We start from the raw sequence: 72,089 nt of genomic DNA, 5'->3' as shown, positions 1-72,089 counted from the left end.
TTGAAATAGGCAGGTGTCGGGACAAAGAAAAGCAAAACTCATAATGGAAATAACATTAGCGTATCCTCAACTAACCTATGGATCAGAGTATTAATAAAGAAGTAATTAGGTATTTTTAGGGTTCCGTATCCAAAGGGTAAAAACGGAACCCTATTAAGCCTCCGATGTGTGTCTAACTGTCTATCCATTTTTCACTGGGCTCTATTGTGAACGGTAATAAATAGACACTTGAACTTTAACAGGATATGTAATACTGTGGCCACTACAACAAAAAATACTTAAAAATAAAAAAAACGTAAATTAAATGGGGTCCTCATACAAAACCCGCTATTGTTCGACGTTTTTCGCTTTATCGATTGAACCGTAATTGGCAAATAGTTCAATTTTTCACTATGTATTTACATCTATGGCTGCTTTGAGCAGCTTTGATAATGAATACAAAAAAATAAAACAATGGAGCTACGGAATTCTTTATATGCGAGCTCAACTCGCTCTTGGCTGATTTCTAATACACAGGCGCATCTTCAAAAACGAAAGAGACCACTGATTGATGGCTGTAATTCCCGGAAAAACTGACCATAGCCGGAATGTCTGTCATAATTACGAGATATGATTAACTATATAGTACTTATGAGTACATGATATCTGTATATCAGTATAAGTCTCGTAGAGGCGGCTCGGTGCGAACACGTGCACGCGTTCCAGTAAACAATTTGTTTAGGCCAGTGATTCTAAAACTTTCATAGAGATTAAATAAGATACGAAAAGATATTGATGAAAGTTACAAGTCTGATTAAATGGTTTCGTATGTCAGATAATTTGATCATATTAAAGTAAAAAGTCAATACTTAGTACATTCGATATTACATTAATTATTATATAATTATCGTAAGATGTTTTGTCCGCTTCCCTCCCCTTTTATTATCTGTGTGTTAATTAATCGTTAACGAGTTAAGAAAGAAGGTAATTGCAGTGCAAAAATCAAGATTGATTATACATTCTACAGTTTTACAATTAAACACTTGTTACCATTTTAAGATTAGTATGTATTACGCAACAATAAGATATACTCACGTACATTAAATTTGGTAAATGTTGAGGTATTTTATCTTTCGTCGTCTTTGTTCATGAAAAATGTAACTTTTAGCCAGAATATAGCCAGTTGTTACCCATAAGATTATCCATTAAGTTGTTTAGTTCTAAAGCGAGCGATAGTGACAAGGTGAGTAATATTTCATATTTAGCCAGGTAAAGTTTGAGAAGCTCGGCCTAACCGGAGCCGCCGCGCCGCTGTGCGGTTATGGCGGTTTGATGATCCACTTGGCTGGCGACATTCATTGTCCCTTTCACAATTAATCGGGGCTCGTTCAGTTAACACTGTTTGAAAAAGTGGCACACAATCATATTGTTTATGGGATTTAGAAATTAATCATCATGACGCTTAATGGTGGAGCAGAATGAGATTTCTCCATACATTTATTTAAGGTGTTAGGACGGAACATGCAACGCAAAAAACTAGTAAAACACAAGACAAAAAGAAAAAGTCTATAAATAAATTGCTTTTAAATTGTGTCTGTTTATTAAACACTAGCTTTTACTCGCGGCTTCGCTCATGGTCAGAGATCGCCTATCCCTCGGGAAGGGTACAGTTTCGGGATAAAAGTTATATATTTGTTATGTAGTTACGTCGTGGATAATAGCAAACAAATAAACTCTAATGCACATTTTTAATATTAGTAAAATATAAGATAAAATACACTTAACAAATGTTTTAAAAATAAGAAACAACATTACAGAAATAAGGCATAGTATGCCTCACAAAATAATGGAATTGTCATCGTTTTATCTAACGACACCTCATAATATGTCAGCACAACCCGTTATGCCCCTTGATAACAGAAAATGCCTCATTTCCAATCACCGATATTTCTTTCATACATTTAAAATCAATTCTACGAATACAATCTAGTTCATGTTTGTGTTCAGCCATTAGCAATCAGTGATATACCTACTAATCAACTGTCTCTACTCTGAAGGAGGTCAAGTTCCGCGAGTGGCGCCAAAACAAATACAGTTAACGTCTCGCGCAGTTGTTCAATTGGGTATTATAGTTGCTAGTTTATTGAGAATCCACAAAATAATAATACTATTTTGTACGGCAGTACAAAGCTGACCAATCTTCTGTATTTCTGTGGAATTTATCAACCTTACGTTCATATAATGTGAGTATTTATGTTATTAAATATGTTGTAAGTTTACATCGCATAATTATATATTTTAGAAAGTATTTTTTACATTGACTTTAACGAAATTATATGAAAATCTACATTATGTCTAATTTGTATTACTTCTGTTATTTTGTTTCATTAGTATTACGGGACCTAACACTAACTTGGAGAATCTGGAGGTACTTCGCGTATCTGTTAACGAAGATTTGGATTTTTTGGCAGTTGATTTAACTTTCCGGTGACAAAACGATTAATGTAAAATTTTCTGACGGGTTGTGCCATGAAAAGAAGGATTTAGTTGTCAGATTACTATTCTTGTTCATTCTCTGTGAAGGACATTTAAAATAGACATGCATAAATGCGGAGTAGCAAACGCCCGAAGCTTTGCATTCAACCACGGATATCAAGCTTACATTAGCGTTAGCACATAATTTATGATATGTTACGTACGCAAGGCCCAATCAGGTGACACACAATCTCAAGTCACCATTAATCTTACTATGAACTACTGTAGCTAATCTATTCAATGCCGCAGCTGCACCTATTTGCGGAAACGCATATCGTGTTAACACGTCTGCATTACTCGTTGCAACGCGACCGCTACTTGCCCTGATTACCGCATTTTTACTACTACTTTTTTGCATTTAGTGCAACAGTAATCAACCCCAGATAAAATTAGATCCCTATCTGAGGTCGGCCACTGATGCGCCGCTACCCCGACTAAGCTGGAATACCCTTCAAACCAGAGCGCAGCAGCGCTTAACACTGCTGTTTTTAGATGGAAATGGGTGTAACGGTGGTGCAGACGGAATCGAACCCAAAATAATCTACCATCTTCGAGATGACACATAATCTTAAGTGACTATTTGTCTTAAGATGAACTACTGTAGCTAATCTATTCAATGCCGCAGCTGCACCTATTTGCGGAAACGCATATCGATTCGTGTTAACACGTCTGCATTACTCGTTGCAACGCAACCGCTACTTGCCCTGATTACCGTATTTTTTGCTATCGTTGATATTCGACTCTACTGATTGAGAAATGTATAAATGCTTTGTACAAGTAATTACAACATAACGTGTTTTATACATAGATAGGTAAATGCGGTAACGCTATTTCCTATATTGTAAGCGACGTTTGTAAATTGCGCAATTGTATTGTAGTGAAATATACAGTGCAATACTTATAAAATTAGCGACCTGCGTGGCAAAGTGGTAAACGTATTAAGCTGGAAAACAATAGGTTCTGAGTTGGAGTCTTTGGATTTGTCAAACTACTCATAACACTTTAGATAAGGTACTGCTACTCAATGATAACAACTCTCCGAAGGAAACACATGAAAAACCACTAGCGGTGACCCATCCCACTCCCAATCGCGACCAAATTGGCTTAACTTTTTTGATTGGTTACACAGAACTCGGAACTATACAGAAGCGGGAATATGTACGTATCAAAACAGTTTCATCGCTAACCAACTACTGTGCCACTGCTGGGAACGGGTCTCGTCTCAGAATGAGAATGGTGCAGACTGGTAGACTTCGCACACTCTTGAGAACTTTAAAACGAAAGTCTCATTCAAGTAAGTTTCCTCAAGGTATTTGCCATTACCGATTAAGTTACTCGCATAATTCAGAAAATCAGAGGTGACTGGGATTCGAATCTTGAACCTCCTGATTGAGAGCACGAGTTTCAAATCTATAACTCCTTCAAAACAGCCCAAACCGACTACATCTGAACTAAGACGTTCAAACAAAGCTACCTGCCTATTTCAATTTCAAACAAACTTACTATGTATTTCCCATCCGGTGCTATTAAAATGCAATAGACACCGCTTCTAGAACAGGTTCCTGAACTAAAATGAGGTTCTGAGAAATTCAGAATCCTAAGCGAGTAGGAGCACTAACGACACGTATCGTTTTACATTTGATGTAAATTTTATTTGTACGTATATGCGCGTGCGTCAGATGTGTAGGGTTGCTACGTGTCCTCCTTTCTAATTTTTTATGTTTTAGTTTTTATGTGGTTGGGATTTTTAACTTAATCCTTAAATAGAAACGCATCTGTGGCCGATCTTGGATAGAAGTGTAATCTTACATGGGTTTGATTGTGGTATCCATGGGTAGCAGTATCCACCTAACATCCTGTGTACCTACCTACTGCATGTTTGTTTGTTACTTTTAAATTATAGACTTTTGAAATGTGGGAGAATCCTTTGTGGTGGACGCACTACCGCCACAACATTTTTTGCCATAATAGTATTAAGGTTAGAAGATTGTGGTAAGGGTGATATACGAGTACTTATCCGATGCGTTCCAACTTAGTCCTCAAAGGTTATTACTACTGAAGACTAAGTTGCCGGGTTACTATGCATCTATAGCCAAACTTCGGTAAAAAATTAATTACTTGCGGCTGATTACAGATGTCCGTTGCCGATAGTAATAATTTACTTTTAGATGGACTGCATCCTCGTTTGCGACGACCCGCGTGGCGGAGCGGTCACCATACCGGTCTGACGTGCAAAGGGTTCCGGGTTCGATCCCTGGCCAGACAGACTTCTGAATAATGAATTTAGATATCAGTTCTGGGTCTGGGCGTTTGTGTATTCGTCGTTTGTGTGTGTCCATGGCACCCACGAAACAGGGAATCCTAGTGTGGGGCTATGAGTGTAGAAAAGCATCAAAGCGTCATAGCGTCAACATCAGTATTATAAAAATAATAGAGTTTTTGTGAACTAGATCAATGTGGCAGCCCTACATCGTGTCTGCGCCGGCGCCGGCAACTCGACCCGCGGGACCGGCGCGATGTGATACGTAACGCGACACTTGTTGCACCTACTGCTCATGTACATACTTACAGATGTCCCTTGCCGACAGTAATCATTTACTATCAGATGGACTGCATCCTTGTTTGCAACATTAGTATTATAAAAATAATAGAGTGTATGTGTACTAGAACTAACGTGGCAGCCCTACATCGTGTCTGCGCCGGCGCCGGCAACTCGACCCGCGGGACCGGCGCGATGTGATACGTAACGCGACACTTGTTACACCTACTGCTCGCGTGCACACTTACTCCACATACTAGTGAGATCATAGGAAACTGACACTGATAGAGAGAAGTGCCACCGAACAGTGGACTTGTTTTTATTATTGAAGTAATACTTAGTTACGGACGCTTTACTTGGGAAGTGCAGAAGTACTGATAGTCTAATGGTTAAGAAATTCGTCCTTTTGATCGAGGGGTCCGAGCTTCAAATCCCAGGCACGAACCTCTGATTTTTCAAATATGCGTATTAGAAATTAATTATCACTTATTTAAAACGGTAAAGGAAAACATCATAAGGAAACCTGCATACCTAAGAAATTTGAAAAAAAAAAAAAATCAAAGGTGAAGTCCACCAATACGCACTTGGCCAGCGCGGTGGACTATGGCCTAATCTATCTCATTCTGAGGGGAGACACATGCTGCTGCTGGGACATGATAATGATGATGATGACATGGGGAGTAAGCTAGTGAACCCGCGACGAGGGCGTTACGAAAAGTGTGATCGGGTGAGGCGAACGGAAGTTGAGAGGGAGATATAAGTTATTGAAGATAGATAGTTTTACTTCAATCATGCGGTCTTAAGCACACTCGTTTTTTAATCGCTAGTACCAGTACTAGCTTTGTTGTTCTGTTTTGTGGTTACCGTGTGTCGCCACATGTAAAGAGAAATTGTAAACCAATTGCATCACTACTAACATTAACCACAATTATTTATTACTTACTTCGCTTAGCCGTGTTTAATGATAAAAGAATCCGCTTTCTGTACATGATGTATTATGAATGACGAGGATAGAGTTACGGTGTCATCTATATGTTAAAAAGCAACTAATGCGTCGGCAAGAATGGAAGCTCAAACTATCCTACTAGCGACCTCGAGTGGTAGCTTACCATCGTAATCACCTGTAAGAAGTTGTGGGATGAGCGTAAAGTTTTCCTGGGCAGCGTTCCGATGGACATCCCGGACTTCTCCACGTAGCGCTGAGGACGTCCACATAATAATATAAGTATAAACATAGTAAATTACTATATAATCGTAACCATTAAAGTTGTGTCAGACCAACAGAGAATAATTTAATATTATACCTTAGAACTACTTCAAGTAATATTCCATATAATTACCATGAATAATTGACTTAATAATGTTAAGATCAAAAACATTTAAAATTTAACATATATTCGAATTTCGACCACCGGTCGGACTACTCCTTATCATAAATCAATGTTTTCTTATCAGAGTGCAGTGGGCGTTACGTAGGGTCTTTAAAAACAAGAAAATGTACTACCAAAGGAATTTGTGACCATTACCCAAACCGGCTTAAACCGAAGGTTACGTGTTTCCGATGAGATAACATAACTCTTGTCTAAATCAATCATTTTTAGGGTTCCGTACCTAAATGGTAAAAATGAAACACTATTAAAGTCCGCGCCAAACTGTTAGTTCGCTCTGAAATTGTTGCGAGCAGGTGTTGTCATACAATTTGCTATGGCGACGCGATTCAATTCTATATTCAGAGCGGATTAGCAGTTTTACGCGAACTATGCTAAGCTTCCGCTGTCTGTTAGTCTATCTATCTCCTGAACCATAATAGATGGACACTTGATTTTGTTTACAAAGTGTGTAGGTATAACGGTAAACGCTAGAACACTACTAAAAAAAAAACTGGAAAATAAAGGGGAATCGCCTGACACGAAATTTTTCACGTTTTTTACTTTATCTATTGAACCATATTAAGTAGACAGTTCAATTTTCATAATGCATATACTTCTATGGCTATAACAACAACTAATACTAAAAAAAAAAATTTTTGGTGATACGGAACCATCCATGTGCGACTTCGACGTACTTAGTCAATCATTTTGATCATTACGTATGCATTCATTACTATTTCTTAATGAATGTTGGGTTTCATTAATAAACTAGTCGTTCCCGTTACGTTATCAATGGGCACGGTTGGCCAACGGGCGCCATTGCCCATTCAGATTTACATGCAACGTGACACCAGGCCGTGGGTTTTGCAGCTGCCTCTCAAATAGCTGAAATTATTAAGCGTAATAAATTTGTGTGCATTGGAATCTCACAGCAATTTAGTGAGATGACTCATGGGGAGCCACGGTTGTATCTCATACGAGTGTGGCACAGCGGTAGGTAGTGACGCTTTCTACACTCATAGCTACACGCTAAGCTTCTATGTGTCACAGATGATATTATTTTCGAAGAATAATATTAATAACTGTAAATATGACCATTACTATGAATACCATTTGTGGTGGAATATGAAGATTTATACTTGAAAAATGTTACTATTATAATAATATGCATTTTATATTCGCAGCCCCACACTCGGATTTTTTCTGTATCTTGGAAGCCATAAACACACGGAGAAGAATACACACACCCATACCTAGAACGGATATCAAACATTTAGATACCTATCTGGCTGGGAATCAAACCCAGAACCCACTGCGTGTCAGACGGGTATTGTGAACAAACCGAAATAAATGATATCTTGCATATACGGAGAATGAAAATATCGTAAAGAAACATAAGGAGTATGAGTTTTGAAGGTGATATAACCCTGTGGTTCGACTCCGGCGGCGGCACCGCCACACTTATTTCTGCTTCATAACACCAGTGTTATGCGCTGCTGTGTTCTGGTTTGAAGGGTGTGATAAGGGAGACATACTTTTCCGAGGCGTTCCAGCTTAGTTCTCAGGGCTTCTGTGGTTGACCTCGGGTAGGACTCTAATCGTATCTGGGGTTGATTACAGATGTCCATGGACGGCAGTAGCCACTTACCATCAGGATGACTGCATGCTCGTCTACTACTCCTATACTTTAAAAAACAGTTCTTTAAAAAAGTTGTTTAGGGTCAAGTCAACCAATCCGCACTTGGACAGCGCGTTTGATTTGAGCCTGACTCCTCTCACTCTTAAAGGAGAGATCAGCACAGAAACAGTAATGGTTTGACGTGTCTCATTGACTATATCCTCGATGCTTATATAAGCGTTGCACGTACACAAAACAGACAATTATGGTTAGGAGCGATAAAGTGGCCAATTAAAAGTAATCGGTCCGCAACATAAACAGCTGTTGTGTCGCAATACTAGATGAATGGAGTTAGTGGCGCCGCGCGGGTTATCGCGGGTCACTCGTCTCAGTACACTGACAACAAGTGTTCTGGCTTTAGTATTTAGGTATGTTTTTTTGAAGGAATTAATAGAAAATGAGCTTGCAGTTCATCTGGTAAGTGGCCATTACCCTCCAAGAACATGTCTAATTGACCAAAATTTTAGCATTGAAATATTGGCTGTTAATCTATACTAATATTATAAAGAGGAAAACTTTGTTTGTTTGATTGTAATGAATAGGCTTAAAAACTACTGGACCGATTTTAAAAATTCTTTCACCATTCGAAAGCTATTATCCACAAGTAACATAAGCTATATTTATATGAAATATATTTGATAAATAGATTTTGATGCGGTACAAAGTTTGCCGGGTCAGCTAGTTGTAAATGTGCGTCACTACCTATAAATAATGCCTCATGTATATTTTTACCAAACCCTAGCCTTCACACTGAACTACTCTTAAGACTAACGATTGACTGTTTTATAAGACTAGTTGTGTTGTTTATGATGTGTGGCAGTGGTGTCTTCGAAATCGAACCATGGAAGTACGAAATGTACCTTCAAACTACTGCGTTCTTGTCGAATAATTGTATGATAGGTACATTTATCTTGGCGTAGTGGTTGAAACTTGGCCTCTCGATTGGCGGATCCGTTCTTTAACAAAAATTATCAAGGTTCTCTAGCTTATTTCTCCCAAAAATGGACGAATTATGATACCACCACAAGCAAGCAATAAAAATTTAGAGTTCTCCATATAAGAATGTATTTTCCGAAGTAGATTTCAACGATATTACTAATCGTTATCGCATCGTATATAAAATTTCAGGAGCTTGCGAGAATAAAATATGTGATGTGTTTCGGACTTTCAATAAATACAGTGTAGATAAAAAGTATGACGTATGTCAATCAGCCACAGATAAGCACTAGGTACAGATAAATAAGTTTAATTTAATGAATGTTAGCAGAGTGAATGAATGGAAGGATCTGACGGCACCGCGGGTTATCAGGGGTCAGCCGCCGCAGCTGCCGGAATAGACGGAGAATAAGGCAGTTGTTGGCGTGGTGGTATGGGTTTGACCTCTGCGCTGCTGAGTTGATTCCCAGAACGATAGATTGTTTGTGTTTAAAAATATCAACGGGTAATAAAAATAAAACTGACACCCATTGACATATTTTTAGGGTTCCGTACCAAAGGGTAAAAAGTGAACCCTGTTACTAAGACTTCGCTGTCTGTCCGTCTGTCCGTCTGTCACAGGGCTATATCTCCGGAACCGTAATACATAGACACATATTTTTTTTACAGATGATGCATAACGGTGGCTGCTATAAAACAAATACTAAAAATAAAATAAAGTAGAATATTAAAGGTGGTCTCCATACAACAAACCGGCATTTTTCTGCATTTTTAGATCTAACCGTTAAACCGTAACCGGTAAACTGATAAAGTTAAATATTTCTGAAAATAATAAGATAAATAAAAATAAGTAAAAAATAATGAACATTTGGTGGTACGGAAGCCTCCATGTGCGAGTTCAACTCGTACTTGGCGAATTCTTTCTATGCTGACACCGGATGATATTTTGACTTTTGCAGTTTGCTTTGTCGTCTTACGAATTTTCCATCAGGCCACGCGTCTCGACGCGAGTTTAACATTTTTTTCCCATCACAAAAAGTTTTCACTTCAAAAATTAATCGTGAAGTAGAAACAAAAATCCGAGTAAATAGAGACATCCGAGCCTAGCAGTGGGATAATAATGCTCGGGAATAGTCACAAACGTAGAATAATGCAGTTGTTAGTGTGGTGGTATGGGGTGGACCTCTACGCTGCTCAGTTGATTTCCGAAACGATATATTATTTGTGTACTAGAAAATGGTGAAGGGAAATATGGTCAGGTACACACAAAAATCTGGGTAACAGGCTCTTGCTGCCTACGGACGTCTCCAATCAACTCCAGGTTTTAGGTCTTTCTATCTAAAGTAGAGCACAAATGAGTTGGAATCAATGTCACATCCTTCAAGGTTTAAGAAGCATTGAAGCAGTGTTGCATTTACAAATTTAGAAAATCCTATAACCTTGAAATGACACCTAATTTTTTTTATTTGTATTTATTACATTAATTAATTAACTCAGATCAGTTTAAGTGTAAGACATTCCGAGTACAGTTAAAAGCGAATTATCATACTTACTATGATTTAATGATTTCCACACTAATCCGATGTTTCCGTCTTTAATAACTCAAAACTCGTTTATCTGGTAGTACATGTTCATATCATAGCATGGATCTATATAAAATTAAATTATATTGAAGTCTGTCTGTATTTAAAAACATGCCGGTTTTATAGCTCTATGTCTATCACAAATAAAATCAAATAATATATCGCTTCATTTTTCAAAATACTTTTTTAAAGGCTTTTTGAAAGCCCTTTCTGTGTGAAACTACAAAAAAATCTACAAATAAATGAAATTTAAAGGGCCTTTTGTACTAGAATGTACCTAGTGTACTTAATGCGAATATAAAAAATTACGATTTTGTGTTTGTTTGTTTCTTTGTCTCTAAATAACTAGTGGTTAGAATTATACGTAATGTTCTCATTAATGTGAGTTTTTTACAATATAGGAGTAGACGAGCATGCAATCCACCTGATGGTAAATGGCTACTGCCGCCCAGATCTCAATAAATCAGCTCCAGATAGGATTAGATATTCCTACCTGAGTTCGGCCACAGATGCGCCGCTACCCCTGAGGACTAAATTGGACCGCCTAGGAAAAGTATGTCTCCCTTACCACACGGTCTCGCGTGGCAAGCTTATATTACATCCAGTGTGACGACATGTAGAACATGGTCTTAACATGGTCCCTCACACTTTATCTATAAAAGAGAATCTATGATACACTTACAGATATACTGTTTTTGGCTGGACTACACGTTTTAATACTTAAATAATCAGGTTTTGGAGTCAAAATAAACAATTTATTAAAATAGAAAAGGGCTCGGACCAGCTGTCTAAAGTACCCACATTGAGTTATAATGCCGATAAACAATGATAAATTGTACATAATAAGTACATTACAAATTGTATGCACATATACTCAAATATGGCTTAATACTAGTAGTGAAACTGTTGTGTTCTGGTTTGAAATATGTGGTACCTAAGGCCCCATTTACAGATGTATTAAATATATGTAAGTAGATACTTACATATATTTAATGTGTCGTGTTCCTTATTTCTGTAAAGGAGATATAGGTAGATGGATGAGGGCGAAACCGACTTCTAAGATTTTATAGATTTTTTGTATGTTATAATCAACTAATCAAAGAAACTCTGATACTAATAATATTATGAGAATAATATGACACACTTGTTACTACAAAAACAACCATTTTAAGTCCTCCTAAAACCCGACAAACGACCATCTTTACTTCTGAAACAAAACAAAAGTTTAATGACGCCTAATTGATATATCAAATGCGATTTTTTGCCACGACATTCGCTGGGAACCGCGATATGATTGAATTCAAACAAGACATCAGAAACTCCATTTCTTACTAACCAAGCGCTCACAAATCACTCGGCAATGGTCTCGAACGAAACAAAACGAAATCAGTAGAGTTGCCCACTAGAATCGATATATTCGTACCCAAAATCGATATATGACAAAACAATAATACAATATTCAATCTTGACGACCTGTCGTCGTCCTGACGAGCTTTTTTTTTCGCTCATACTTGACTATATGTTTTCGAACTGACCTTATCATGTTAAAAAATTAGCTCTAAATTATCAGGATTGTTTTAATTTGTACACAATTTCTTAAAATACGCCACTCTGTAATCGAAAATCAAAAATCGGTTAAAAAATGCGTATAATTTGCATCCTCTGGATTAATCAATGCATTTCGACTTAAATCGTGGATAAACCAATGCATTTCGACATTTCGGTAGGTCAGGGTCAATATCGGTAGAAATACCGACAAATCGGTAAGTTCGAGAACAGTGTCACTCGGGAACAGACGGTGTATAAAAAGCTAATCAGATTTCGCCAAACAATAAGCATTTCGATTAGTTATAGAATTCCGTAACCCTACACGGGGCTGGATACGTGGAAAGTAACAAAGCCTTTTGTTTTCGTTCGGCCTGGACGCGCGGTTTATTTTTCTTACTGCGTTCCTAGAGTGACCATCCAGCAGAGAAGGACACTTGCTTTTATATACGTATCGCTATTTTACTAGTCGCTATCAAAAAGTAAATTGTTACGTTGATTGGCTAAGTATTAAGCCATACCAAGCCGCTGTTTAGCAAAGAGGAACATATGTTTAAAATACGTATCGCTATTTTACTATTCAGTTGCTATCAAAAAGGAAATAGTGAATATGAATAGTATCATTTAGACTTTTTATGGTAACTACCATGTTGTGGTAACTACAGAGACGTGTCTTTTGCGATAGTGTCCGTCCTCTCATGTCGTTAGTGGTCTCGTTGCGTTGTGGTTCCAATATTGTCAGTATTGTACAAACTGTTGATATAGACGACAAAACAATTTCAAAACATCAAGTCTCATTTTCAAATATTTTTATGGCTGATTTCATAGATCCATTCGAAAGCGGGATATTTTTGCCTTCGTTTCTAATGTAACAGTTAGCCTAAAAGTAGGATTATCCCGCCTAAAATAGTATGTATGGTGACATTACACATTCCCAAAGTGCTGACCGAAGTAGCCCTTAAACTCAAACAGGTTTCGGATAGCCTATACTCCGGCTACCTGTAATACGTGCATAAATAATCCCGTTTTTATTAAGCTCAATAAACGTAGATAATTGCGCCGAAATAAAAGAGTTGACTGTTTTGTTGTCAGCCTCAACACGATGTCAACTAAAACTAAGTGTTCATGTTTCTTTTATGCAATTCAATTTATTAAATTATTATATTCTTGTACGTTTTACATATAAAATAGGTATATTTGGCAACAGAGTTGAAATGAAATATTTAAAACTCTTCGTGGTTCCACTTCAGATCCTTACTACACCTATTTCTGTTTAATAACAGCATGTTATGGGCTACTGTGTTCCGTTTTGAAGAGTATGGTAAGGACGACATACTTATCCGAGGCGCTCCAACTTAGTCTTTGGCAATCGCAACGCCTCAGTGCCCAACCAATTTAATCCTAATTGGGGTTTACACATGTCCAGTGGGTGGTGTTAGAACCCTTTGTAGTTCGACTCCGGCGGCACCACCGCCACACCTATTTCTACCTAATAACAGCAGTGTTAGGCGCTGCTGTGTTCCGGTTTGAAGGGTGTGGTAAAGGAATCAGACTTTTCCGAGGCACTCCAGCTTAGTCCTCAGAGGTAGCAGCGCATCTGTGGCCGACCTCAGGTAGAAATATCTAATCCGATCTGGGGTTGATTACAGATGTCCATGGGCGGCAGTAGCCACTTACCATCAGGTGGACTCTATGATCGTCTGCTACTCCAATATTATAAAAAAATATATATATAATCAGATGAACTTACTGCATGCTCATTTGTTGCTTCATTATTATGAAGAAAACAAATGTTATAGGCATGTTTAACACATTCCAATCCTTACTAATACCGCTTAATCCAGTAAACAAACATTACAATCTCAATAAATAGATTTTAACAGAAGTGCATGATTATAACTTGACACCTCATTTGATACCAACGCTGAAGCGGCAATAAGGCATTGCGCCATCCTTCAACTATAGGATGCGAGGCGACAACAAGCGAATAACTCTCACGTGAAACGTATTTAAATTACTGCCCTCAGGGCTATAATTTTATTAAAATGTAACGGTTAGCCGCAATAAACATTATCATACACTGCCTGTTAATTTAAAGGGAGAATGACAGGAGTAATGGTAATCCGTAATTACTATTTATGAGGTTCGTGAAACGTCAACCATTTTGTATTTATGAATGCTTTGCTAACAATTGCCTGTGTAAATCTAGAACCTAAATGAACGTTGTGGAAGAAAACATGTTTACATTTTAAACTGACGTGTAAAATATGTTAAAGTATAAGTATGTCATGTGCACTCGTACACATAAACTTAGTAAAAATGATGGACAAAAAGGACATGAAATACCTGCCGACTATTAAATCACTACTTAGGTAAAATTAACAAAATGCAGTTTTTGTTGTTTTTAGTTGATTAACGTATATAACGTAGTAGCATACATAAATTTAAATTAATTGAAATAAAGAACAATCCTAGCGTTTAAATTAACTACTGTAAAGATAAAGATAATTTATTTGCTTTGAACAGTGAGAAAAGATGTTACATACAATATTAATAGTCTCTTATTCAGCCTTTTCAAGCATGCAAATTGAATTAAATTAAATAAAATTACATTATATAAAAATAAATTAAACCAAATTAAATTAACTATACAACCTAAATTAAATTAAATGGTTTGAAATTTTAATTATTTAGATTAAATTATACATTATAGCAGCTATAATTTCTAATAAATCTCCAACGCTATGGCGTAACATATCTTACGTCTTATCGCGTTGCGTGAGAAACTAATGCAATGCTTTGATTATCTTTTACTATTGAAATAATTTATTATGACAATGAGCAATTAGAAATTTATAATATGTAAGTAGTGTCAAAATGGACGGTCAAGTCAATAGTCACGCGCACGACGAAATTATGGAGAAGTTATCACTATGGGATATTTTAGTGTTAGTTGTGATCATAGCTATGTTATTCGCCATTGGATACTACCTCTTCAGGAAACTACAGAGACAGTCAATCAATTTCATTCGGAAGGAGATAAAAAAAGAAATGGAAGCCGCGAGCGCCGCTGGACGCCCGTAGAATATTTACTACCGATATTCGAATAAAGAGTTAAGTTGTAAATGTTGTATTATTTATTCGTATGCTATTAAATATAACATCTTTATGTTTTAACACCTCGCAGCGTCACATAAAATATACTTATTTATCATATTTATGGAACAGTAAATCATTCAGTATACTTTTTAATTTAGAGCTGCTATAGTTTACTATGACGTGGAAGTGCTTACGTTATTTATAACACTGTTATATTTTAAAGTAATTTACAAGTAGTGTATTGTAAATGAGTTGCATGAAGTCCCGTGTATAATTTTCCGATTTCGCCCTGAGGATCCTTATTTAGAAGTAAGAAGTATGCAAGACTATTTTTTATAGTATCTACGTAAATTAACTAACAGAGTCACAGACAGATAGACCGATGGTATAAAGTATTTTTTAATAAATAAACATAAGTAAAAGTAAGTAAAAGTAAAAGTAAGTACTTAACATAATATAGTTCACTGAATAGTAATCAGTATCGTCTATGGACATTGGACATATGTAATATAATCCCTAATAAGATTTTTTTTATAATATAGGAGTAGCAGACGAGCAAGCAGTCCACCTGATGGTAAGTGGCTACTGCCGCCCATGGACATCTGTAATGAACCCCAGTTAAGATTAGATATTCCTACCTGAGGTCGGCCACAGACGCGCCGCTACTCCTGAGTACTAAGCTGGAACGTCTCGGAAAAGTCTGTCTCCCTTACCACACCCTTTAAACAGGAACACAGCAGCGCCTACTACTGTTGTTATTAGGTAGAAATAGGTGTGGCGGTGGTTCCGCCGAAGTCGAACCACAAAGGGTTCTACCACCTTCAAAACAGATCCTTCAAACCAGATTTGAGTCCTACGAAATTTCCTCCAAAGCCACGACTAAAGATTACCTAAGTTAGAACACCTTATGTTACATACACTATATGACTTACCATACGTTTTAAAACTCTTAACACTCTTAACACTGATATAAGACATATGCGGTTGTACTGTTACATTAAAATACCTCTGCATATTCATATAGATTAGAACAAAAATATACCCAGCTACATAGCAGATAATGATTAGACTTCCTCTCTGTTTGTTGCAATAATAGATGGCTTGATATATGACCATATACCTGTTTCTTGCAAGCCATTGCTTCACAACTAAATGCGATTTTAATGACCGGTATCCATCGCACAGAACTAATAGGAAATGGCTATAATATAGCTAGAATATGTGCAATGTTATACAGTAGCTCAGGTTGCGGCTTTGCTCACGTTCGTATTCTTTAGTTATACTGTGAGTAAAGTACTTAATAAGATAGAAAACATTGTTTTCGCTAATTAATTAGGGATTATACATATTAAAAACTCAAAATTAAAATAGAGGTTGATGTTATCCAAATATACATTAAACAATTATTATAAAATAAAAAACCAGACTGTTTAAAAAGCATATGTCATTCACACAACTTTTAATGGACGGTATTTTTTTCGAGATGTTTTTTTATATGTATGCTCGAAAAACATTACCCTCCACAGTCATATAAAAAAGCTCAAAAAATAGTCGTTATTTTGATAATATTACACGATATTTTAAATTGGGCATGTGCATTGATCTATTGACTAAACCTGCTCGCAACGACTTCAGAGCGGACTAGCAGTTTGGTGCGAACTATAGGTACCTAGGCACTTTTAGTTAATATTATGTTTTTGCCCAAGTTCATAAGTACATGATAAACATGTATATTCATACAGTTTATACATTCATTTCTTTAATTAAAGGTGGTAAGGGTTAAAACAATAGTTCCGATGAGTGCGTCCGATGCTCATCAGCGCAGAGCCGTGATCGTTTCAGCAGCCATTGGAACCGGCGGCATGTAATGATTGCCTCACTTGCCATATGGTTTTGTATGTGTACTCTTTCTGTAGGTATGAAAGTGCTTGATAGTTATGGCAATGGATTTTAGGGTTCGGTATGTAAAGGGTAAGGATACCTCCACTTTCTGTCACAGGGCTCTATGTCTTACACCGTTATAGAAAGACATTTGATTTTTTACAGAGTATACTACGGCCTCTATAACAACAAATAATAAAAATAGAAGGTGTTAGAATCCTTTGTGGTTCGACTTCGGCGGCACCACCACCACACCTAGTTCTACCTAATAACAGCAGTTTTAAGCGCTGCTGTGTTCCGGTTTAAAGTGTGTGGAAGGAAGACGTACTTTTCCGAGGCGTTCCAGGGGTAGTGGCGCATATGTGGTCGACCTCAAGTAGGAATCTAATCATATCTGGGGTTGATTACAGATAGGTAGCAGTAGCCACTTTCCATCAGGCGGCCTGCATGCTGCTACTCTTATATTATAAAAAATAAACGAACAAATAATAAAAAGGTGAAAATATGGGATGCTCCATATATGGAGATCTTTTCAGCATTTTATCTCTTGATATTTTATCTTATGGTTTATCTTTTGAACCATTACGTATCGACAGACACTTTAAATTTTCACGATACACGTACTTCTAAAGCTGATACGGAAAAATAATGAACTCTCTAAGAAAGGAAATTCCCTTTCTTAATAATAAATTATGATATCACTTCGATCTCATGAAACTTCTGATAAAAATATTTTAACGAACACAATAATTATTCTACCAACAAAATTAACTACTCTTTTATCAAAATTTACGACCTTTTGTAAATTAACCTTACGAAGATACAGCTTAAAATCATCAAGAATTTAGTTAACCTTTCCAAAACGAACAAACGAACATTAACACAGCTACCGACACGATTGAGATATCACGGAGGAGACGTACTGATATTTTGTATGCAAATGCAGATAATCCGTCTTGACTTTTCCCATTGAAACGCCACACCTGCAGTAAGATTGGAGCTATCATTGTGAATTGAATATGCTCATTAGTATGCAGTCGTGGTGTTATAATCGACGGGACCGTGACGCGGCAAGGGTAGGGTTGGCTGGCAAAAATATATCGATCTATCGATAATGTTTATTGCCTTCAATCTATCCGATTTTTGCGTAACAATGGTCGTTATTTGAAAATTATTAATTGCCCAAAAATATTGGATAGATTGTTTATTAATAACGGGCGTATATGAATATTTCACATACCCTACTACGTGTTGATTACAAAAAAAAATGGTAAAAAAACAATGTTTTTTAGTCTTTTTATGAGCGACTGGACGTTTTAAAGATAAATCTATGTTTCTCTAGAATCCAGATAATAATGTTACGAGTATCATAGTGAAAACCATCGTTAGTATATATTTTCGACAGATCCGAACCATAACATAGAATCGTAATGTCGATATAGAGTTAGAGTGATTAGGAGGCACCTAGACCGTCTATTGATTCTATCGATAGCTAGTCATTTTCGTCCAACACTATGAAAGTGAGGGTGTGTAGTGACCGCAGTTCCTACTACGTAAATAAAACGCTGAGGTTTTTTCGTTATCTCGATAAATGTACGTTGATGGTATAATTGACCTTAGGAAGACGGTTATATTAAAAAAAGACGGTCATAAGTTTTTATTATTATATTTCTGCCTCACAGGAAATAAAACAGAGTCAATAATATTAGAAAGTTTAGTAGTAACATATACCTATTTTTGAGTTATAACAATGGTGTAGAGCCGTGTTTTGGGTTGAAGGGCAGAAGTGCTTATATGAGGCAATTTAAGTTAATCATCAGAAGCAATAATAGCCTAACAGTGTTACAAACTAGGTAAAGATGTTTCGTATTTATGTCGGAATATATGTTGGTGTCAGATCATTATTAGTTATCATCATTGTCCTGTCAAATGTCCTGTATAATCGATAAGCTTACAGCAGTGGTAGACTAAAGTCTCCAGAGGTCAGGAATGGAAATGTTGAATGGAAACCCTCGTTTAAAAAGTTAATTTGATTTTACAATTATTAATATCTCATAGATTTATTCGCTGATAAATACGTATTTCAGTAATGATTTGATTCTGGACACCTTTTTTTAGCCGATTTATACACATTTCACAGATTGTTTGGTTCTGACTACTTTTTTTGTACACAGATATTTTTGTACATGTGTCCGTGTACATTTAAGGATTTTTTTTATAATAATATAGGAGTGGCAGACGAGTATGCAGTCCACCTGATAGTAAATGACTACTACCGCCTATGGACATCTGTAATCAACCCCAGATAGGATTAGACATTCCTACCTGAGGTCGGCCACAGACGCGCCGCTACCCCTGAGGACTAAGCTGGAACGCCTTGGAAAAGTATATCTCCCTTACCAAACCCTTCAAAACGGAACATAGCAGCGCTTAACACTGCTGTTATTAGGTAGAAATAGGTGTGGCGGTGGTGCCGCCGGAGTCGAACCACAAAGGGTTCTACCACCTTCAATAAATGATTTGATTCAAGAAATGATTTTTAGTTTTGAAGAGTTAGCAAATATATTTTGTACTTAAAAATGTTTATTGGCCACAAACTCTCATCTCGTTTCGCCAATACATTGTAAATATGAAGTTATTATTTTACGCAAATCACGCAATTTGCGATACTTCGACATAAATTACGAAACAAGCGTAAGTAATGCAACAAAACATTCCAATGCTCTCATTATTACTTGTAATAACTGCAAAATTGAGCTGACTCGAAAATGCATGCAAGACACGGTACACTTCTGTCAAAATTCCTGTCAAAATCTTGAAACTTCCTGAGGATAAAACAAAACTTCCAGTTCCACTTTAAGCACAAATTTTTGAGGTGGTAGAACCCTTTATGGTTCGACTCCACCATTACCACACCTACTTGTACTTAACAGTGTTAAGCTCATTATATTCTAGTATCAAAGATCAAAAGGCACATAAGCGATCCCTTACAATTTGTCTTCAGGGGTAGCAACGCAAGTTCTCGCGTTTTGGAAGAAAGGTGTGGATGCCGGCTGACTAACATATAAGGCGATCGTGTTAGGCCTCAGGAGTGATCTCCGGTTGTGTACCGTTGGTGAACCCGGAGTTCTCCACCAAACGGCTGAGGACGGCCACCGGGGGGGTTTTAGTGCGGTAAAAATCCCACATAACCCGGCGTCACTCCCATGGCGTCCGGTACCTTTTGAAGATTTCCCCCTCGTCAAAAAAAAAAAGGCCTCAGGAGTGGTAACATATCTGTGATCGGCTTTAGATAGCCCATGTTCCATAAGTTCGTTACAGTATCGAGCAACGACTACTTAGGTACTATCAGGTGGATTGTAAGCTTGTTCACTACTTCAAATTTTCAAAATGAAATCTACAGTCGACCGCAGGTAGGCAATCCTTTTTGGTTTTGTTATCAGATGTTCATGGCCAATCACCATATATCATCAGGTGGACTCGTGTGTTCGTGTGTTATTTCAAGCTCTTAAAACTAAATCTATAACCGATTACAGATAGAACTCCAATCATCATCTTCATCATCACCAACCCATTACTGTCCCACTGCTGGGCACGGGTCTCCTCTCATAACGAGATGGATTAGGCTTCTAGTCCACCGCACTGGCTAAGTGCGTATTGGTAGACTTCACATACCTTTGAGATTTTTTTTATATACATATATCTAGGTATGCAGGTATCCTCACGATGTTTTCCTTCACCGTTTAGCAAGTGATAATTAATTTATAATACGCACATAACTTTGAAAAATCAGAGGTGCGTGCCTGGGATTTGAACCTCGGACCCCTCGATCGAGAGGCCGAGTTTCTTAACCACTAGGCTATCACTGCTCCAATCATATCTCAAGTTAATTACAGATGTCCAAGGGCAGTTACCGCCAATTGCAACTTCTTTATTATAAAAAGAAACTTTAATTTCCTGGGGTTCAAACCACAGACCCAGAGTTCCGCTTACAGTACGTTAGTTAGTCTTAAAATCACGATAGTTACGTCTGAAGGGTGTCTACACACCGTGATTCCGTACCGCACCTTTTTCATGTGTCTTCGTCGCGCTCTGCCGGCGTTTTGTGAATGACCGTTGGTGGAAAGTGATTTACAGGATTCATGGTGTATAGGCACCAATAAGCACATCGGACGATTTCTTAACCGTCAGACCGTCACTTAAGATTCACTAGTTATTATGGGTATAAAGTTTGTCGCGGTTTCTGATTTTTAAGCGGAAGTACTAAATATTTTTTGAGTATAAACTATTTTATGATTATCTTTAAAGTCTTGTGATTTGGATTAAAGATCGTTTAAAATCTGTTTGTTTACTTGGGTCTTCACGATAGAAAGATAGGTTGTAGTTTTTTATCATCAGTAAATATACATAAAAGTTACAAAAACGGTATTTTATTTCTATTTATCCCCGTAGATATACAATTATTAACATCAATGGAGAGGACATAGTAACTTATTTAAAAATGTATTAACAGGGACATTTTAATTTTATTTTTTTAACAGGAATGGTGTCATCTAAAATATATCAGGCCAAGTTTATTTAACGTTGATAAGAGCTCAAAGAAACGCTTCTTTAATTTCAATAATTATACAGAGATACCAAAATGCCGTACGGTGTTTATCTTTGGCCTCATTAAAATAATTAGTGCAAAATACTTTACTTTATCATTACTGTGCCGAGAATTTAACGTAATCAGTTTGGAGGCTTGTAAATTTTGGGTCTCGATAATAAGGCCGCTAACATCTCTTTTTGTTTTTTTAATCTGGCAACCTTTTCTGTGCGTGTGGCAGGGGCGCCATTGGCAATCATGTTGCTAGTTTTTCATAAATACCTTTGAAACGGAAAAAAATAATTACGAGTCAATATTAACTATATTGGACTAATAACACAAGTTCTACTTTAAAAATCATAATTTTATTAAATTAACATTAAAACTAAAAACTATTTACCCACGTGGAGTAGCGGTGACTATACCGGTCTGATGCGTGGAGTGTTCCGGTTTCGATTCCCGGCCAGTAAGATACATAAATGATGAATTTAAATTTCTAAAATTATTAAATTTATTTAAATTTATGTTCTGGGTATTAGTGTTTGTGTACCATTCGTCTATGTGTGTGGTCCTGGCAACCAATGCTAGTTTAATGCTAATATGGTGCTGGGTGTGTAGGCAGCGTCTTTTTACTTGGGCTACTTATACAGCTGACAAATTTCCGTTTCGAAAAACCGCCCGCAACGAAAACTTTGTCGGACCCTATCAAGAGCTGTGCTGCACGATCGCACGTGACGTTTATATCATCCAATCAGCGCGCAATTTCTGTAAATGACGTCCAATTACGCGCGGGCGTCTCGGTATGCGCCAATTAGGTGTCGCTGAACGCGCACCTGGCTCACGATTCGAATCAAAGAATAGTGAAGTTAATTTATCCAGCCCCTAGTTGAAATTAGTTTGAACACTGCAACAAATTCTCAAACAACTAAGCCATCATGAGATTGATCTGGTGTACAATTGTGATAGTGCAATTTTATTTAAACTGCTGGACAAAGCATTGGCTTAAAGAAAAGGATTGCTTCGCTTCTTTATTTTAATACTTTCGTTTTTAGTGGTTTTTGCTGTCATTCAATTTGTGTTTGTTATTCAATCTGAATTCACAGATCTGATTAAAGCATAGGATTATCACAAGAATTAATTGCAATATGATGAATTACTCTTAACCCACTATTTTAATATTAATTACAGTTCTTTCATTTCTATTCTAACCCAGTTTTGTAGTCCACACAGCCAAGCCACGGATATTCGCTAGTTTGTGTAGAAATTGCATTCTTTCAACAAATTTATTTGCCAGTGTTAACATACTAAATTGGTACAGTTGCCGCAAAGTCGATAACTTAAACCGGATTTTTTACGCCAGCGTTCTATGTATAATATATTATGTTGTTTGCCCTCTGGGCCTTTAAATTTTACTGTGATTCAGACGGTCACGAGCGAGGTTTGATCGTAAATCCTTTCTCAATGTAAGCTTTATTATCGCGTTCGTTTTGATCTATTGGGTCCGCTTTTGTTTCAAGTTTTCTTGTACAAGATCGGGCGTGGCTGATATCGACTTTTTTGTTTCTCTCAATTGTTAAAGCCTTGATAACTTTATTGCTTTTGTTGGTTCAACCATGTTACGACATCGGATTATGAAGCGAATATAATTTTTGGCTTCCATTGTTTTCATGTACCTATCTGAAGTAGATTTAAGGTATTGCGGTTATTCCTTATGACAGCAATGTCTGGTGTATTGTAATTTTAGAAATGTTATAAGGGTCTTATAAGTAAGTAGTATAAGTGGGTGGTATCATAGGTACATAGTTTGAATACGCTCTCTGGTCAAGGTTAGGCGTTCTTTTCTATTCAGGGTCTAATAAAAAGCAACTGTGATTGCTTCAAATCAGTTGAGTCCCATACTAGTTTCATCTCGATCTGTATGATATAGTGTTGAATCTTACCGAAATCGATCACACACGCTTGAAGTTCATTTATATACATCTGCTATGATATGAATCTTTTGAAACAAACACAAACCGCCAGTAGCGCTGGTTGGCGGTATTTTCAAAAATATTAAAAGAGAAGAATTGGTATGGTAATGGTCATCACAATCGGATTGTAAAAAGTTGAATTTTTTCAAACCCATATTGGTAAAAAAACGTAAAAGTACGTTAATTGGTACACTCAATTATGAAAATGAAGCATCATTACCAATAATTACGCTACTTAACGTATTACAAGACACCAAAGCTAGATCGTCGCGGGTCATTTGAAAACAGCTTGTATTGTGACCGTACTGTAGAGTGCAGTGCAGTGCTCAATGCCAGAGCTATTTAGTCGATAGCGGAAGAGCCGATTACTCGTGCCTAATGAGGAAGCAGTTAGAGCGACGGCCGTGTATCCTGCACTGACCGTATGTATCCAATCTGTCCCAGTATAACAGATGTACTCGTATTTTAATAAAAAAATATTTGACTCACTTTGTTAGTTCGTATGACGTATGTGAAGGATGATCTGGAAAATGGATTTTAAACCAATTTAACACTAGGTATTACTATAAAGCTCTCTTTATAAACCTTTTTTGATATAAATTTATTTGCTTTGTATCCGTGATATAATTTCCTTGGTCGTGAACCCGTTATGGTCCCACTACTGGGCGCGTGGTCTAAGACTCAGAAACATTTACGCCATAGTCAATCGCGCTAGCCAAGGCTTCATATATCATTAAGATTTTTTATATAGAACTGTCAGGCGTGTAATTTTTTTCTAAAATTTTTTTTTCACCGCTGAACTGAGTGACAATATTTTTATACGCACATCACCTTAAAATCAGAGATGCGAGCCTCAGATTCGGACCTCCGACCTCCAGACCCAATCGTATTTCTTTTAAGTGAATATTGATTAAGTTTCTTTTAATTGTTTGTATTATTAGATTTCATTAATTATTTTTACATGCAAATTTCGGTTGCTTCCGCTGAAAGTAATGTCTATCAACATATCAATAATAAGCAATATGTTGAATCATATTGCTTATTATTCTATTGCAAAGAATAAACAATTCTAACTCCAGAAGGGTTATAAACGTTAAGATAGTTGCAAAAACCATATTGTTAAATGTCAAATAAAAAACATCGGTCATCTGTTTCCCATGCTTCATATCTCTTTAACATGCAAACATTTAATCAAAAAACATCCATTCTTTCATCCAACGGTCATTCATGGTCTAACGGGTAACCCAGGCCTAGTTGACGTCGCAATGGGAACTCCTTGACCTTAATCGGGAACACCTGTTCGGGGGAGCCAGGGAATTATTCCTTGGAATCTTAATCATGGGAAAGAATTTTATTGTAAGGGGCTACGAAAATTATAAGGAACTTGTAATTTACATACTCTGTCAAAAAGTAGATTATATAATAATGGTTTTAAAAGGTGCATTTTGAAGTTATGTCACAGGTGATAGTCGTAATAATTGTAAAATTGTAACGATTATTTCGCAGATAGAAGTTTAAATGATAATAAATTTATATTGTAGTTTTTTTACTATTTTATGATATAAAAAGATTTTTCGTTACAAAATTTCTCAAGCAGGTTTATGACTAATCTGTTATTGAAACATGATATCAATGCTATGCAATCAATAATTTGTCTACATGCTGACTATTGGTTATTATATTATTGATTATGATGTGATTAGTTAGTGTGTACATATTGTTATGTAAAGGTTGCATTCTACGTCACATAGGTACAAGTAAGATATGCTTGACTAAATTAAGTAATTCGTTTTGTACATCCATGACATATACCTAAATGTATTAATCACATTATCAAAGAATTTTATTCTATTACTTAATATAATTGACATAAATTGAACAATTCTCTACTAACACTATAAAAATGTATTTTGCACGCCAAATATGGCAAATGTGAGAAACTTTCCAATTCTATACAACCTACTAACCACATTTATGCAAATAAATAATTATGACTTACGACTTATGAGAAACTAAAAAAATCTGTGTTAACATAGTTCGAACATTTGATAATTTTATATTACTTACGTAACATTTTAGATATGATACTACAATTGTAAACATCTATAATAATAAGATTCTGTACCAATAACGGGATTGTAAACCCTTTATATTCTGTAGGAAAGCGCGCCAAAATTGCGCGCCAAACTGTCAATGGAGCGGCTAACAAAGACCCATTCACCTGTAGGGGTTCCCCACACGTGGCAACATATGTACTCTACTCTCACCTGGAGGAAATCTCACCCCTCACCCAGGGGTAGCTTTGTTTTACACACATGTCACTGGCGGCTGCTACCGACAGATGCTAAAATACGTTGCCGCTGACATCGATTTTATTGTTGTCATAATGCCGCCATGTGCCGATTTATGACCAATGCGCTTGCGCAATGTCAGATTTCATCTCATTAGCATTTTTTTTTTATAAAAAAATTGGTTGATTTGCAATTTTTTAATTATCTTACTTATGACATGTTGACATATTTAAACGTTTCTCCAACATTTATTTGAATGATTTTCACAAGTTTTTGTCAAAGTTTTTATCCAATAATTATCTTTTCCAATAATTGTACCGAATTGGTAATAGAAATAGATAATAGGTATTAGGTAGGTATTTTTTATGATAAGGATAGTGTATATAATTATATTTAGATTCAATATTTTGGAAGAAGTGTTGTTAAAATATATCCTATTGTTTTTTTTTATAATTTTCCAAAATATTTAAAGAAATATTTTATGGGTCAAACAGATAAATATTCTTTAACCTATCAAAATTCTAAAATTGACTTACTAATGGACAAGGCACAACTTAAAAGGGTGAGTTAAAAAAGTATATAAATATTTGCAATTCCCTAAATAGAATAAATAAACTTATATTGTTTTAAGTAGCTATACCTTAAAAGATCTTCTATTTTATGTAAAGGTTTTTAAAACATTCCAAAAATAACAAATAGGTAAAGGTATGTTAAAAAATCTTTCGTCTATTTTTATGTACTTTTTTTTTAAATCCGATAAATATCAAAATAACTGGCAGCAGTTGGTAGTCCTACCCTTACTCTCTGCAAGGGATGGTCAGCTCAGCAGATGTGGCGTGCAGCCATCTGCACTTACTGTACCTATTGTTATACTACTGTTTATTATTATTCTAATAACATTGTGTACACATTTTGAGTTAAACATTATTGTACTTTTTTTAGTTAACCCGTACACATAAACAGATGGACGTAAATAAAAACAAAAATCTTTTTTATTTTTTGTCATCACTCAAGTATTTAAGCTAAGAAAATTAAATTTTTATGCTACAACCAGATACTTCGAATTTTTTAATTTAAGGTTGTTTGAAGTAGATACGAATAATCCGTTAGCTAAACAGAATATCGGTTATATTTATTTTTAGTACTTCAATTTTATTTGTTTACTTAGGTTGTTTAAAGTAGATACGAATAATGCACTATCTAAACAAAGTATCGGCGATATTTATTTTAGTAATAACAAGACAAAATCATAAAACTTTTATCCTACAACCACAAGAGACATGACCTAAAGTAAGAACACCTAGCTGAATTAAATTTCCACAACTGTAATTTCCTTTGTATCTATTACTCTAAATGTTCCCTAATAAAGTTTTCCAGCGCACATTTTAAACAATTCGGCCACACGCACCGTGACTTCAAACTTTGTTTTGTTTCATTACACATTCATTACACTATTAATACCGGTCGGTCGGAACAAGCGATTTCCACGGGCGCGGTGTGCGTCCACGCTTCATTTCCACACTGTAAACCGTGTGTTTGTACTGAAAATACATTTATGCTGTCAGATGTTTGATCGGGCCGTTTTAATGGAGTCGGAAAAACAACACGCAGGTTACGAATTGAATCGGTAATGTTTGAATGTTCCGATTTGGGACTTTTAGATCACACGTGCTGCTTGCTTTAACAGTATCGACGGCTGCCAACAGGAATATTTGTGTAAGGTTTAAAAAACTTGTTTTTCAATGTAACTTCACAAAGATATCAGATTTTATAAATCTGTCACTTTTAAATTTATAAAATCATTGCATCAAAATGAACCAAAAACAATAGTTACCAATAATTACTTAGAACTGCAACTGTGGATTTTGTAAATAATAAAAGTCTACATTAAAATGGCTTTAAGGAAACGACAACAATGACAAACATAGACCTAATTATTTCATTTGTTTATTTCGATCAACAAACAGTTGTAGGTAATGTTAATAAGGTAATTCAGAGTAGATAGTTGTCAGAGAATCAGTTTTAGAAAAGCGACATAACAGATAAAACAAAACATAATCAACCGCGCAGTGACAACGGATACAACCAAAGAGAAAACAGAGAAACAAATGAAGTGGCAATCGACTTAGATTTGCTGGTAATTTATAGAACAAAGCAATTTCACGGTGCGGGAGCTTCGTGATGAACCGTGTCGGTGCTGGGCTGGCTGCGGATATCCTCCTGACCACCGATTGCCTAAAAACACCCGTGGGAAACTGTTTTTATTGATTTTATAAATTGCCTTCAGTAACACATTTTAATACGTCATACTAAGGAATTTTGTACTATGTAGTCGCCGTATAGTGCGGTGCAGTAAGATATGTTTGATCAAGAATTAATAAATTAGTTTATCCTTAAATTTTATATTTAACTAGCTGACCCGGCAAACTTTGTACGCCTCAGAATCTATTGATGAAATATATTTACTTACTTTTTAAACCTTTCCTGGAATTCTACAAATTATTCTAAACTAAAATTAGCCAAAGCCGTCTAGCCTTTCGCGAGGTTTAGCGAGACTAACGAACAGCAATTGATTTTTATATATATAAATTTTACGATATAGAATTTACAGTAGGTACTTTGATCACATTGAATGAAAGAAAAAGTAATGGAAGTTTGGAAGCTCTTAAAAAAAAGTCGAAACATGTATGATTCCCAATCCGCATTTGAGTGGCGTTGTGAATTATAACCAAATTCTTGGAATGAGAACAGCGAGTACCGAATAATTAAAATTAATACTACCAAGTACTTTGGAAAACGAGATGTTTCCCGCTAGGTGAAGAAACTCAACGAGTGGCCTTGTTTCACATGGACGAGACATTTAGAAAACTTCGACAGCCTGATTCAGGACAATGTGGCGCCATCTCTCGTCATGTCGCCGCATAGTAAGAGGCAATAAATAACTTCGGGAATGACAATGATGGTTCTAGATGAAAGAAAATCGAAGGCAAAAGTGAATCAAGCAAAATCAATTATAGTGCTATTCTATTAATAATGTATTTTTAGTTCTTATACTTGAGGTATAAGAAGAACATAAAGGAAAAACCATGACAATAAATAGTAATTAATAGTTTCATTCCATAAATTATTGTCATCTAGATTGACTAGAAGTTATTAACTGCAATCATAAGAAATTAAATCTTAATACACGTATGTCATTTGCATTTGTAATCGTCACTGTTGAACCACATTCCTAAATAACATTTGTTTATTAAATATCTATTTGTATGGGTTCTCTGGAATCGTTACCTATTCAGCAGTAATAAACCCAGTTCATATAATTTATACAGCAATAATTCCAAGACAATGCAGTTGCAATGATTTCCTTGCAAACGTTTCCATGCGCTTTGATAGTTTATTATAGCTCTGTAGTTACTATAGTTACTATAGTTACTATGTAGTTACTTTATTGGCATGCTAGTTTACCACGTTTATTATTATCGTACGAGTAATCCATGAATTGACGTCATCTATTGGCTTCCAAATCATTAGCAACGTTAACTACCCGATAACCGTTGTAAATGTTTGTTCACGGTTTCTGTGTATCTCAATATTCAATCGTCGATATAGTTTTAGAGTCATCTTGATTATTTGCTTGCTTTATTACTCTTCTGCGCAGTCCTAAGGGCTTTTGAGGACTTAAGTATGTCGTAAGGCGTAAGAGCGGTTTGAAACTATTGGCTAAAAATTGAATAAATACCTTTACCTCATTGTACCAGCAATATTTTATGATAATTGACCTCATCATTTTATCTCCAGAGTTTGTGTGGTCGTACGAAGACGCCCAAGCCCAACAATGAGAAATAGTCTGTCAATAACAATTTCTGAAATAAGGTCTATAATTATATCAATTATTTTCACGACATGGTCTTCATATCCGTTTGCAAATGAATTTTATAATTTCATATTTTTAATTCAAGACTAAACACAGGGTATAATAAAGGTAATTGCTTATACGCAATTGCGTTTGTAGAAATGATATAAAATAAGACGCAATGTAATAACACATACGTTGATTCCTAGTAAAGGTTTATGTCCAATTATGATCATAGATCGACGTGCGGCGCCTCACCTGCGCCTGCGCCGCTTCTCACGGTGACTCATACTGTGCAACTTGAATCATACACCGCTGTTATAGTTTTTATTGCGTTTTGATATGCGATCATCACAATAATAATGTATATTGACTTTCAAGCATACCTAATACATACATAGAAATGAATGGATAGAAATATTTTTTGTTTTTCATAATACTTGTAATCAACACCAGATAGGATTAGATATTCCTACCTGAGGTCGGCCACAGATGCGCCGCTACCCCTGAGGACTAAGCTGGAATGCCTCGGATAAGTCTTTCTCCCTTACCAGACCCTTCAAACCGGAACACAGCAGCACCTAACACTGCAGTTATTAGGTAGAAATAGGTGTGGCGGTGGTGCTGCCGGAGTCGAACCACAAAGGGTTCTACCACCAAAAAATGTATGAAATTAATGAGCTTGAATGCTATGTCATTCTGATTCCCAAGATTATACTTAAAATCCAGATAGTTCTATGGCACCATAATAAAAATTCATCATGTTATGGAAAAATAATATGAAAAAAGTTTTGACAAATTGGTATTCAAATCAGTAGGTATTAGCTTTATTTAAAATTGCAAACAAGGATATTATTTTTATTTAGGTATTTGTCTTAATATGTATTAGTAATAAATATATAGGTACGCAGTAGGCTAAATCGTTCTTCTTAAGAAATTTTCTCGTGACAAGTGGAAAAGTGGCTGAAATGTATGTACGAGTATGTGGGTGAGTGAAGTGCGGTCGGCACCTGCGCGCCTTCCCACGCTACCTCGTTACGTTCTAAGACATTACTTAACCTATTTTCCGTAGAAAATCACACAGGATTCTAATAGATGAGTGCAGTGTTTGCCAAGATTAGCAGAGATCGCTTGGTGGCATGACAATCACAAATGTAGCTCAGATTATAGTTCCAGCCACTGTGAGACATGTTATGTTGTCAAGTTCAAATCTTTTTTGCTCGAACAATCTATCGAAAAACAAAATTATTTATGTAGCCGATACAAACACAGGTATAAATAAATCACTTATTGAAAAAATACATTCATGTATCTTATAACGTAAAATTATACTAGTGTCAGAAGTTATAATTCTTCACAAATTGAAATAAAATTGTTATAGATCACGGACCATAAAAACAAGGTTTTTGTTCCGTGGTTATAAGTAGATAATTATTTTATTGTAGTAAATATTTATTTAAAGACATAAAAAATGTATTTTTATAAAGCGTCATCTTTGTACCTCTTTTGAAATTTCTGACCATAACGCTTACAAAGTTGTCACAAGATGGCGTTGTCTTTAAAATTCTAAAAATATAGTGTTGTTGCGTTAAAATATTACGTTCCTATTTAACTCCCTAACAAATAAAATTTCTCAACTGACAAGGAAGTAGATATAACTTCAATTATGTACAATTGTACATAGACTATAATAACTCTACATAGTTAAACACCTGCTGCGAAACATTCTCACGTTTTCTTCTGGTTGCGAACACAACTGATAATTATGAGAACGGTATCTTGATTTCTGTTAATGATATTATAATGACATATAAACATAAATGAAGAAAATATGCGTGTAACTAAACTAAAGCTTCCTAAATTCCTTAATTTGATATTGTTTAAAATTTTATAATAATATTTGTATCAGTTTAGTATATGTAAGCATAAAAAGCAGGACATGTATTAAATTATTACATGTTACTTTAAAAGTAAGATAGGAAAATATATTTGAAGTAATCATATCACTTCCTATTATTATTGTGAAAATAAGCGCGCGAAATTATTTCCCGTTTCGTAATTACTTTATTTAGTCAATACGATGTAGTAGCTACTAAATATGTATAAATGAAATAAGTAAATAAAATATTTGTATTGATTTATTTTTATACTATCGCACATATCGGTTTGGTTAATTATATTACGATATCGGCAAGACAAGCTTAAGATTATAAACGAAAAACGAGCAACCAATAACACTTGTAACAAAAAGCGGTTATTTCACAAAAAATAACAGCGACGGCATAATAAAAATGCCAACAAGCAGGTAACAGGTATTGACGATATTATTATACACACAATAAATTAGCAATACGCGATTAGCGCACAGAAGCTGGTCGAGATTTCCTGAGACGCACCTGTCTAAAGTTCCCACACATTTGTTACACAACAAATGCGTTTTTTATTCATTCGCAATATTTTTTAGAGCTGCCCAGGATGTGGCGACGTAACGAGTTAGACGTAGTCGAGTGGGAGGAGGTCGCATGATTTATTATGGTAATTATCGATCGGATTTAGAAGACTGTGGTGGAACAGCGTCAGTACTAACGCAACACGTACAGTTTGTTGCTCGTGTATGATTAAACTTTTGATAACTCGGATACTTTGTTCCTTTGGAGATGCTGGAGTCCTCATCGCAGCGTCGAGGACAGTCACCCACAGGACAGGAATCCCACATAACCCCGTGTCGCTTCCACGGCACTGGGTACCTTTTGAAGGTTTCCCCACGGCAACAAAAAAAGGCGGACATTCTGAATTTCTTATACGAGATAGTTTAATGTAAACGGTGAAAGATACAGTCACTTCGTAAAGATTGGTACCTTTCAGTGGCTGCCCTGCTTATATTAAGTATGAATTATTTCTTCGTTTCGGTGAAAGGATGTCGACTGACTTACATATGAGACGACTATCATAATAGTGACACATTTATTATCCCCAGTAGAATTCCCATTCTATATGGAGTTGGGTATGGATGTCTATGGGTGCCCATGACCACTTACCATCAGATGGACCGCATGCTCGTTTGCTACTTGTGTTTTAAAAAACGTAGTTCTGAGGATGCCAACACGTTTGTGGTTAGTTTCAGGTAGAAAAAGTGATAGAAATTTTTAATCTTTGCCCGCAGTATCATCACACCGCCTATTTCTGCCTGACAACAACATTATTTAATGATTTTGAATGATAATTATTGGTTCTTAAAAAAATGCACACAACAAACTATTGACATTTCAATATTATCTGCAAATAAATATTAATATACCTTCAGATCCAGAATCTTAATTTATACAAGCTTTGAGTAACATAATTTATTTTTTAATTCAGATATCGATATGCATTCAACGTAATTGCTGTTTATATTCGTTACCGGCAGTTTAATAACAAGGATTTATTTTATTTTTGAAGGTGGTAGAACCCTTTGTGGTTCGACTCCGGCGGCACCACCGCCACACCTATTTCTGCCTAACAACAGCAGTGTTATGCTGTGTTCTGGTTTGAAGGGTGTGGTAAGGGAGACATACTTTTCCGAGGCGTTCCAGCTTTGTCCTCAGGGGTAGCGGCGTATCTGTGGCCGACTTCAGGTAGGAATGGCTAATCCTATCTGGGGTTGATTACAGATGTCCATGGGCAGCAGTAAAAACTTACCATCAGGTGGACCGCATACTACTGCATACGACATCTGTTACTCCTATATTATAAAAAAAAAGTGTGTGTGTGTCAGCTACGACGCACGATTGGAGTTTACTCCTTACGAACGATAATTATGATATATATCGAATAGAAAAAAAGGGTAAATGAACGCATCTGCTAAAATGATAAGAGAAACAAACATATATCTGTAATTATTCGGATTATTTATATTACTTCAATAATGCGTATTACATAAAGTATGTTACAAAATAATATAAATAATAATAATAATTGTGTTCAATTTATACAAATCCAATTTTAGGATGATTGATTTCTTTCACTTTGAATTATAATATCATTCTTAAATACTGTAATTATCGTAATACGCAGGCGCGCAACACACACGTACAAACATACGCACACATTCAACTCTCAGACTGGAGGTAGTGAACTATACAGTGAGACTACGAAGTATCGCGCAAAGAGGAGACCCCGAGAATGAGATACGCTGTGTAATGTATTCCATCTCATTCTTTTACACGTTCAATCCTACAGATATATGTTTGTCTCTTTCTACGTTACGCCTCAACTTTTCGTGTTACACTTGATTTTACTCCTCATAAAATTTCCGTACCGGGCCTTATAACTCAAATCGTTTCTTAAGGAGTAAACTCCAAAAATATATTGAACACCAACATAATGTACATTTATACACAATAGATATAACAAAACACATAAGGGGCTAGCTTAATGCCACTTTAATTAAAGGTGTAGATTACGTGCAGGTTAAGTAAAAACAAACAAAACAAAAAAAAAGAGAATAAATTGAATTGAATGAAGCACAATAATATCTAAATAATTATAATTAAGTGTTACAATCATAATACAATGTAGTACACAGAGATTAAGATTAAGATTAGAAATAAGTGAGATCTACCTGTCTTAACGAAAACAATGTACATTTATAATTAATGAGTAAATCACCAATCCATTTACTGTATATTATAAGTTAAATAAGTGGCAAGTAACTTAAGTGGCATAAGTGTCTTGGATACGTGCACAACAGTGGGACAGTAATCGGTTGACGTCAAATAGGCGACGTGGTTAAGGATTCCACATATTCATACCAATTTCAATTTTTCGTTACTTTTTTCGGGATTAAAGGTCCTGGGGGGTTTCTACCATCTCTTAAAACAATATTATTTTATTCATGTTTTTACTTTTTTTGCAGGAAATTTAACTTTTTAAGCAAAATATGACAATTTCAGTTGGTTTTATACAATGGATAAGCGAAAAATGAGTAAAAGTTTAAGTTTGTTCAACTGTCTATGACGGAATATTTTATTATTTTAAGGAGGAAATAAAACTTTTCTGAACTATGATGGTTTTAAAAAGGTGGTGGTAGGCCCCCTGGCTGAACCCTTGACAAAATGTGTACAAAATGTTAATACAATCGTTTATATAGTTAAGGCGTGAAATATTAGCAAAAAATTCACATTCGCATTTAACAAATTAGTTAAGATGTGCATATGTATGTGTTAAAGTGTGTGACAACTACAACAAGCGTAATTTCCATCACATTTGGATTCGGAGCGATCGGAGACACCTGCTCGCGGTTCCCACGCATCTCTGGACCTGAAGGCGACCCAGTAGGCTTTGATATGACAGGTTTGTTGTAATTATGTTGTATACTGTCTATACATTTTAACGACCTCCTTCGCGTCTGCTTACACAAGTCTATGGTTTCTAAGCAAAAAAGCGTATTAAAATCTTGTTATTATTCGTATTTCTTATAAAGTGTTAGGTACATTATTAGTAAAATCACTCAATAACATAGGTTCGGCTCCAAAGCGACACCTAATAATGACATTGTTGATCGCTACCGTGTTCAGGTTTTAAAGGTAGTAGTTTTAAGGTAGTAAGTAAAGTAGGTAGAAGTAACGTAACTGTGGCCGACTTTAGGTACGACTCTACAGGGATTGATTACAGATGTCTACTGCAGCAGTGCAGCTGCGGCAGTGGCCACTTTACCTTCAGGTAGAATGCATGCTCTTATGCTACTTTTAAATTATAGAAAAGTCTGGAACCCTCTGCATGGCCAAGCAGTAAATAATAACAATCACCATTACTACATTATCAGAATATATTATAAGCAAATAAATATTTGCTATAGCGTACAACTTTATAAATGTAATACTATTAATTTTAAATGGGATACAACCGACAGGTACACAAGTAGAGCAAGAAATGCAGACCTTAATGTTTATTACCTTTTCATTTATTTTCCATACAGATATAGTAATACAAGTAACTTTTTCAATTTGCAGAAACCGTTAAGTTATACCGTAAAGTGCGACTGGTTTCGCACGGACATATTCGACGGCTCTGTGTACAGTTCGAGGGACCATCAAGAGGTTCTTAGTAGGGATGGTATTGATATGATATTTCGGATCTGGATACAAATCATATCTTATAAATTTCAAAATGGCCCATAAATGTCTAATACCAATTTTGTTAAAAAAAAAGAAAGGATTTTTTGAGAATACCTTGTGCTTGACAAATTCTTTACCGGGTCCATATTTACACCTCCTACAAGGACCCGTGTTTCATAATATTTTGTTTGCTTTGCAGTGCAAAACGTGTTTTAATCGATGCAATTAGTTAAAAAAATACTCGGTTCTACTTCTAAAAATATACAGTACCCTTAGTATGAGTTTTTACGTTACTTAAATTTGGATATCTTTTAAAAAATATATCGTTTTCGGATAATTACGAATATGGAATATTTTGGGATAATCCGATAATTCCGCATAATTTTGATCACGGATACAAGATTCTTAAGGAATCGTAAGTAAGAAAATATAAATAGGTAATATAATTTTATATGTAAAGTAACTGAACAGCGTCGACTTGACGAAAACTTTTCATAATAGTATATCATTTAGATTCTCCCTTATCCGAAATTATTCGAAAATTTTATGTCAGATTTCGAATACACTTTTATTTCGGATCCGATAGTTTTCGTCACGGTTACGGATCTCCATGACATCCCTGGTTACATCAAATTATATATTCGGTTCTTTAATTTCCTGCCATTTTCTCCTTGTGTGGCCAACTTAAGCTATAAGTTACGATTTTCGGCACTGGAGTATGTAATTAACCTTTTGTTTGATCGATTGAAATTTTATTTGCATAATGATCGTCTTAGTGATGTTCCGACGGTCATTAGTTTTGGCTAATGATCGATCTTGTTGCACAAAAGCCTACGGCGAAGTATTCTGGTGCATCCATCTTTCATTAATTTACTATCTCAGATGTTAGTAAAAGTTCTTGTTACGACAATCTGCCTGTGATTTTGAAATTATTTTGTAGGCTTATCGTTACTTGTAGGTACTTGTTAGAAGACTTTTTTTCATTTTTTTGATCCATCCGAATAAAATTTCAAAAGATTTGAAATGATTTTCTCGGAAATTTTACGCAATAGAACTTTGTAGGAATAATGTTAGTTATGTTTTCCCTACCAAAAACTCAAATTTGACAATGTCTAGTAAGCAAATATTGTCAAGTCTCGATCCTTGGTAGGCAACATATTGGATAGATATATTATGAATAACGGGCATAAGTAGATACTTCGAAGAAAAGCTAAGAGCAGACGTTACTTTAAAACAAATTCTTAAATAGTGTCAATATCGTTTTATTTTTACTTATTTCCCGATACTCTAAAGGCCGATAACAAAATAACTGTTGTTGGAGGTTACAAGACTTTCAAGGTAACAGCGACATTCTTTTTTCAATTAAATTGAGTATCGGCTCGAGATGGAAGCAACTTGTCTGAACTTGAAACCGCAATTGGATAACCACTTAACGACATTGTCCTTTTGTAAGAGATGCAGGTGCGTGGTGACGTCAGGGCGACCATGAGAATATCCCTACAGTGGACACTCTCACGCCTCCGCGGAACGACAATCGCAAACCAGTTCTGAGTTAAAACCGTGTAAGTGCTGTCAATGCGACTGCATGCACCTCACGATTGGTGTTGCAAAGCGGGTGTGTAGAGTCACCATGTTGAGACGATCGTAAGGATTAGAGTTGATAAATAAGTTTGTACCAGATATGTTTGTCTGTTTGAAAAAGCTACTTGTTGTTACTGTGAAGGGTAATGTTTTTCGTACCTATGTAGGTCTTCTCATCCCAAATAGCTTGATGGATTTTAACATGTCTCGTTGCATTAGTCTAAATTGTGGGAGTGATATAGACAATTAAAATTTAAAATAAACATAAGGATTATAGTTTATTAATGGGTTTGTACCAAATGTCATGATGTTTGTTTGAAAAGCTACTTGTGACTAGGGATGGGTAATGATTTTCGAACCTATGTAAGTTTTATTCAGCCCAAATGGTTTCACGGATTTTAACACGTGTCATTGATACGTCTAAATTGTGCGAGCGATAAAGACGACATAACTTTCCTTTTAAAGTAATTTAGATTTAAATTCAAAATAATAAACACAACACAACTTTTATTTTTAGTTAATTAAAATTTAAAATCAAAATAAACATATTTTCATTATATGCATTACTAATGATTTGAGTATTTTACGCCGTAGTACCTATTACTTTACTTGGATTTGTAGTATGATCCTTCTTATTAGTAGCTATATTTTATTTGTAGCTTTTTAAAATTTAACGTATTTCTTTTATTTTTAGTAAAAGCTTTCAGAAGTGGGTAATTTGTCTCCTTTTAATTACCAAACCTGGATACCCCATTCCCGTAAGATACCTTATGATCGAAGTTGCCGGACAAGAAAAAACCTGAACCTAGATTAGTAACTAGATGATCTACTGGAACAATCCGTCTAATTAGATTGTTTATTGAAAAAGTCGATCAATCGCCGCATTATTCATTACGTAAATGACACTGCAAAAACGTGTGTAAGTAACTAATCCTTATGAGCAAATTAAAGCAGTTAGTTGTACGAAGGTACAATTATATGTTTCTCCTGAAGTATAAAATGAACTATTAAGGTGGTAGAACCCTTTGTGGTTCGACTCCGGGGGCACCACCGCCACACCTATTTCTACATAGTAACAGCAGTGTTAGGCGCTGCTGTGTTCCGGTTTGAAGGGTGTGGTAAGGGAGACAGACTTCCGAGGCGTTCCAGGTTAGTCCTCAGGGGTAGCGGCGCATCTGTGGCCGACTTCAGGTAGGAATATCTAATGCTATCTGGGGTTGATTACAGATGTCCATGGGCGGCAGTAGCCACTTACGATCAGGTGGACTGTATGCTCGTCTGCTACTCCTATATTATTATAAAAAAAAATGTATGAGAACGGGTGTTAGTAACTAATATATCCTAACTAGTTCGCCAACGTTTTAAAAAATAACTGAAAATTTGGAAACCTGGAACCTTGGAACCTTCATTGGAACGACAGTGGCGCCATTTGTCGAAAATTGGTCGTACCAACTCAGAAACCTTCGTAGGACTTCATAAAAAGAACATACAGAAAAACATTCATTTTTGTATATACCTATAGATGAGATCATTTACAGCAGTACGTAGATGCAATTATATGTTTCTTAAGAGGTATTAAATTAATAATAGCTTGCGTCCTTATAATTATAAGAATCGAAACAGAACGGATATTCAATGAGTCAATTCTCTTAGCAGGTATCGAATGCGAATGTGTATTTAGTAATTAATACTTCTCTTTAGGTATGAAAAAAAGCATTGCGCGAAGTTCTCATGAGCTTTTAATGACATCTGGTGTGTTAATAACTAATGCATTCTTATATGCATATGATATATATAATCAAAGCAATAGCTAAACGGACACAATGATATATTTCTCATGAATTGGATTTCAAATTAATGAGAGCGAGCATGCATATTATAGGAGTTCAATCAAAACATTTATACAAATGTACAATGATATTACGTTTCTAACGATTTTTAAAATTAACGAAAACATTTGTGTTGAAATGGAAGTATTATATGGTTAATTACATAAACAAATTTGCTCTAAATAACTTAACAATACATGCAATCGAAACTCACATATACCATGCATCATGAATAAAATCATAATCGATTCCGCTTTCGCCCTAATTTCATAATGAATACAATCATTCAGATTTGATTTAGAATTACCATAAAATCAGTCCCATAACAGTCGGGGGTTCGGGGGAACGTGTGAACAGTGGACCGGAAGCGTGGGCGGTGCGGTGACGCGTGTAATCTATTCCAATTTGAGTGTGATAATCGAGTGTTGCACAATCACACGTGGGACATGCTAGGGTGTCTTGCTTATGAGAGTTTTTTAAAATATAATATAGGACTAGTAGACGAGCATGCAGTCCACCCCATGAGGTGGATCCCATCTGGAATCAAAAATAAAATTAGGAAAAGTATTTCTCCATTACCACACCAATGTAACCAGATCAAAGCAGTGCTTAATACTGCTGTTATTAGGCAGATGACGGTGACGGTGGTGTCGCCGGAGTCCTCAGGAGTAGTGGCGCATCTTTGGCTGACTTCCGGAAGAAATCTAATCTTATCGGGGTTTATTACAAATGTCCATGGGAGGCAATAGACAGTTACCATAAGGTGGACGGCATACTCGTTCGCTATACCTATTTTAAAAAGGTAACCTCTTAATATCGGGTGGGCTGCATTATGTTTCGTAGCATCAATTAAATACACAAAAATGCTATTTACTTCGAAAATTATTTTAAAAATTAAGCAATTCTATAATAACATTAAATAATCACAAACAATTTCGATACGTAACATTTAATCTTAGTTTCAAAACCAGATGACCAAGTTGCACGCCAAACGCATTACGGAACAAATGATTACGTCCAATCAACCGCCTGTACAGCTTTAGTTCCTAGCAGTTGTTTGTGCGTAAGGCGATACGGCGTCAGTCGGTAACCGAACCCGGGACTCACGGCGCGGCGCACACGTCGCGGTGCGCGCCGCGCTCTGCTGGACAGACAGACAGACCGCCGAACATTGGCATATGCCGCGAATAGGGATGCGACATATCGAAATTTTGATAATATCAAATACGATATCGATAATATGATATGGGATATGACATATCGAAATTTCAATAATATCGAACACAAAGTGTCGATGTGATATCAAATATGAAATATCAATATCGATTATTTTAAATATTTGATATTGGTAGGACTAATTCGGCGAAAAAGAAGGTACATGAATACCTACTCTATGAATTATCGATATATGGGTAATGTCGCGTGAAATTTACGATACCTATATTATCAATCATAGATATTTTCAACACATTGGTTCGGTATTCCTGCCCTATAAATATGGATATTAAGGTATATCGATATTTGCAAACCTGTGCATCCCTAACCACAAACGTCCGTCGCTGACCGGTTCCGCAAATTATCTTACACGTCAAGTAATTCACGCAGAAGGTGGACTTCATTTTGTTTATCACTAGCTTTTGCTGAGGTTTTGCTTCTTATTTTGTAGACGTTGGCTAAATTTAAACAAAATATTATATACCTATGTTGCTTTTTATATATGGACTGGTATGATGGGATGATAAGTGGCTACTGTCGCCTATGTTGATCTGTAATCTGCTCTTGATAAGATTAGAGTCCTACCTGAGATCGGCTAAACATGGTTTCCTATGCCTAAGGTCTAAATTAAAACGCCTGGGGTAAGTCTCCCTAACCACGCCCTTCAAACAGGAACACAGCGCTTAACACAGCTATTGTCAGGCAGAAATATGCATGACGATGGAGCCTTCGGAGGCGTATCACAGAGGTTTACCACCATCAATACCTACTTACATTTAGTTACAGTTCTTCATATTTAAGCTACCTACTTAAAAATGAAAAACTATGAGTATGACACTATGTTTACGATTAACATACAAAACCTCCATCAACATAAAACAACATATCTTAAATAATATTACCTATATGTATCATTAACAGACAGGTTCAGCTAATTGGCACTGTTTGTCGTAAATAAAAAATATACCTACTTTTTGAAATATTTTCGACTTAGACACACTTATTTCGACACAATATTCTCGACACACTCAATTAATTAATTGCTTCCTTATTACATACCCACATCCTCTCGACAGATCCTGTGATACTAGTAGATACTTTAATTATACGGGATTGAAAGTATTTAGTCCTTTATATTTTAACTCTGAAGAAACTAACAGTTCTGTTTTTGTAAATGTAGTATTCGTCGCAGATGTGGTCTAGTAAAGGTATGGTAGAGCATTTACTGGAAGTTCCCAAACTGTTAAGATGCTGAAGAATAGTAAAGCATCTGTGCATGACTTCTACTTAGACTCCTAACCTATATACAGACGATTGCAATAGTTTACTTTCATGACTTGACTCTGTAGCTTTGTAGTTATATACTGGTCGTACTATACTGTTCTCATAGGAATGTAAGCATATGTAGGGCCATGAACATCGTCGTCTACCTATTACTATTCCACTATTCCACTGCTGAACGCGAGTCTCCTCTCAGTAAGTCAGTCTGACTAAGAGTATGTCTCGACTTCACGTATGTATAAAACATTCTTTTTATAATTTCTCAGGTATGCAGGTTTCCTCACGATGTTTTCCTTCACCGTTTAAGCAAGTGATCATTAATTTCTATATCGCACATAGCCTTAAGAAATCAGAGGTGCGCGCCAGGAATTCAAACCTCGATCGCCTCGATCGAGAAACCGAGTTTCAACCTAGGATATCATTGTAACAATAACATAAAAGTATTTAATGTAACTTTCTAAACACCATTATTAATATCAACGTATGGTTCCAGCTACATCTGAGCGGGTCCATTTTAATTTAAATCATTGCTTATTACTTGAGCAGCGATCCATAAGTACCCAAATCGATAACGATACAGTTAACCGTATACGGGTTACTCGTGAGTCGCGTGACTGCGGGCTGCGGTCGCCATTGCATTGGAAATGCACGGATGTCCTGCCTTACTGGCAGAAATGTCATTTTATGTAACATTGCAGAAATATAACATGATAGCTGTAGTTCCATTTTCCGCCACTTCTAAGGTAGAGACCGCGCCAAACTTCTAGTCCGCTCTGAAGTTGTTGCGCGCAGGAGTAGTCGGAGAACCAATGCGCTCAAACACAACCACAAGCAAATACTCCATAGCAACAGTAAGGACACACTAACGCAGCTATGATATTTACAATTTGCTGTTGCGACGCGACTTGTTTTTATATTCAGAGCGGACTAGAGTTTGGCGCGGGCTCTAACTTGGTTAAAATACACTTAGTGTCTCGTACATCGAAATATGTATATTCCATCACATTTCTAATGTAGGTGGAAGGTACGGGTGGCTGACCCAATCTAGATAATTTAAATCACCCATAAAACCTACAACTACTATCAAGTGATAATTGAGACCGATTTATTAATGAAGACCGATATATCTGAAAAGTCGAAGCGTATTTAATTCTATAAGATAAGATTCTGAGCTATAAGCAACAAAATTTGCGAGATCATTTGCGCTATCACTCTAGAATCGCTTATATAAAGGAAAAAAGTATTATGACGTCGATAAAAACCACAGTTAGCGCAAGAGAGTATTCAACAACATATTGGTTTTTCTGAATTATCCCACAATCCACACATCAATCGTGGCGACCCTAGTATGACACCCAGCAGTAGTCCACGCCAATTAAAGTCGGACATGTGGCCTTAAAATGAGCGTGAAAAATCAAGAGTAACGAGAGCATTACCAATACTTACAGTAAATTATCGGTCTGCGATAGGGACGATATGACATGGAATTTCGGATCTGGATATAGATACCTACGGATTCGGATACGGTTACCGATATGTAATTATTAGTTTCGGATAATTTCGGTTACAGATAGCTACTGCTTCGGATATGGTTATAGATATGTAATTGTTTGTTTTGGGTAATTCCGAAATTAACCGTAACCGTTTATCGATATTGGATATTTAAGGAATTGTAAAAGAGAAGAAAACTTTTGTAAAGTAACTGAACAAAAAAGTAGCTTGGTTGAGCGAAAACATATTAATGAAAGCGTGTCATTTAGACTCCGTCTTAGACTTGACCCTTATCGGTAAATATTTGATTTTTTTACATCGGATTCTGAGTTTCGGATATTATTTCGGATACCCGAGGGTTTCGGTTATGGTTACTGCGCTCCAGGACATCCCTGGCCTGACTGACGGTAATGATGGCTCATTCCCAAACCAGATCGATTCCGGCTAGCAATTTTGAAGCTGTTACGTAATTTTGCACCAGTTTCATGAAAGGAGAACGGCACTTTCGAAATACTGTAATATAATCTAAATTGAGATAAGCTTATCAAATTATGGTAATGTAACTCATTTTTATGAGTTTTAGTACCTATAGAGAAAATCAAGAATACCACTACTGCGTCAAAAATAAAAAGCAGTCAAAATACTCTGTCTATTATGTAGATACCTAGTTAAAGCTGTAATAGGTTTTCTAAAATGCAAAATTTTACGCAGTTTTGTGCAATCAGTTTTGTGCTTTTATAGATCGGTGTGGATTCTGGCTGACATACATATTTGTCATAAACTATGATCGACGTTAGTAGGCAACACAGTTCTATATAGAACCCCTATATAGGATTTGGATGATTTTCTATATACGGAGTTGATTACAAATGTCCATGGGCAGCAGTGACCACTGGCCATAAGATGGATAACATGATCGTTAGCTACTTCCATATTATAAAAAAAATACTAACAAAATGAACTACATGACTTAAAACAAAGGCAAAAGCGCGAACAAATCTTGCTTTATTCTTAAGTAAATACTACGTTAAAATTGATTCAGCAGTTCAAAACTATTGTGCGTACAGATAATACGAGTAGACCAATTATATTATTACAGGTGCAAAGTATATTATTAGTTTATTATTCATTTGAGTTCAAATTTTACATCAGAATTAATGTTCAACGATTTCAACCAAGCCTCCATAGCTCAGGGGTTAGAGCACTGGTCTTGTAAACCAGGGGTCGAGAGTTCAAATCTCTCTGGAGGCAATAGTTTCTTCTTTTTTGAAAAAATGTCCAGTACCTACCTTTTTATATAATATAGGAGTAGCAGACGAGCATGCAGTCCACTTGATGATAAGTGACTACTGCCTCCCATGGACGTCTGTAGTTAACCCCAGATAGGATTAGTATTCCATCTGAGGTCGTCCACACATACGTCACTACCGCTGGGGACTAAGCTGAAACGCCTCGGAAAAGCATGTACAAATATTATAAGGAAAGTATAATTCTGAAGGTGAGGAACAGTGGAAACGGAATAGTCTATTTCCCCTTAAACACTGTTTACCTTGCTTTGTTTTAGTCTAGCCTGACACCAGTTACGCCTATTTCAATACCTGTATTTGTTTTGAAGGTGATGTGATTACGTAAAGACAAGGCATTCTTTGTCTTCAGAGTAGTAATATTTCTGAAGCCGACTCCTATAATATTTAGGTTGGATTACAGGTTGAACTTTATTTTCAAGTGCCAATTTTGAACATAATAAAACTAAATTTTGAAGGTGGTAGAACCCTTTGTGGTTCGACTCCGGCAGCACCACCACCACACCAATTTCTGCTTAATAACAGCAGTGTTAGGCGCTGCTGTGTTCCGTTTTGAAGGGTGTGGTAAGGGAGACATACTCTTTCGAGGCGTTCCAGCTTAGTCCTCAGGGATAGCGGCGCATCTTTGGCCGATCTCCGCTAGGAAAATCTAATCCTATCTAGGGTTGATTACAAATGTCCATGGGCGGCAGTAGCCATTTACCATCGGATGGAGTGCCTGCTCGTCTGCTACTCCTATATTATAAAAAAAAACTATTCTTAGAGTTTATTTCAAATTACTTTAGAGAGCCACTGCTTGAAAATTAATGAATCAAATGATATTTATAAGAAATACAAAAAACGCAACAATCAATAACAGTAAGTTCATAAGAACAAAACGAATGGCCTATTTTGAAATAACGGTATTTTGAATCACGGAGATAAAGAGATTGTTTGATATTCATCTCGATCGGGTTTGGCAATTGACCCTCTTCCGTCATGTCGCCGATTATGGTCCCGACCAGACCACAAACATAAATTATTGCTTCATGCCGGTAAAGCACCCATTCTCTTGATTATATGATATACGAGATTACAAGTGCCTGTTTCTTAGTTATTAAGAAATTAACTCAAGATTTTTGTAGGGAAAAATAGCCTATGTTAATAGGGTCATTCCCGTAAAATGTGGAAAAAAATACGTGCTGCACGGCTGTTTTAACTATACAAAATAAAAAATGAACAAAACAAAATTCCAACTGAAGTTGGAACATTTCATGTTTGCCTTTAAACACAAGACATCAGCTTCACACTATTAGGTATATAGCAAAAATATGTGTGTCAGTGATAATGGAAGCGAAGAACTATATCATAGATATTACTAGAGATACAGTAATACACAAACATAAAGTCATGACTCCATACTACTCATTTAGTTTGTACGAAGAATAAACCTAGAATTCCTTACACTGTAATCTGGTGGATTGCGCTAACGGGTCATAAATATTCCACAGCAATTTTATCAAAACTAATGAAGGAATAAATAAAACTTATTGTTACAGCTGCAGATCACAGATAGGCCAGGCCACGTTAAACTCTATCAAATATACTTAGTAGTATGATGATGAGACATCAGCCTCCATAGCTCAGGGGTTAGAGCACTGGTCTTGTAAACCAGGGGTCGAGAGTTCAAATCTCTCTGGAGGCAAGAACACAATTATTTTTAGATAAACGTCAATTAATAAATTTAATGATTATATTTCTTCAAGCAGTTACTTAAAAAGATTTAGATGTAAATAAAATGAAATTTATGCAACTTATCATGTACGAGTAGGTCTTTGATTTGGTCATTTTTACTATATTTTTTATTGAAAATTTAGATACTCGAACAATGAACCGAATAACCCGACAACCAAGCGAACAATGACGAGTACTTCAACGCCGGGCACGAATACAGACGCATATTCCTTTTAATCGCTTTAAAATACCGAAAGAGCGCCGATAACGGACGGGACGGGACGGGACGGGACGGGACGAACAGTAGTGATGGCAAGTACCGAGTATACCCGAGTAAACTATTTACATACTCGTATTTGCACCTGTTCGTCTATACTCGGCAAATATCTAAATGTTGCAATTATAATTACTATTTTCCATTTTAATATCTGTGGCTCTAACTGCTTGCTGCTGCTTTTATACATTTATGGATTTCGTAATGACTGTCATAAAATTTTATTATAATTAACAATAAAGCTATTAAAGATAGATAGACTTGCCAACAATTCTTAATTAAATAGTTTTTTTTTTAATTTAAAATTGAATATTGTCTGTTCCTTAATGGCGTATCAAAGTAAAGACTAAAAAGTCTTCAAGCTTGTCCGTCCATATAACTTTATACACTCACACAATTGCTAACCCTTCGGAACTAAAAACAGTAATTTACATGTTCATATAAAAGAAATATCTGTGTACGTAATGTGTTATTAAATATAAAAGGTCGTCAGAACAAAACAGTCTGTGAAATGTATATAAATCACCGAAAGAAAAGGTTGCCAGTCTCATCACCATCGCTGAAATACCTAAATCGGCGAATATTAAGTCTATGAGACATTTGTCATTTTGAAGAATCAAATCAACTTCTTAGACTGGGGGTCTCCATTCAGCTTTCCTCCTCCTCGCCCCGGGCATCCCATGACCTTAGTCCGCCACTGACTGTCAGCTATAAGTAAGTTCGGTTTAAACCAAAATGTCCAACTGAGAGACTAAGATTGACATTTTAATTCATCCACTGCACAATTGAGCAGCTGTAAACGCAGTTAAATAAGACTGCCAATCTTTAAGGCAGTGCTTTTCAACACTTTTGTCATGATACGACCCCCTAACGATATTTTTAATAACGTTTGGTAATAACGGTGTAAATAACATGTGATAATATCCCAGGAGCCCCTACTCTCCAGTGTTTAAAACGTTCATTTATTTTCGTAAATATCGGTTCAATAAAAAAGAACACTTCCAAATGTCCTTTAATTAACATTTTTTCGTTAAACATTTTTTCATGCTTTCTATGTTTTTCTTACTAAAACTTGCGGACGCTTTACCCCATTACAAAAACTTTGTAATTCTGTAGGGGTTCGCGAACCACAGGTTGGAAACCACTGCTTTACGGTTAACATAATTGCTTCTCTCGACTTCTGAAGTAGCAGTTAATTTAAAACGTAATTGACATCAATATCATTATACAGAAATATCATAATTTTTACTGCGCGAACAGTTAAAGTTACCTTATTTAGCGCATTCATTTCAGCGTGCTTATAAACTGATATTAAACCACTTTTATATTAAGTTGTTTGTTTGTAAAATAAATTGGTTATTCATAAATGATTTACATTTCAAATGAGGGAACTTAATTGACTTGGTAGTTATTAAAAGACTATTCGGGTTATGTACTCGGGTAACTATTAAAAATATCCTGTGCTTGTAAATAGGAATTAAATACGTGTTGATTATGTATATAAATTAAATTAAATTATCTGGCGGTACATATAAGCTTGCTACATGGTAAAGATCAATTTTGGAAATGGACGCATATATTTTGAGAGGATAACTCTGATTATGATTCATAAATGTATTAGTGACGTGTTCATGTTAATAATAAATTATTAACTCAAATAACAGGTAATAACTTATGATGCTTCAAACTTGTATGCGCAGATGGTAAGGCACAGAATGAAGTAGGTTATTCATGAATCACAATGGATATTAGCTAGATTATATACAAGCCTCCATAGCTCAGGGGTTAGAGCACTGGTCTTGTAAACCAGGGGTCGAGAGTTCAAATCTCTCTGGAGGCAGGAATATCTTTTTGGATAATGTTGAATAAAGATAACAATAAAATTATTAGTAGGTACCTAGCGTCTTGCGTCTTCCCCGGGAATATGAATTGGAATAACTAAGAGGTTGGTTATTGATCAACGCCCGACATTAATAATCAACCTATCTAATTTTTACCTGCCAAAAATCAAAAATTGTCAATTTCTAGTATACAATCATATGCTACGAGACTGCCACAGTGTTGCCAAAATATCTCTTACTAAAACCAAAGACATTTAATACTCACAAAAAGAGCTCTTCACGGAATAAAACAATTAAAATAAACAAATTAAAGACTGTCATAGATTTAAATTTACAATAATTATCCAAATATCATGCACTACCAGGACCGTTGACCATTTATCCATATGGGCTATTGCCACAGATCCATACATTAGACTCTTCTTCATTAGAACGACACAAGACGACACGGTACCGTCACCGACAGCACGACACCTGGGAATTTGTAGAGAACTACTAGAAATTAATTCCCAAAATGGTTTACGCAGGCTGTAGCGAAAAAAAGTAAAGGAAATAAAATTGTAGGTAAACTTAAATCAGTTAATTCTAGTAATTTTTGAGTATCATGTTCATAATATTACGGACATATTCATGTTAATAATAAATTATTAACCCAAGTGACAGGTAATAACTTATGATGCTTCAAACTTGTATGCGCATCTGCGCATACAAGTTTGAAGCATCATAAGTCCATCTGGTACAACACAGAAAGACGAAGGCTACTCATGAAACACAATCGATATTAGCTGGATTATATGCAAGCCTCCATAGCTCAGGGGTTAGAGCACTGGTCTTGTAAACCAGGGGTCGAGAGATCAAATCTCTCTGGAGGCAAGGACATCTTTTTTGGATAATGTTGAAATAAAGAAAACAACAAAATTGTTAGTACGTAGTACGTCGTATCTAGTTAATATCCCAGATTGTTGCGTAATCCCCGTAAGGATAAATTGGAATAATTAATGGGACTGCCCAACGCCCGTTATTGATAATTAATCTATCCAATTTTTGCCTGCAAAAGATCAGAATTTATCAATTTCTATTATAATGATACGCTACAATGTTGTGATGTGCTATAGCATACCGAATAAATCCTTAAGGAAAAACAACTGACCATATTCACCAAAAGGAGCTTTTTCAAGGTTTGAAATAAATTATAAAGTCTGTTCTAAATTAAAATTTACAATAATCATCCAAAAATCGTGCACTACAAGGACCGTCGACCATTTATCCGCGCGGGATATTGCCACAGATCCATACATTAGGCTCTTCTTCATTAAGACGACACGACACGACATGACACTGATACCGACAGTACGACACCTAGAAATTTTGTACAGTACTTCTGAAAAATCATATCCAAAGGCGTGAATAGCACTCGGTGCACATGAAAATGTTAAGTACATTTTAATAATCCAATTCATTCTAATAATTACTATATTATTTTACTATACTATTATATTATGTTAATGTATTATGGTCACTTTAATAATAATTATTAACTCAATTGACAGGTAATAACATATGAACCTCCAAAGTTGTATGCGCAGATGGTACACCTAGAAATATGTAGGTTATTTATGAATCACAATGGATATTAGCTGGATTGTATACAAGCCTCCATAGCTCAGGGGTTAGAGCACTGGTCTTGTAAACCAGGGGTCGAGAGTTCAAATCTCTCTGGAGGCAAGGGCATCTTTTTGGATAATGTTTAATTTAAGATAACAAATAAAATTGCCTGTAGTGTTTTATCTAGTTAATGTCCCCGTTTATTGCGTCATCCCTACGAAAATAAATTGGAATAACTAGTGGGATTGTCCAACGCCTGTTATTAATAACCAATCTATCCAATTTTATACCTCCAAGAGATCGAAATTTGACATTTTTAATATGTGTGATACGCTACGATTCTGAATGCATCTGTAGATTAATTTGATATTAAAATCTCTATGTGGTACTAGTGTGTGCATCAGAACGTAATGAGTAAATGTGTGAACGGTATGATGAACGGAGAAATTATGGAATGAAAGGAGCTGAAAGACGACTTGTACCCGTGCTATAGTTAAGGTGTTATTTGTGAATTCTCTATAAAAATAGCGAAAGTAGTAAAATATAGGTTTGATATATTTTGGGAGACCTTTTAATTATAATTCCCACATCTATATGAATTTAAAATTACAAAAAGCATCCAAAAATCGTATACTACAAGGTACATTGACTATTTTTCCGCGTGAGCCATTGCCACAGTTCCATACATTAGGCTCTTCTTAGACAGAACAACTTCTAGGAATTTTCTTCAGGATTTCTGAAAATTCGTTTAAAAAGAAGTGAATAGGGTACTGTTGCATATACCTACAGGGAAAGCAAAAAGAAATGTTAGTAATTGTACTAAATCAAAGCTATTTCAATCAGTTCATAAATTGTACCATATTTTGTCCATAAATATATTATTGACATATTGATATTATTATTAATATTATTATTAACTCAAGTGACAGGTAATAACTTACGAGGCACGAAACTTGTATGCGCAGATGGTTCGCCACAGAATGAAGTAGGATTTCACAAATCACAATGGATATTAGCTGGATTATATACAAGTGTCCATAGCTCAAGAGTTAGAGCACTGGTCTTGTAAACCAGGGGTCGAGAGTTCAAATCTCTCTGGAGGCAAGGACATCTTTTTGGATAATGTTGAATTAAAGATAACAAATAAAATTACCAGAAGTTACTTACCTACTTAATATTCCAGATTGTTGCGTCATCCCCAGAAGGATAAATTGGAATAACTAAGAGATTATCAATTTATCCATTTTTTGCCTGCCAAAAATCAAAAATTGACAATATCTAGTATACAATTACACGATACTGTAATATGCCTAAGCGTTGCCAAAATTTCACTATCTATGACCACCGACATTGAATACTCACGAAGCTCTAGAGCTCTTCCGGGGATTAAAATAAACAAATTAAAGACTGAACTCTTGAATTTACAATAATCATCAAAAAATCAGGCACTACAAGACCCATCGACCATTTATCCGTGTGGGCTATTGCCACAGATCCATACATTAAGCTCTTCGTCATTGAGACGACACGACACAGCACCGACACCGACAGTACAACATCTAGTAACTTTGTACAAGACTTCTGAAAAATCTTTCGAAAAGGAGTGAACGGTACTGATGCATATACAAAGAAAGCAAATGAAATTGTTAGTAATTGTACTTAATCAAATCTAATTATGAATCAGACTATAGTAACTTTTTACAAGACTTCTGAACATTCGTTTGAAAAGGAGTGATCGGTACTGGTGCATATACAAGGAAAACAAATGAAATTGTTAGTAATTGTACTAAATCAAATCTATTCAAAGCAGTTTTATTTTAGAAATTGTACCATATTTTGTCCATAAATATATTTTTGACATATTGATATTAATAATGAAATATTAACTCAAGTGACAGTTAATTACATACGTGGGTACAGAGTTGTAGTCGCAGATGGTACGCCACACAAGTAAGTAGGTTATTCATGAAACTCAATCGATATTAGCTGGATTATATATAAGCCTCCATAGCTCAGGGGTTAGAGCACTGGTCTTGTAAACCAGGGGTCGAGAGTTCAAATCTCTCTTGGGGCAAGGAAATCTTTTTGGATAATGTTGAATTATACATGACATTACAATTACCAGTAATGCCTTATCTAGTTAATATTCCAGATTGTTGCGTCATCCTTTGAATAATCAATTGGAATAACTAATGGGATTGGCCAATGCCTGTTATTAATAATCAATCTATCCATTTTTTCCCAGCAAAGGATCGAAATTTGACAATTTCTAGTATATATTATTTTACGCTACGATACTGTAATATGCTATAGCGTAGACCAAAACTCACTAAAGAAAACTAGTTGTTAATAATGAATTATTAACTCAAGTGACAGTTAATTACATACGTGGGTACAGAGTTGTATGCGCAGATGGTATCCCATGAAACTCAATCGATATTAGCTGGATTGTATACAAGCCTCCATAGCTCAGGGGTTAGAGCACTGGTCTTGTAAACCAGGGGTCGAGAGTTCAAATCTCTCTGGAGGCAAGAACATGTTTTTGGATAATCTTTAAGTGATAACAATAAAATTGTTAGTACCTAGTGTCATATCTAGTTAAAGTCCCCGATTGTTGCATCATCATTACAAAGATAAATTAGAATAACTAATAGGATTGGCCAACGATCGTTATTAATAATAAATCTGTCTAAATTTTGCCTGCAAAAGATCGAAATTTAATAATTTTATTATGTATGATAGCATACTGTAATATGCTATAGTATAGAGCAAAAAAACTACAGACATTCAGTACTTACACAAAAAGAAGTCTTTCGTGTAAAAAAAATTCAGACTCCATTCTAGATTTAAACTTACAACAATCATCCAAAAATCGTGCACTACAAGGTACGGTGACCATTTATCCACGTGGGCTATTGCCACAGATTACACATTAGGCTCTTCTTCATTGAGGCGACACGACACGACACGGCAAGACACTGACAGTACAATATCTAGTAATTTTATACAGGACTTCTGAAAATTCGTTCGAAAGGAGTGAATAAGTGAAAGGTACTGTTGCATATACCTACAAGGAAACCATAAAAAATTGTTAGTAATAGTACTTAATCCAATCTATTTAAAGCAGTTTTATTTTAGAAATTGTATCTTATTTTGTCCATAAATATATTTTTTACATAAAGTTGTTAATAATTAATTATTAACTCAAGTGACAGTTATTACATACATGGGTACAGAGTTGTATGCGCAGATGGTATGCCACTGAGTTAAATTGGTTATTCACAAATCACAATGGATATTAGCTGGATTATATACAAGCCTCCATAGCTCAGGGGTTAGAGCACTGGTCTTGTAAACCAGGGGTCGAGAGTTCAAATCTCTCTGGAGGCAAGGAAAACTTTTTGGATAATGGTGAATTAAAGGTAACAAATAAAGTTACCAGAAGTATCTTACTTAATATTCCAGATTGTTGCGTCATCCCCAGGAGGATAAATTGGAATAACTAAGAGATTATTGTTCAACGCCCTATGTTAATAATCAATCTCTCCATGTTTTGCCTGCCAAAAATAAAAAAAATTGACAATATCTAGTTTACAATTATACGATACTGTAATATGCCTAAACTTTGCCAAAATTTCACTAACTAAAACCACCAACATTTAATACTCACGAAGTTCTAGAGCTCTTTCGGGGATTCAAATAATCAAATTACAGGCTGCACTCTTGAATTTACAATAATCATCAAAAAACTCATGCACTACAAGGACCGTCGACCATTTATCGGTGTGGGCTATTGCCACAGATCGATACATTAAGCTCTTCTTCATTGCGACGACACGACACAGCACCGACACCGACAGTACAACATCTAGTAATTTTGTACAGGACTTCTGAAAAGGAGTGAATAGGTACTGGTGCATATACAAGGAAAGCAACTGAAATTGTTAGTAATTGTACTAAATCAAATATATTTAAATCAGTTAATAAATTGTACCATATTTTGACCATAAATATATTTTTGACATATTGATATTAATAATTAATTATTAACCCATATGACATGTAATAACTTATGAAGCTCCAAACTTGTATGCGCAGATGGTACGCCCAGAATGAAGTCGATTATTCAAGAGACACAATGGATATTAGCTGGATTGTATATAAGCCTCCATAGCTCAGGGGTTAGAGCACTGGTCTTGTAAACCAGGGGTCGAGAGTTCAAATCTCTCTGGAGGCAAGGTCATCTTTTTGGATAATGTTGAATTATACATAACATTACAATTACTAGTAGTGCCTTGTGTAGTTATAATTCCAGATTGTTGCGTCATCCCTAGAATAATCAATGGAAATAATTAGTGGGATTGACCGACGCCCGTTATTGATAATTAATTTATCCCATTTTTGGTTACCAAGGATCGAAATTTGACAATTTCTAGAATACGATATTGTGATATGCATGCATAATATAGCCTAGCGAAAAAAATCACTAACGATAAACAACAAACATTTAATAATTGTAAAAAGAGACTATTGTAGATTTAAACTTATAACTATTATCCAGAAACCGTGCTCTACAAGGTACGATAACCATTTACCCACGTGGGCTATTGCCATAGATCCATACATTAGGCTCTTCTTCATTGAGACGACACGATACAGCACCGACACCGATAGTACAACATCTAGTAATTTTGTACAGGACTTCTGAAAATTCGTTTGAAAAGGAATGAATAGATACTGGTGCATGCACAAGGAAAGTAAATGAAATTATCAGTAATTGTACTAAATCAAGTCTATTTAAATCAGTTAATTTTAGAAATCATACCATTAGTTTATGCATAAATATATTTTTGACATATTGATATTAATAATGAATTATTAACCTAAGTGACAGGTAATAATTTATGAAGCTCCAAACTTGTATGCGCAGTTGGTTCGCCACAGAATGAAGTAGGTTACTCAAGAAACACAATCATAGCTCAGGGGTTAGAGCACTGGTCTTGTAAACCAGGGGTCGAGAGTTCAAATCTCTCTGGGGGCAAGGGCATCTTTTTGGATAATGTTGAATTATACATAACATTATAATTACCAGTAATGCCTTATCTAGTTATTATACCAGATTGTTGCCTCATCCTTTGAATAACTAATGGGATTGGCCAATGCCTGTTATTAATAATCAATCTATCCATTTTTTCCCAGCAAAGGATCGAAATTTGGCAATTTCTAGTGTATATTATTATACGCTACGATAGTGTGAATGCTATAGCGTAGACCAAAAGTAACTAAAGAAAACTAGTTGTTAATAATGAATTTTTAACTCAAGTGACAGTTAATTATATATGTGGGTACAGAGTTGTATGCGCAGATGGTATGCCACTGAGTTAATTTGATTATTCATGAAATACAATGGATATTAGCTGGACTGTATACAAGCCTCCATAGCTCAGGGGTTAGAGCACTGGTCTTGTAAACCAGGGGTCGAGAGTTCAAATCTCTCTGGAGGCAAGGACATCTTTTTGGATAATGTTGAATTATAGATAAAATGAAATTGTTAGTATCTAGTTAAACGTATTATCTAATTAATGTTCTTGATTGTTGCGTCATCCCTAGGAGGATAAATTAGAATAAATAATGGGATTGGTCAAATCCCGTTATTATCTATCCAGCGTCTTCGTGTCATACCAGCATGATTATATGTATATTGTGTGTTGTCTACACATATAGTTTTCAATGTGTGAGGATATTAAGTAGTTAAGAGATACTTCATCCATCACCTAAGAAATAAATCAAAATAAATTATTATTTGTTATTCCCTCAATAATAGATTAAAAAAAATCTGCCATGTCAGTGTCGATCAAAAATGACAAAATACCTGCCGGTGTCGTGCTGTCGGTGCCGGTGTCGTGTCGTCCGTATAAAGAAGAGCTGAGTTAGCGAGTCCATAACGAATGCATGTTAACCAACGATACGTGACCGTCTTGTATATCAAGTACGCACATCTGTGCACTGGATCCGTATTGCGTAAACGCATAATAACTGTCGTTTAGCCGTGATTTTAAATGCAGAGGTTTTAAATTCGACCTCCTATACCAAGAGTCTGGGGATTGAATCTCGGACTCTTGTGATTATTTAAAATTAGGCACAGCGATTAGATTAGGTGGTTAAAGGTAAAAATAAAGGTATAAGTAAATAAGGTAAAAATTCTATGAAATTATAAAGAAAATCACCACTTCCTTATGAAGTAGTGGTAAAAAATGCCTATATGCCTACATATAAATTGAAATGATTTTGATTTTGATTGATTTTGATTTGAATTGATTGAAGGTGGTAGAACCCTTTGTGGTTCGACTCCGGCGGCACCACCGCCACACCTATTTCTACCTATTAACAGCAGTGTTAGGCGCTGCTGTGTTCCGGTTTGAAGGGTGTGGTGAGGGAGACAGACTTTTCTGAGGCGTTCCAGCTTTGTCCTCAGGGGTATCTGTGGCCGAATGCTCGTCTGCTACTTCTATATTATAAAAAAAAATTCACCACTTCCTCATGAAGTCATGTGGTGAAAGATGCCTATATTCCTGTGTTCCATAAATATTATAAATAATAAAATTTTGAAATGAGTGTAATCGTCACCAATTGTACTTGCCCTGACCTTCGTTCAAATCATCACCAACCCATTGCTGTCCCATTGCTGGACACGGGTTTCCTCTCAGATTGAGAAGGATTAGACCACCGCGCTGGCCAAGTGCAAATTGGTAGACTTCACATAAACTTTTGAAAACTTTTTATTTCTTTTAAGATTTCTCAGGTACGCAGGTTTCCTCACGATTTTTTCCTTCACCATTTAAGAAAGTGATAATTAATTTCTAATACGCACATAACTTTGGAAAATCAGAGGTGCCTGGGATTTTAACCTCGGATCCCTCGATCAACAGGCCGAGTTTCTTAACAACTAGGCTATCACGGCCTTGTCCCTGTAGTTCCGGGACTAGAATAGGGCTACGGTATCTCCTGCCTGTCGTAAGAGGCGACTAAAAGGGGGCTTCCGGGGTTGCGGGCGGCAGGAGTGGGAGCTCGAACCGCCCGGCCAGCGGCCCCGGAAAGGACGACGGTATGTGTGGTCGCATACCGTCGTATACACCAGATGGTGTGGCGAGCGTCAAGCTCATCTGGGCGGAGCCCGACGGGGCAACGCGCTAAGAGGACTCCGGTTGCGTTCCTTTGGAGATCCCGGAGCCCTCAACGCAGCGCAGAGGACGGCCACCGGGGGGGTTTTAGTGCGGTAAAAATCCCACATAACTCGGCGTCGCTTCCACGTTGTCGGGTACCTTTTGAAGGTTTCCCCCTCGACAAAAAAAAAAAAAGGCTATCACGGCCTACCTTTGTTCAAATACCATGACCTAAATCCTTATGTGCAAGACTTGCTCATCAGTGGGACCGTAATCCATCGATGATGATAACGATGACGATGATTGTGATTAATTTACTTACTTATCCTTTCACCAAGCCTCCGCTGCCATTCCGTCTGTCACGGAACTCTCTCTTGAACCGTAATAGACACTTGAATTTATTTCACAGTAGATGTGTATCAGTATGACCGCTGTAACAAATACAATAAAAGTTAAATATAAATTAAATGAGGTCTCCAAGCAAAAAACTGTTATTTTTCGCCTTTTCGGTTTGTCAACTGAACGGTAATAGGTATACACACTATTATAACTGTCGATAACAAATGTTAGATAATATATACAAATATTTACTATTATATATAAGATAATATATATAATTATATAAGATAATATATACAATTATTTATTTCATATGTACAAATACTTTATCCGGAACTCTCCATGTGCGAGTTCGACTCGCACTTGGCTGATTTTTGTACAATATAGAAGTAGCACACGCGTGTAGTCCACATAATGGTAAGCCAAGAACATCTCTAATCAACCAACCTACGTGACGTCATCCGCTTATGCTTTGCTAACCAACTGAGGACCAAGATCTTCTTTTTTTCTCCTTAAAAGAGCCTTTAAACCAAAAAATATCATAACGCTATATTACAAGGCATAACCACTGTTTTTCAATTAATATATGTGTATTTAAAAATCATAAAAAAAACTCATTGAATAAACAATAAGTTGAAATTTGCATTCCAATGCCATATTTCAATATTATTTTAGCTAAAGTGAGTATGTAAGAAATGTATTACAGTAGTATTATACAATCGAAACAATTCAACTATTTGGACGTTTCACAACAAGCCTCCATAGCTCAGGGGTTAGAGCACTGGTCTTGTAAACCAGGGGTCGAGAGTTCAAATCTCTCTGGGGGCATAAATTATTAATCATTTTATTTTATGCTATTATTTGATTTTGTTATTGTTCTTAATTATTTATTTATTAATAAATCTTTCCATGTAATTTATTAAAATAATATCATATTTTAATAATTTTCATAATCTTAATAATTACATCAAAAATTACAATAATTAAGTTAATTTTAATAAATAACAAAAAATATGTTTTTATCTTTTTTTTCATATTTAAACCTACTTTTCGAAATAATTATTTAAATTTATCTTTTTGCATTATTTACATCGTTATCAAAACGTGTGATAAAAAGTAGAGTTCACAACCGAGTAAGCCCCATTTAGTTAGGCAATGCCTTTCAACATCGCCTGTGCTCTGAGCAACGCTACGGGACCGACATCGCACAGGTTAACCTCCCCTACGACACCAGCCCGGCCCTCATCATCATAATGCGACGCTTTCCGCCGTGTCTCCGGGGACTTTCCACAGGGTTATTGAACCATGAAGATTCTGTGTGTGACCCCGACGGTTGAACTGGTCGGAACTCCCACTAAGAAATTCTTCGCCGACCTTATATACTGCCTGAGTAAAAAACTTCAATAGCGTGAGTTAAACACTGCTTATTTTTACAGTTACTTTACACAAAACATACTTATTTTTCTTTTACTAATGATAGATTATGATGCAGGTAATAGAGTCGTCTATTTTTTATACGGCTAATAGTATTTATGAAGCGTAAATAAATTAAATCTCGTAGCGCGAGGCTAATTGACGAAGCGCGCCATCTATCGCCGCCGAGCCACATTTTATTCGGGTTCTTATCTAAGTCTCCTTTGTGGCCAAAGTAAATTGTCATAAAGCGTACGTTTATACGATCCTTCAACCTTCAACAAAAACGTATAAAAAAATTGAAAGGCTCCTCTGTTAACTTATACAATTTCTCGTTGGCTTTTACCAGTGAGTAAGAAAACATAAAAAGCGAGCATAACGTCCGTCAAAGAATCTCGGCGGTCATCGGTTGTAAATCCCAACTTTGCTGTACAGGTACAAAGTTTTGAATAGTTTGTTTGTTACGTCCGTGATTCATAATGAGAGTATTTTAGTATTGCACGCGATTCTGGTGCTTTGGGTGTGGCGTTAAGGCGTATATTCGGTTGTGTGTGTAGAGATGCGCCGGCGCAGGTGTGCGGCCGCCTGGTCGTCGCCGCGGCTACTACTCTCGGATATGGCATTCATTTATTAATTTGCTTGCGCCGACCGACACGCCAATCCATATATTGTCGATGGGAATGATAGCTTTGCGAAATCTTTTGCGATCAACTTCACTGATTTTAAAGTAGAGAAAGCCTGACCAAATCGAGTTATTAGTGCGTTCACGTTTTTGTGAATTTAAACGCCAATTGAGTGAAATGTATACACTTGACACTGTAGTTTTATTGAACTTTCCCTTGTTTTATATTTGCTTTACTTTTTTGTGTTATTGTTAAAGTAAATCTTGTACATTAAGGTAATAGTAATGTATTTGTACATGATTGTCATTGATATTAAATTTATGTAAATGTGAAGTTAAGTATTTATGAAAATGTGTTAGGATTTATGATTTAATACTAATATTATCACGGAATTGATACTGTAGTTTCACCGTACTCCACAATTAATGCAATTGGATTAAAATATCAGCAATTAGAAATCAAAACAAACGCATAGATATCGTGAATATTAACGGTTACGTAATAAAAGGTTGTGTTTTGATTTTGTGGGTTATATTATATGCAAATGGATCAAACGAACACTGAAAATGTATAACTCATAACATACAATTTAATTAAGAAATGAGTTTTTATTGGATTAAAAGTACTTTTGTTTTTTAGTTTGTTGCTTGTGTGTCAATTGTTACATTAGTGTGAAATTGCTCGTTATTTACGGCAGGCACTCTGAGACTCAAAATATTAATTGCGTATTTAAATTTGGTGATATATAAATATAAAAGTGTGAAGGTCAACAAGAGGGAAATAAATCTCTTTTAAAAGCTATGGCTTGTTTTAAAAATGTAAAAAACCGGAACCATATCATCAATATTTCTATATCGTCTTTGCAAATGAGAATAAAAATTTGTTACAGCTCTTATTAGTTCCTTTTAATGTAAGTTATAGTAATTTTAAGTTTTTTATATAACTATATTAAATTTTCCAAAGTTTCATGACTGTCTAAAAATATTTTGTAATTTTTTAAGCCTAATATTTCCATCAGATGAACTTCTTGCTCGCAAGGTCGGATTTAAGGCAGTTGAGGATACCGCACCGGGGCCCCACAAGAGAAGGGCCCCCAGTAGAGAAAAATATCCGTAGCAGTTGGCAACTTTAAAGTGTTTTTAACCCAAACAGTATTTTTTCGCATTTTTACGTGTACTATACTATTTCCATTTCCATATAACTATACTATTTCCATTTCTTTATTTTCTTGATGACAGTTCTTTGTAGTGTTGTGACCAAATAAGCAACGTTAATTACTACCTACATTCTTTGTTGAAAGTCTATATTTGGAAAGTCGGAAATATTTTTTGAAAGACTTGAAGGATAAAATTGTTCCTTTTACTCGGGAAATAATTAGGGGCCTCCACTTATTCAATATCCCACACTTCTAAATACAGTCCTGATTTGTCGTTTCTTACTTCTATAAAATAAATTATTAACTATGTCTGAGGTCTTTACTAAGGCAAAATACATACCTACTTAATTATAATCCGGACACATAAATTTTCCTTGAAACAATCTTTGTTTATCTCGCAAGTCCAAAAGACAGCGCCGGTTGTTCGTGAGATAAATATTAGCGGTTATAATCAATGGTGAGATAACTTCCAGTTTTCGATTTTGCCAACAAACTGACCAATCATGGCCTGGTCCAAATAAATCGTTTAAGATACGAACTTTTTATACTAGCGTTCTTATTACACATTTATCAGAAGTCCGAAAACATTTTCACAAGAGTAGATAAAAAAGTTTTTTTTAAATTTAGTTTTATGTTTGTTTTATGCTACATTTGAGTCTATTAAATAATGGCCTGTAATATGTTAGTGTTATTTAATTAAAATACCTTTATTAAGCAGTTCCAAAATAACATTAGATATGTGTGTTTATATTATTCAAAAATAATGTAAGCATATTAACACAAAATTGATAACATATTTCTTGTTTTAAATCAAATATGAAAACCTTTTTCGTTGTGAACCTTATTTTAAAGCGGAATAGTTTTCAGAATTGCGATCTAGATTGTCCTTTCATTTCTTTTAAAATCCTTTTTAATAATTTAAACTCTTGATACAAAAGGATTTTGAGATAAAAAATATCATATCTTTAATTTCCTTAATTCGTCAGAGGACATTTTTAACACGCTTTTATTAGCTTGGATTGTATGTATGTATGTATGTATGTATGCATGTATGTAACTATATAACGGAATCTTTGAACCCGATTTCTATCCACTTTGAATGTTCAGTTTAATTCAAAATTTTGAAGAATTATCAAAAGCCGATGACAATACACGATTTTAATAATTTTATACCATTGTGCTCATCAATATCCTCAGGATTAATGATTTTCAAGGCGAGATTGTTCGTGCGCCTTAGATAAAGTTCATTGCAAAGTTACTAGATTGCAACAATTATTGTTTTTTAGTTTCAATAACTGTTATAGCGTCATTTTTAGTTTTGAAAATAATAATGTTATTTCCCTGTAGTTCAAATGTTCTGAAACATAGTGGTCGCTATAACAACAAATACTAAAAAATAATAGAATAAATATAGTTTTTTAAAGTATATTTATTTATCATAACTTCCGGATACACTAAAGCGTTCAGTCCGTTCCATCAAACGTTTTATAATCGCTAATGTGAAACACTGTCGCCAACCCGCTGCATTCCCGGGCCGGTCGTCGCCAAACACGGAACACGAAGGCTCTAACGCTGAATTCCGCGGCCATTTGCAAACCAGTCGTGGAAAAACTCGTACCGTCTGCGCCCTGCCGAAATTGTTTAACATGTCGACGAAAAATGTTAAAGTAGAACCAGTAAGGTTTGTAGTAACACTGCCATAACTAACCTAGTATGGAGTAGTGCGTCCTTGGGTGGATACCGGCTCTTCTCCTTATATATCATGAGGCGAGCATCTTAGTCCTCAGGATTAGCGATGGAACTATGATCGGTATAGATGGGGTTCCATACGACGCGCGCGTGGCGGAGCGGTCTCTATACCGATCTGACGGATAAAGGGTCCCGGGTTCTGTCTAATTACCTAACCAACTGTGCGTAAAAGATGCGTAAAAATCAAAACTTAGCCACTACCTATCAATTTATCAAACCTTTTATTTTATATCCGAATTCTGTAAATTCTTCATTAGTTTGTTAATGATAAAGACGGTGCAACTGTAACATGTAAACTATTTTAAACATGCTCACCTGTGAAGTAACAAACTGCTCAAATGTTTGAATCAGTGACATGTTGCTGTAGAATGTGACACATCCATAAAAGATTCGAAATTCGAATATAAGCAATATGGAGTCACAGGTTAATGAAGCCGTGCGTTACTACTTTGGATATTAAAATATTTTTAAAGCCAAGTTAGAGGCCAAGCAAAGGTCAATACGAAATAGCTGAGACACCAGCAGACTTGCTACTTGGCATCAGCGATTAAGCTTTTCGAAACCCAGATTTTTATAACAGTAGCAGACTAGCATGCAGTCCACCTGATGGTAAGTGGCTACTGCCGCCCATGGGCTTCTGTGATTAACTCCAGATAAGATTATATTCCTACCTGAGGTCGGCCACAGATGGAATGCCTCGATAGTATGTCTCCATTTCCACACCCTTCTAACCAAACACAACAGGGCTTAACACTGCTTGTAATATGCAAAAATAGGTTTAGCGGTGGTGCCGCCGGAGTTAAACCACAGAGAGTTCTAACACCTTTAACCTTACCACAGTTTCTTAACCACAGAGGGTTTACCTTCTGCCAGATGCAGATCAAACGCTACTCCTTTAGGCGCCAGTCGCAGATACTTTACAATGCTTGATACAGCAACTGAACGAATAGCAATATTATTGTATGCGCTAAAACACGCGTTTTTATAATGCAACCGAACGCAAGTCGTCAAAACGTTATAAAGCAATACAATCGCTGAAACGCGAATCGCTGATGTTAAATGTAGCATGTCTGTTAAGGCCGTTAATACATAGTACAATATTGACATAACTTCGATGACCTTACGATCTAATGATACAATCTAAGATTTGACTAATTTGACTGCTTAAATTGTTGAATTGGAAATATATATACCTACTTAGTCTGATTGGTTTTGTTAGTAAAAAGCGAGTGACAGAACTGAGTGGAGCAAAATGGAGGAGGCCTTTACTCTACAGAGAGGTCCTTAATAAATAAAGAAATAAATAGGAAGAAATATAAACATTAATATAAATATTATAAAAATAAACATAATTTTTTAAATGAAATTTCTATTAATAATGTAGTCAATTTTTTTCATTGAAATATGTACATTTTTTTTAAAATTTTCATTTAATATATTATATAAATTCATGAATTGCATGTCATATTAAATTATCAATGGTAAAATTCAATTTTATTAAGGAAATAAAAAGGCTAAATGACTATTATTATTATTATACCTAGTCTGTTTGGTAGAGTTCTATAGAGGGAATACGGCCGAAACGGAACCATTGTTATTGTGTATTAAAAGACAATACAAGAAATAGATAATTTTGTCATTAATAATTGCCGGATTTTGGAATTCTATATAATAAGTAACTAGTGAATTTACAAAAACAAATAAAGGGATAAGCACTGTATAATTATGTAAAAATATTCGAAAGTTTCAAATTATAGATACGTATTTAAATTTTATTTATTAACATAGACTTATACTTCATATGGTTCAGGCATATGACTCGAGTAATCCCTATACTTAAATATTAGCATAAAAATGCTGTAAAGTTGTAAAATCAGTCAATTTGTTACGTTGCCGTCGGTAGGTGATCATGAGATGGGACATAATTTTTCTAAGTGTTATTTTTATTTTCTTGTCATCAATAAAATGTCGCGTGCATACGACATATTACACCTGCAGGTGTGAAGTTACCAATTTACACCAAACATTAATTTTCTTTAATAAATTTCGTCGGTTTAATACCGCGGACCACTTAAAGTGTTGCCATGACGGAGATTATAATTTCAATCGTAAATGAAATATTTTATACATTTAATAAGAGAAAGTATTTGTAAGTATTTATGTATGTTGTAGAGCTCTGATTTATGTGTGTGTATCATGGTGAGTAAGTGTGGAAAAATGTATTGATCAACTCGTATGCAGTTCATCTTGTAATAGGTTAATACCTACCTATGTTAATAATAATCAACCCCGGATATACCCGGAAATAATTTGGTTCACCTCGTATAAGTTTTCAGAATGACCAACATGAATACATATTTGACGTTAGCCAAACAATCTCCGACCACACCTACATAAAGGGTTAAAGAGAACAGTTCTTATAATTATAACATAAGAGTCCTGTTTCTGGGCGGTTAAATCCTGAAAATAGATATTTGTTCTAAAGATGGTCTTACTTTTCTTTGTTAACTTTACAGCACTGATGTGATTGTATTGTTTTAAAGTTTATATTTATTTTATATTAATTAGCCAAGAATCAAAATCCATTCACACATTTTCATATGATGTCGTTCCTATTAAACAAATTAAGCATGTTTAGTAACTTCAAGTAATTTCCACTATACCTGTTAAATCGATTATAACCTCATAGGGTATAAATGTCACACATGCCTCATTATTAGTAATTAAATGATACTTCACGCCTAATTAACAAGCCTTGGAACTGGTCTTTATCAAACGCCGACTTGATCTTCTCGAGTATACCTTTACGCAATTGATACCCGGTTTTGTTATCTGTTTACAGTTGCCATTTTGTTTTATATATTTCCATATTAATATCATTTAATGATGGTAGAATCATTCGTGGTTCGAATACGGAGACACCACCGCTTCACTTATTTTTGCCTTCTAAGACCAATGTAAAGAGCTGCTGCGTTCTGGTTTAAAGTGTGTGAAATTTAAGGGTTCACACTCATACGAGTTCTTAAAACCTTTAAACATTATCTACGTCTTTATCCGACTGCAGAGGGTAATGTTTATGAGCGTATGTGCGTATGTAGGTATGTGTTCATTCTTTGGCACATTTTACAGCCCAAACAGACTGACGGATTTTTATATACTGGATGTGTCCTGTCGGTGTATTCGTCTAAAACAGAAGTTCCCAACCAGTGGTCCGTGGACCACCAGCGGTCCGCGGAAGCCAAAATATGGTCCGCAACCAATTTTCAATTAAAAGGACCGTGAGCTGTTTAAAAGTAAGTGATTTGCATGTATCTTAGAGTAACAATATTAGAGTCCTAGGATAGCCGAACCAGTAATGAAGATGCAGGCTCAGTAACACATTAACACGAAATTACAAAAGTTTATCCTGTTAGGTATATTATTATTTCGTTCTATGTATGTTTATTGAGTTTTTAATTAATTTCAGTTTCATTATAACACTTTATTTTTATTATGCCTACATAAAAGTGGTCGCCGAGCAAGAAAAGGTTGGGAGCCCCTGGTGTAAAATATGTGACATAGGGAGCTATATATATTTTTACGCAATCGATTTATGTTTATAATAATTTCTAGTAACTATCATGATTCGTGGAGGCTATTAGAAAATTATGTACCACATTTAATCTTACGGACCATATAAATGGACGTAATGATTATGAAATAGATAAAATTTTGAAATATTACTCTGATATTTCATCTACGAATATTTGATGTGACCATATGATAAAAAGCGGTAAAGAGGTTTAATTTTAAAATCATTATAATTAATGGACATCGCTTAACAACTGACGACGTTCAAGGGTCCATCCCGAAATTAATGACCTTACTAATGTCCACACCGGTTTGAAGACAACTTCTTATTTTATTTAAAATATTATCATCATCATTAATATATACAATTAACGGATTTTAGTTTATGTAATTTTATAACTTTAAAGGAGCAACTTCTATAATTATATTGTATTCGATTGCTGAAAACACTAACAATATGGATGATTATTCATATGACTGTAGATGTACTTACATATAGAGTGTAGATTAATACATAATAATATAGAATTATTTATTCTTATCATTTTAAGAAGAATCCCGTACCCAGCGGTGAGACAATAATAGGTTAAAGATGACCAAAAATTACTATTTCGGACAGAACATACCCATAGTAGGAGATTTTACGTTTTTACAAAAATGACTGTTTTTGTATTTGTTTAAATATTTGCTCATACATTTCCAATCAGCGCCCCTAGCGGACTGTATCAGAACTGATTGGAAATGTATCGGAAACACAAAAACAGTGATTTTTGTAAAACGTAAATACTCATGCTAAGGGTAGGTACTGATCAAAGTCACCAATAGATCAGTGTATTTTTAGCGTGTGACTAAATTAGACATGCAAATGTGACACATAATATATTTGAATTATGTTTTGCCCGATTTTCCAAGTTAATATCTGTTTTTTTATTAAAATATCGTAGTAATAATGATATCGTAGTATATAACTTCATATGTATATAAGTAGTTACACGGCTTTGTGATTAGTTGCCCCATCTTTCACTTCATCTATTTACTTATTTATGAGACTCTATATTAAGTTCAAGCTGACTGTAATGTTTTATGACTAGTGTCTAGATCATCAGGTGGTAAAATTTATCGCTGGCATTACCTAATTTGGACTATACGCTTTTGGACTGGAAGTCATGTCGAAATCAAGCCACTGGTTTTGCATAATGAAATATTGAAAAACAGATCTGGAAGAAGATATTTGGCTCTTTGCTATTTAACCTGAGTAACCTGAGACTAGGATGGTGTAAAGAGTTTCAGAGAGACGGGTGTTTAAGTATGTTACATGCATTCGTCAATATCATCAAATCGGAAATTTATAAGTAAAAAGCTATTAAACTAACCAACTTATCTAAAAGAAGATAGAGTTAATTCTATTTCATGTGCATTTCGACTTTTCTTTATTTTATACTAACTGAACTTGAAGGTGGTAGCACCGTTTGTGGTTCGATTCCGGTGTCACCACCGCCACACCTATTTCTATCTCATAACAGCAGTTAAGCGCTGCTGTGTTCTGGTTTGAAGGGTATGGTCAGGGAGACATACTTATTCGAGGCGGTCCAGCTAAGTCTTCAGAGGTAGCGGCGCTTCTGTGGCCGACTTCAGGTAGGAATATCTAAACCTATCTGGGGTTAATAACGGATATCCATGGGCGGTAGCACACCATAAGGTGAACTGCATGCTCGTCTGCTACTCCTATATTATAAAAAAAACCATTACAAGAAATAATTTGCTAAGTTTTCTGACAAATAAAGAGCCATATAATCATTCTTGTCATGTACCTCTAAGCTCTAATACTTCTACAGTACATATAACATGTTTGTTAGTGGTTCTAACTTCCTAAGGCGATCCGCTGCAGGTGGCGCAATCACAGCTCGGAATGCGGCAGGTGCCAGGACGAACGTGTTCCCGCGACACGCTCAAATCACGACTATTAACCGCAGGACTATGACCGCCCATAGACTTAGCAACTAGAATAATGCATAGATTAACATTTACTATTTTTTTAGAGTTTTCAGTTTCTTCAGTATTGCTTTAATAAGTAGCAAACGAGCATGCAGTCCATCTGATGGTAAGTGGCTACGGCTGCTCTCGGACGTCTGTAATCGCTTCTTCAAGTAAAATTTCAATTAAATTTATTATTGATTACAGATTACGGGTGTCCGTGATACTTACACAAAACCCCATTGTTTTAATTTTTCTGTATGTATATCTACAGTTCATACAAGAAATTAGCCAAATCTGAGAGATTCGACTAAAGAAACAGAATACAGTAGATGCCTACACACTCCGTTTGCTCTGAAATACTGAAGTAATATTTTCTTTCAAAGACGACACATGTGGCGAAGCGGTCACTATACCGGTCTGATATGCAAAGGGTCCCAGGTTCAATCCTCGGTCAGACTGACATCTAAATGTTGAATTTACTCGTAGATTTCTGTTCTGGGTCTCGATGTTTGTGCATTCGTCTATGTATATGTCAATGACACCCACGACACAGGAGCAGGCTGTGAGTGTAGAAAGCGCCTTTGAAAAGTAGTATCTGTTACAAATACAATAAAAATATTGAAACATAATAAAATTATTCGTTGTCAACTCTTTATCGATGTTTACTTAACCAGTTGCCAATAAGTAGATAATATGGCAACCATAAAATATTCGACACGCTTATATTATTCAGTTACATTCACATAAACCAAAATTGATATTCAAATCCAAATAAAATAACTAATATTAATTTCCATAATTGCAACACTCTGTATATACCTATAACAGTGAATGACATGTCGCCTCCTACGCTTTCTGAAGCCTATGGCGAGTGTAATGGTGTAATCGTAATTCTAGACGACTACGTATATGGTATGGTAACAAGATTAAAAAGTGCCGTGACAGGTGGCCATTAGAAAAGCGTTAGCTAGCTTCACTAAGCTTGTAGATGTTCTTTTTCTGTTTTAGTTACTAGCTGAGGTAACCCTTTGAAATGTCATGAATTACGAGTTAAAATTGAAGTGTTTGTGATTTCGATGTAAAAGCTTAAGAATTTAGTTTCGCGAGATTTTCACCTAATAACCAATGATTTATATAAAATAACATTGGCAACCTTTTCCTTAAAATATCTCTATAAAATAAAAAAGTTAGGAGTGGTAATGCCGCGCGCAAAAATTTGCCTTACGATGCATTTGCCTTGGAGAATCTAAAAGTACCAGTAAAAACATTACATATGACCGATATATTCAACCGAGTTTTTAAAGGTTGAAGTAGGAAACATGCTTGCAATCCACCTGATTTATTTATTTATTTATTTATTTATTTACATGCCAACAGCAACACACACAATACATTATATAGTACTTAGAAGTACACTATAGTAGTATTAATAATATAAGGTTCGTATGAGTGCCAATTATAGGCATGAACAACGTTTATATTATATTAGTTTGTATCTTTAATTTGTATGGAACAAATCGAACCATACGCAACCATTATAATGCTGACTGAGCATGGTAATAATGAAACAACCGCAACTGTTGCCCACTAGTTTCGATCTGTGCCATTTAACTATGATATAAGTTCTACTGATATAAGTAGTGGGACAGTAATGGGTTGCTGATGATGATGATAAGTGCTACTTATGTGCTAAAATTTTATTTTTTTAAAATAGATAATGTATCAAAGTAAATGTCGAATTCCTTATCTATATTGCATAGTCGGTTGTATTCGGCGCAAATTCGAGGAAGAGGGTAGATGGTCACCGTCACCCATAGACATCGGTGACCAAATTCATATATAACAAACTCTACATGTAGGGGGACCTCATGGGGACCGAGTTAGTCACCTCATATGTCAAACGACATATAAGCAGGGATAGCCTAGTGGTTAAGAAACTCGGCCTCTCGATCGAGGGGTCCGAGGTTCAAATCCCAGGCACGCACCTCTGGTTTTTCAAAGTTATGTGCGTATTAGAAATTAATTATCACTTGCTAAACGGTGAAGGAAAACATCGTGAGGAAACCACCTGAGAGATTTATAAATAGAAAAATATCTCAAATGTATATGAAGTCTACCAATACGCACTTGGCCAGCGCGGTAGACTATGGCCTAATCCTTCTCATTATGAGAGAAGACCCGTGCCCAGCAGTGGGACAGTAATGGGTTGATGATGATGTCAGACGGCATCCACATCCACATCCTTCCTCCGAAATGTAGAATTACTTCACCCAAAAATGGGGATGGCAGTGGTACCTCCCCGATCTTATATCTCGGGCACCTTTCTGATGGCTCTACAAATTGTCAATTGTCCGAGTTTACTATATTACTATTGTATTGATGTAGGTATGTATTTAACATGAAAAATGGGTTACAAAAGACGCTTAATTTTCATATAAAATATATTGTACAGCGCCACGCTGTTATGAAAATACGAATAAAACAATGATATAATAAATTACTAAAAGAAAAAAGTAGTTAAAACGATTGAGCATCATGCTGTAATAGCGAAAAAACATTAAAGGAAATGATCAGTTACTGTAATAACATACATATTTTGTTAGCAACGAACACTGTATTTACAAGAGCCATTGGTATAATGAAAGCTATGGGTGCTTACCGCGGAGTTATAAAGTATAGAGCGAGTGCACTTGGTTAGGAACAGTAAGCAGGACAGAACACCATCATAATGCACAATTCAGGAAAGACAGTTCTTAAATAAATATAGTAAATATCGAAATTATAGTGAAAACTACTTTTAAATAGCTATATCAATTCCTGCTATTCGTCAACTCGGTGATGATGGCAGCTTGCACGCGTCGTCAACCCATCACTGTCCCACTGCTGGGCATGCGTTTTCGACCAAAGTAAGGTTTTAAGAAAAGAGAGAAGTTTGGCCATAGTCCTCAGCGCTGGCCAAATACGAATTGGTATACTTCTCACAACCATGATAAACATATTTTTAATTTTAGACGTATAGGTTTCTTCGAGATGTTTGCCAGAGCCCAAAGTGTTAATTAATTTCTAATACCCACACCATTTAACAAATCAAAGGCGCTGACGTGGTAATCGTATCTCTCTCCCCCAGATTGAGAGGTCCAGTTTAAACCCACAAGGCTGTCCTGTATTTACAATGTACATGGAGTCACTCTATGTTAATCATTACTCCAAGGTGCTTAATCAAAGCTGGAGGGAAGAGACCGCGATTGGAGGAGGCCGGCAGGTGGCGGGCGTCGGGGCGGCCATTACGCCGCATTTCCTATTAGAATCGTGTTAGAGTCTATTCCGTAATTATTAAACGCTAGATGCACCTGGCATTGCGCCCACGTAGATACGTCGCTCGTTTGTCTATTGACCTCAGACTAAAAATGAAGATAAGCCTTCGTACATTGCATTAAAGTGTACGCATTTATGTTGACTTTAGTAGATAATTTGGTTAATTTTGAAAATCTGAACTGTTATATGATGTAGATTTTTTTTTCGATATCGATAGTCAAGAATGAATTGTATATTTAATATTATACAACAACTATACTACGTAATCGGATTGATTTGTATTTATACATGCGTCTAATTCGTTTATACTATTGCCAGAATTGAAGCATATAATATGCATTTATGTTGACTTTGGTATGGCGGATGTCGTTTGTTGCAAATATGTTTTTTGTGCCTTCAAATTATTATTATTACATATCAATCGTCAAAATTGCCACAAAGTGATATCTAAATGTTTTTCGCGACTTTAATTTTGTACAATAACATTCCAACAATTTCTTTGTTCTGAACTAAATCGAAATATGTAATTTGCTTCATTTGCTTGCGTAAGTCGTGTATAAAACCGGTAGTATTTTTATGCTTATCATGTTTAGAAAGGGCGTAGTCTATATTTTTAGTCTGAGCTATTGACACAAAACTAACGGAAATCACTGTCAGGCGCTTTGTATTCTTAAGTCAGCGTTGTGACAGACGCCTAAATTATTA

At 35.6% G+C, this 72,089-nt stretch overlaps 12 non-coding genes across 12 annotated transcripts; all 12 read left to right on the top strand.

The window, feature by feature from the left end:
- The first annotated feature begins 44,520 nt into the window (after positions 1-44,520).
- TRNAT-UGU (transfer RNA threonine (anticodon UGU)) lies at positions 44,521-44,593 on the top strand. Its single transcript has one exon. It is a non-coding gene; the product is annotated as a tRNA-Thr (tRNA).
- A 1,664-nt stretch (positions 44,594-46,257) lies between these two features.
- On the top strand, positions 46,258-46,330 carry TRNAT-UGU (transfer RNA threonine (anticodon UGU)). The gene has a single exon. It is a non-coding gene; the product is annotated as a tRNA-Thr (tRNA).
- Positions 46,331-48,400: 2,070 nt separating this feature from the next.
- Positions 48,401-48,473, top strand: TRNAT-UGU (transfer RNA threonine (anticodon UGU)). The gene has a single exon. It is a non-coding gene; the product is annotated as a tRNA-Thr (tRNA).
- An 801-nt stretch (positions 48,474-49,274) lies between these two features.
- TRNAT-UGU (transfer RNA threonine (anticodon UGU)) lies at positions 49,275-49,347 on the top strand. The gene has a single exon. It is a non-coding gene; the product is annotated as a tRNA-Thr (tRNA).
- Positions 49,348-50,126: 779 nt separating this feature from the next.
- On the top strand, positions 50,127-50,199 carry TRNAT-UGU (transfer RNA threonine (anticodon UGU)). Its single transcript has one exon. It is a non-coding gene; the product is annotated as a tRNA-Thr (tRNA).
- A 911-nt stretch (positions 50,200-51,110) lies between these two features.
- On the top strand, positions 51,111-51,183 carry TRNAT-UGU (transfer RNA threonine (anticodon UGU)). The gene has a single exon. It is a non-coding gene; the product is annotated as a tRNA-Thr (tRNA).
- Positions 51,184-52,080: 897 nt separating this feature from the next.
- On the top strand, positions 52,081-52,153 carry TRNAT-UGU (transfer RNA threonine (anticodon UGU)). The gene has a single exon. It is a non-coding gene; the product is annotated as a tRNA-Thr (tRNA).
- A 384-nt stretch (positions 52,154-52,537) lies between these two features.
- TRNAT-UGU (transfer RNA threonine (anticodon UGU)) lies at positions 52,538-52,610 on the top strand. The gene has a single exon. It is a non-coding gene; the product is annotated as a tRNA-Thr (tRNA).
- A 786-nt stretch (positions 52,611-53,396) lies between these two features.
- On the top strand, positions 53,397-53,469 carry TRNAT-UGU (transfer RNA threonine (anticodon UGU)). Its single transcript has one exon. It is a non-coding gene; the product is annotated as a tRNA-Thr (tRNA).
- Positions 53,470-54,243: 774 nt separating this feature from the next.
- TRNAT-UGU (transfer RNA threonine (anticodon UGU)) lies at positions 54,244-54,316 on the top strand. The gene has a single exon. It is a non-coding gene; the product is annotated as a tRNA-Thr (tRNA).
- A 1,195-nt stretch (positions 54,317-55,511) lies between these two features.
- Positions 55,512-55,584, top strand: TRNAT-UGU (transfer RNA threonine (anticodon UGU)). Its single transcript has one exon. It is a non-coding gene; the product is annotated as a tRNA-Thr (tRNA).
- Positions 55,585-58,336: 2,752 nt separating this feature from the next.
- Positions 58,337-58,409, top strand: TRNAT-UGU (transfer RNA threonine (anticodon UGU)). Its single transcript has one exon. It is a non-coding gene; the product is annotated as a tRNA-Thr (tRNA).
- The last annotated feature ends 13,680 nt before the right edge of the window (positions 58,410-72,089 follow it).

The sequence above is a fragment of the Epargyreus clarus genome, unplaced genomic scaffold (genome assembly GCF_041222505.1).
Source record: "Epargyreus clarus isolate Ecla_fem2 unplaced genomic scaffold, WU_Ecla_fem_2.2 ptg000034l, whole genome shotgun sequence".
NCBI classification, from domain to species: domain Eukaryota; kingdom Metazoa; phylum Arthropoda; class Insecta; order Lepidoptera; family Hesperiidae; genus Epargyreus; species Epargyreus clarus.
The sequence above is the reverse complement of the archived record's forward strand: the minus strand, read 5'-3'. Positions and strand labels throughout refer to the sequence as shown.